This window comes from Eptatretus burgeri, chromosome 3 (assembly GCF_056783735.1).
Source record: "Eptatretus burgeri isolate ZD-2024b chromosome 3, Ebu_testis_v1, whole genome shotgun sequence".
In the NCBI taxonomy this organism is placed as follows: Eukaryota; Metazoa; Chordata; class Myxini; order Myxiniformes; family Myxinidae; genus Eptatretus; species Eptatretus burgeri.
In genome coordinates this window covers 137,483,140-137,555,228 of record NC_140963.1, presented here as the reverse complement: position 1 = coordinate 137,555,228, position 72,089 = coordinate 137,483,140, and the positions used below count along the sequence as shown (strand labels likewise).

Genomic DNA, 72,089 nt, shown 5'->3' with positions numbered 1-72,089 from the left:
ATTAAGTAGTGAAAACTGTCAGCTTAAGATTGTTACACGTCACCGTATGGGGGGGGGGCAGTGCTGCGTTAATTAAACACAGGAATTAAGGCTAATTTCTCCCAGTATGTGATTGCCCCCTGTGACCATTTCCTAAATTTTTGCATTTACAAAGCCGGCTATAAAAAGGAACGGCGCTTTAACAACAACCGGCAGACCATGCCCCGATGATGGAGATTGGTCAGTGTGGCATGAGAGGAGAGGGCATGATCAAAGAGGAGAGCAGGGAGTTGTGTGAGGTACACAATTGAGACAGAGGGTCTCGCTGGCTGGCTGCTCAACATGCCATTGAAGGCTACATGATTTTCATGTTCGTGTTGTGTGAATTTATCCGTGTGCTGGAGCAAGACGCTAGCCATTACTGTTCGGCTGAGTCGCGAAGTTGTACATTTATGAGAGAGAGAGGGGGAGAGAGAGAAGAGGAAGAGGAAGAGGAGGAAGAGGAAGAGGAAGAAGAGGAGGAAGAGCATGCCTGTCAGCCATAATTCAGAATGATCCCGTTGTGTGTTCGAGGAGGAAGGTGGGCGATAAAAGTGTGGACCCCAACAATCGAATCAATTTGTCGTGGTCACATACCCAACCTGTCCAGCAATTTTGTCCGAATACATCCACAATATTTTGAGATATCTTATGCACAATATAAGTTCAGCACGATCTCTCAATGGTGAAGAATCACTTTAAAAGATTATCATATCCGTATCTTCACCAAAATTGTATCATTTCTTCGGTGTCACATACACAACCTGCCCACCAAGTTTCATCCAAATCGGTCCACAACTTTTTGATATATCCTTTTTGGCCCGATCTGTCAATGGTGAAGAATCACTTAAATTGTAGTAGTCGGATCCGGATCTTCACCGAAATCCAAGCAATTCGCCCTTGTCACACACTGAACCTGTCCACAAAATTTCATCCAGATCCTTCCACAAGTTTGAGATATCCTGTACAGTGTACACAACAAACAAACAGACAGAAAGAAAGGGGTGAAAACATAACCTCCTTCACCTTTGGTGGTGGAGGTAATAAGCAGATGTCAGGCTTTTTGAATACATGTGGTTGGTTATGTGCTCCACGAAATCTAAAAATAGGCGCATACGCTTGTAATCCAAATTCTACTGTACACACACACACACACACACACACACACACACACACACACACACACACACACACACACACACACACACACACACACACACACACACACACACACACACACGCAATGTGGTCACCCGATACAGGTGTTCCACAGTCAGAGAGAGGTCCTCCTCACAGGGCCTTCCTGTATCACAGCACACTTGATACTTCGGGTGCCTTTCGCAAGATCGATCTGGTGTGTGGGCCTCACAATGACATACGACCATGTTTTTTTAACAGCCAACCAGATGCTTCAATGTGTATACATACATACATGTCATATCAGACAACCATGACTACAAGCTTAAATATAACGTCACAGTTATTTTTTCTGTTTATTTTCTCACCAACATGTTACTGTGTGTTCCTAGTTCGGTTTTGTTTCAAAAAGCTTGTGCTATTTTGTGAGTTTTCGTCGAACTTGTCTTACCGGGTTCCTTGAGGCCTACCCGTCCTTCCCCTATTGGGGTATGATCGTCTTTATTTGTTTTCTCTCCCTATTACCTTCAATTCCTATTTTCTCCACACTTTCCCAACGCCCCCCACCCCTCTCAACTAAGCACTCTGTTTGTTGTCTTGAATTCAAAACAATAAAAGAAACAAACCAAAAAAAACCCACCTTTCTCCTTGCATACCCACGAGTCCCGATTCTTCTTCTTCTTCTTCCTCCTTCTGCCGGCACACCATCTTTATTCGACTTGAGCTGACCCACTCTCGCCATTACCTTCACGATTTCTTCCCACAACGTTAAATTCCCGAATCTTACCTATTCTTCAAAAATACATCAAAAATTTATAATTTTCCTTGTATCCTCTCTATTGATACATCTCCTGTCACCACGTGTCTCTCTTCACCATCTTCCTGATACGTTTCATCAACTCAGCAGCTTCACTCTTCGTTTACAGTTCCAAATTCACCACATACCTCCACGATATTACTTAAACCTTCCCTTTTCCGAATGTTACGCAATCCTTATTTAAAATAAATAAATAAATAAATTCACTTTTGACGATACACCTCCCATAACCACGTGCTTCGCCCGTAACCACGTGATCTCTTTCCACCCTGCGTATACCGATCCAAATTAACCATTTCACCTCACGAATTTTTCTACACCCTTTCCATTACCTAATCTGATGAAAACTCTCTCAAACAACAATAATATTAACAATAATAATAGAAAAACTAAAAATAAAAATAAGATTAAGAATAACGAGCTCTTCATGCTTCATCTTCCTCTTTCACACATGTGGTTCTCATTACTTTCTCATAATTCACGACTCTTTTCCTATTTCAACAGACTGCTCTCAACTCGACATTTCCTTCATACCTTGCCGAAAAAATCCAACTGTTACAGCGTTTCTTCTCTCCATTCTCTGAATTTTCCTTTATTGCATCCATCAAGAACTGTCTTTAATCACATCTCTGACCTAAATATTAAAAAAAAAACCTAGTTTGCTCTGAATGTTCACTTTCCATCAACCATTCTTTTTTTCCAAATTCAGTGCCCATTCACCCCTCTCACCCCTCCCCCTGAAAGCAACCATCATACTCTTCTCCATCCAAGCTTCCCTCTCACCTTTCTCAAAAACTCCCCCCTCGCCTTTCTTCCACCATGCACCCCCTCACTCACCCTTCTCAAAGTTGCCCCCCCTCTCATCCACAAAGCTGCCTCCTTCCCCTGCCCTCTCACCTCCATCTCATCACTCCACCTCCTCAAATCCACAATTGCCTTCTGCCCCCTCTCCCCAAGCACTACAGAGCTTTTTCTCCTCCTCATCCGGCCCCCTCCCTGAGCTATTCTGCAATCCCCCACACTCTTTCAACAACTCTCCTAATCTACCCTCCCCCTCCCCTGCACCCAAAGCCTCCTCCCCTCCCTCTTCGCTAAGGACCTCAAATATCCAGGGCCTTCGCTCAAACCTGACAGATCTTTCCATACAGGTTGTCACTGACAAACCAGACACAATCTGCCGAACAGAAACTTTCCTTCCTCAAGACATCTCTGACTCCCATGTATCTCTCCCTGGGTACTCCCTCCTCCGGTTTGACAGACCTGAGCCTCGTCCTGGTGGAGGAGTTGCTCTCTTCATCAAAGAGTCTATTCCTCACTCTCCATGTACTGCCCTCACTCCCCCACACCCTCAGGAATACCTCTGGCTACGGCTTCCCCTCCACTCCCACCTCATGTTTATATGTGTGCTCCACCGTCCACCAAACAGTGATGACTCCATTTACACCTCACTATCCGAAAACATGGACCAACTTCTATCTTCTCATCCAAACTCTCTCTTCCTCATATGTGGTGACTTCAATTGTCATCATGCCAGTTGGCTCGGTGTGGGTACCTCTCTCACCTGTCATGGCACTTCAGCAAAAGCTTTCTACGACTCATTGGGACTGACTCAATCGGTCAACTTCCCGACCCGGATCTCAACCAATGGTACTCTATCTCTTCTGGATCTGATTTTGACAAATTTCCCTGAAAATATGTTCTTCCACCGCTCCAATTGGTTATTCTGACCACGTCCTTCTCAAAGTGGACATCTCTCTGGCTATTATCAGAGAACCACCTCACCGCCGTCGAGTCTGGCATTTCACTCAAGCCGACTGGTGGGGTCTCCAAGCAGCCATCAAACTTCTAGACTGGTCTCCCATTACTACTTTCTCCAACATCAACTCATCCTGGGAATTCTTTCAAAGAAACTTGCTCTCCCTCATGTACAGATTTATCACCTCTCATCTTCAGTTGTTCTACCCTTCCTCCCACCCTTGGTTCACTGAAGCTTGTGGCGAGGCAGTTGTCCTGAAACAACTTGCCTTCTCCTCATGGAAATCAAACCCAACTGAGGGTAATCTCAGTTCCTTCCATAAAGCTCGGACTAAATGTGTTTTCTACCCTCAGGAGAGCCAGAAAACAACATCTTTCTAATCTCAAGTTTGAACTCTCAAACCTCTCTCCCTCCTCCAAATCCTGGTGGCATCTAATCAAATCTCTTTCTGGTGTATGTTCCCCCTCCATCCCCTCCCTTACCTCAAATGGCCGCTCTGCTGATACCACACGTGATAAAGCTGAATGCCTAAACTCGGTGTTTGCAGCTAAATCTTGTGTCCAAAACCCATCACTTTCTGTACCCACCTTACCCAGTCGCACCCAACTGTCCCTGGACTCTGTGTCCTTTTCTCCTGACAAGGTGGAGAGCTTGCTTTCAAACCTCGACTCAGATTCTGCAACCGGTCCAGACGGCATCTTACAACAGTCGTCCCCCATCCAAATCCTCAATCTTTCTTCCCCCGTTAATCCACCCCAAGCCCACCTCCTTCAAATTCCCTGCTTTCATTCCTGAAAGTCCCTGTAATGTCCATCTTGTATACTCCATGTTCCCCACCCCATCCCTCTCCCTGTCACAGATCTCCTCATGTCTTTGTTAACCTCCGCCATCGAAGATGGATGGAGGTTACTGTTTTCACCCCCTTTGTTTATTTGTTTGTGTGTTTGTTTGTTTGTAGGCGCGATAACTCGAGAACGGAAGAAGCTGCCAATGTCAAATTACACCACATGATTCAGGAGGGTGATGGCTAGTGCTCATTAGATTTTGGTCAAAATCGGTCAAAGGTCAAGGTCACAGTGAGGTCAAATAGTCAATTTTTGATGGTTTGGTACAGATAACTTGAGAACGGAAAAAGCTACCAATGTCAAATACACCCCGTGGTTCAGGAGGGTGATGGCTCGTGCTGATTAGATTTGTCAAAATCGGTCAAAGGTCAAGGTCACAGTGAGGTCAAACATCCAAAACATTCGATTTTTTGATGGTTTGGTACAGAATCATTGTAGAAACTTCTGGTTTGCGTTGCGACCTTCTCTGGAGACAGCTTTTATTAGACAAGGTCAGAGGTCAAGTTGACGATTTTGTAAGTACCAGTCTATGACTGCTTGTTTGTTTGTTTGTTTGTGAACAGTATTACGGAAAAACTCCTCGACGGATTTCGACGAAAGTTGGTGGGGGGGGGGGGTTGGTCTGGTCCAAGGATCATGCCATTAGATTTTGGACTTGGTCCAAAATCCAATATGGCCGCTATGGCGGCCAATTTGAAAAAATATTTGATTTCTTTTCTTTTTTTGCATTTCTACATGTTTTAAGTGATTACCAACCCCCCCCCCCCCCCAAAAAAATTGTTCGAGAAAAAAAATTTTTGCAACTTTTTTTTTTCAACAAAATTTCGATTTCTTTTTTTTTGCATTTCTACATGTTTTAAGTGATTTCCAACCCCTCCCCCCCACCAAACAAAAAAATTGTTCGAGAAACAAAATTGCAAATTTTTTTCAACAAAATTTCGATTTTTTTTTTGCATTTCTACATGTTACAAGTGATTTCCAACAAAAAAACATGCCAAAATTATAATTGCGGCTGATTTTGGAACTTCAGGTAGATATACCCACGTAAAATCAATTTCTGTCTCAAGGAATCCTGTTATGACGAATGAATTGAGTATGTAAAAGTTAAAAATAAAAGGGAAAGTTGCAAACTATAACTCTGTGAGCACTGTTTCCATATGAATTCCATATGAATTTCCATATGAATCCAGCACAAATTGAATGAATAGGATATCAGGTTCACTTGAGTGACCTAGCAGTATTGGCGGCGGAGGTTTTGCACTCTACCGAGTGCTCCCCCTCTAGTTCCCCACTGTTTTGTCCTTCCCACTCCCGCCCCTTTTATCTCATGCCCCCCTTACTGTGCGTTGTGTGTTAGCTCTCATATGAGCCTCGACAAGGTATACAAAGAAAAGAAAAAAAAGCCTATACTGATATTTCCTTTCAGCTTCTTTCAGAAATGGATACAACTATTGATTCATTGCTGCTGTTATTCACCTCTTTAGCATCAATCTCCATAGTTTGACATCACTGCTTGGTGTGTAATCTCACAGCATGAAATCACAGCGTTGGTGCATGTGTTTGTTTATTTCCATAATTATTTGTGATATAGGTAAGGCAGTGAGTTTCTGATCAAGATGAAATACTGGGTGTACATAAATGAATGGAGGGGTTTTGGAAGGTAATTCATATATAAAAAATTCATTTTAAAGATACTCACTGTGCATTGTACTTTTTAAAATTTGATTCACCAACTCAAAAGTTTTTGTACATTGCAGTTCTATCCATTTCAATTGGTTTTTGAAATGGTGTTACACAACTTCAATGTGTGCAACATTAACAGTGCGGCACACATCATATGGATATTCAATTTCTGTCCAAACTCAGGAAAGAATCTCTGGCGTAACACTTTCAATTGCTCTGGTGATGCTTTCTTGAAAGTGATTATAGTAGCGACCTAATGGCAATGTTATGAAACCCAACCCTGTCAAATCTAACGCAAGGATTCAGAAGGTGAATCCTTGCCTTTGAGCAGTCCAATGTGGGTTGAATTCCTGAACCAACGATATAAACTATCATCCCAGTGCTTCGCAGGCATCAATGAGTGTGCAGTCCTCCAAAGAGATGTTAATCTGGGTGTCTCATATGCTAGCATTTGTTGTGGGCATTAAAAGTCCCAGTGTGCCCTTCTGACAATCAGTAACCCCCCCTGTAATGTTCTTTCCCATTCTTCCCTCAAGTTTTGTTTAACCAAGTAAAGTTTTGACCTCAAGGGCCCATCCTTCCCTTCTCTTTCCAGAGAGGGACAACAAGGCCCCTCTTCCAGTTAGTTGAGATGATGCCTGTATTCCAGGCAGAGTACAGAACTGCATGCAACGACATGAGTACAGCATTTTCACCAGCCTTGAGAAGTTCAGCATAGATGCCACAGATCCCAGGAGCTTTACCCCATAATTACCTCATGGATGAGTGAAGATCCTGCTCACCAGGAAAAGGATTCACATGTCCATACACCGCCACACAAGAAAAGGCCAGACATTGGATGTTGGCTCCTTAATCTACAAGGAAGTGGCGATCTATCCAAGGTTGGCTTTGAACCACAGAAACATTGACTTCTTGCGGGCACCCTGCTACTTCTTGTAGGAGTTTGGAACTTGAAAGACAAAAGGACAAAATTTATGACAACCATGGCCTACTATTTTCAAAAAATGTTTCTTTAACATCAACTCTCACTGGCAGAGGATAAATCTGTGTCATATCCCATCAAAGGAAATGGTGCATTCCATGATGCAACACTTGGCATGAGAAGCACCAGGAGAACAGTTTGTGAACACTTCCTATTCAGTAACTTTTTGAACCAACACTAGTCAGAGGCAAGTTGGCCCTTCCATAAAAATAAAAATAAAAATAAAAATGCAATTAATGAGAATATCTGTTGTAGGTCCCAACCGATCACAGTGCAACCACTAACTTTGTTCTTAGCTTTGGCTTGCATTCTCATTGCTGTGTTTAATTAAGTATTATATGCATCACGACTAACAGGAGGCATAAGCAGGGCTAGAGCTATGCCAGCACTATGCACGCTGCCCTTTCCACGAATACCCATGGTGGTGGGTTAATAATCCAACATAATGAAGCCAAAACTTGAGAAAGAAAACATACCAGGTTCTTTTTTCATGCTCACAAATATTCTTCTTCCACGAAGACTTACAAGGCATGTATTCATACAAAGTGACCTGTTGTAAAAACAAAACAAAACGAAAAACTTCTGGCAAGTCTGTTTTCACTCTCACATACCCCATGTGCCTAATCCACAGGGGGCGAAGCCTGAGTGATATTGCAAGAAACTACAGGAACCCTGAGGCATCACAAAATATTCTCCTGGTATGTCAATGTGAAGTGCTTGCAGAGACCAATTGCTGGGGTTGTTGGAGGGGATGGGGTAAGGAGGGAGGGGGGTCATCGAGGATTGAACGACCCTCCCCCTGCACTCCCTGGCCAGGCAAATATAAAATTATCTCATCTATTTTTATTAGAACCAAGCCATAAATTATACATAGTACACTGATTGAATGAGCCAACATAAGCTGAGCAATCAAATGGAATACACTTGATTGTCTAGTTAAAATTACATCACCGACAGGTCGGTGGTCTTTCTGTCTTCTGCAGACTCCTCTCCATCCGGCCTTGCAGCCCCTACTCTGTCTGTGATCTGTCCCCCTAATATTTCTGCAGGGCGCTCAAGGTCTGCTTGCAACCCCCTTCTGGTGAAACTGTTAAAATCAAGAATTACTGCTCAACTTCACTCTTCCATTCCTCTTTTTTTCCACCGTGGGAACAAACTCCCACACTTTCTTCAATCCCACTCTTCTTTCCAGGTCTTTATAACAGCTGTTTACCACCATCTCATAACTTCCTCCATTCAAAATCTTGATCTTTTCTATCCCCATTAAACCACCCCAAACCCACCTCCTTCAAATTCCCAGTTTTCCTTCCTGCTTGCCCCTGTCATGTCCATCTTGTTTATCTTGTGTACCCCACCCCATCCTTCTCCCACAAACTTCCTGATGCCCCTGTTTCCTCCTGTTTTGTGCTTCCCTCTCTCGGCCCCTCTTGTCGCCTGCTCCCTTTTATTTGTTATGTTCTGTGTATTAGTTCTAAAACAAGCCTCGACTAAGTATACAACAAAAAAAAGACTGAGCAGATACATATGGAGTTGTGAGAGGGTGAAAGCTTGGATAAAGGAGAGTGCCAATGGCTACCTTTTGCTTTGCAGATCTGAATCACTCAACTTTATCATTGCCAATGTCTGAAAGGATCATCTGGCACACAATAGATTTTGAGTGCATTGTAGGAAGAGTGCTTCTTCGTAATCTGAAGTTCAGAACATGAAGGTTTAGGGGAAAAAAATCATCGACATTGAGGCCCCTGCAGGGGCGGAGGCGGGGGGGGGGGGGGATAAGACTCTGCCGAATTGTGAACCACAGGGTGGGATGAGCAACACCAGTCGACAGTGACCTTCACATCATTACTGGACTTGAGATGTATGGTGAAGCTGGATATGATAAGGTAAGCAATGATGGATTGAACACCGGGTCAAAGTTAAAAGCTTCCTCTCTCCCAGATGCAGTCACATCATTCCAGGAGTTGGTTACATTCATGTGAGTGAATGAAGAAAGGAATCAACAGTAAAAATTACATAAAAAATCAATTGATATATTTGATGCCTTCCACCTTGTATAAGAGGACAAATCAACACACACACACACACACACACACACACACACACACACACACACACACACACACACACACACACACACACACACACTTATTTAATATAGTAGTATACAAAATCTAAGCTCATCAAAGAACAAGGTGACAGAGCAAACAGGCAGTGCACTGAATCCTGTATATCATCATCGCTCAAAGTGCTAATTTTGCTTCATGAATAATAATGGGAGGAGTGACGACTCTTGTGATGCTTTTTGAAGTTGTTAGTTACACAGGTCAGGTCAGGTATGGGAGCATGCACTGGAGCAGCGCGTCGCTGCGTCCACTTTCCGACGGTACTCCAGCGGCCTCCGTCTGGCCCTCCCCCAGGCAGATGCCTGGCCCATCCCCATCTCCCCGAGATGCCGATCAACCAGCCACAACAACGAGGCACGTAGTCGGCTCATTGGCCTCCTCCACTCACGAGGCTCCCTCACTGAGAGAATCTGGTGAGCAGGATCAGCGTCAGGAAAAGGATTCAGATGTCCATACAGCCACAGCTGACGCTCACGGACTCTATAGATAACAAATCTCATTTGAGTCTCTCTCAGCAACCGCTCGTTGGACACAAAGTTGGACCAGCGATAGCCAAGGATTCTCTGAAGAAACCTGGTACCAAAGGAATTAAGTCTCTGTCTCACATCCATAGAGCAAGATTGGAAGCACCAAGGACATGAAGACTCAGACCTTCGTCCTCCCGCACATGTACTGGCAGTGCCACACCCAATGATCCAGTGAATCCATGACTCCCCAGACCCGACCCAGATAGCTATTGACCTCTGGCTTACAGCCAGCAGAGACATGAATATCACTGCCAAGGTAAGTGAATCTCTCCGTGACGTCAACATCCTCACCACAAACAGGTACAGACAAGATAGCAGCATCCAAGATGTCATTGAAAGCCTGGATCATAGTTTTGACCCAGGAAACCCGTAATCCCAGCGGCTCCGACTCTTCATTCAGCACCTCGAGGGCCCCCAAAAGGACATCCAGAGTCTCCACAAAGATGACTGCATAATCTGCGAAATCAAGTTCAGAGATCTTGACATTCCCAAACGATGCATCGCACCTTGATCTCTCCAACATCCTCCCCAGAATCCAGTCCATACAAGCACTGAAAAGTGTAGGGGCCAGCACACACACCCATGACGAACTCCAGTACCAACTGGAAATAAGTCGGAGATAGTATCATCACGCTTCACAGCACTCTCAGTACCAGAGTACAGTTCAGATGTCAGATTGATCAGTTTTGATGGCACTCCACGAAGACCAAGAATCCTCCAAAGGGCATCCTGATTCACTAACTCAAACACTTTACAGAGATCAACATTGGCTGCAAGCAACCCCTGCCGAAACTGTCTGCATTCGGTGAGGACCCAAAGGGCAAGGATATGGTCATTCGTTGATCTCTTTGGTGTGAAGCCTGACTGCTCTGGCCGCTGGTGCTCAAGCAGATGGTGGCAAACCCTATCAAGAATTATTATAGCCAAGACCTTGCCCGGCACCAAGAGCAGCGTCACCCCTCGGTAGTTGTTGCAGTACTGACAATCACCCTTCCCTTTCCAGAGAGGAACAACATGGCCCCTTGAGATGAGATGAGTTGAGTTAGTTGAGATGATGCCTGTGTTCCAGGCAGAGCACAGAACTGCATGCAATGACATGAGTACAGCATTTTCACCAGCCTTGAGAAGTTCGGCATGGATGCCACAGATCCCCGGAGCTTTACCCCATTTCAACCAGTTCACCACAGCCTGTGTTTCCACAAATGAAGGTGGATCACAGTTGATTGGAGGGTCAGCAATTGGGATCGTAACTAACCATTCCAGAGGTCCTTCACTTCGGATTCCTTTGTCAAGAGCCTACCACCCTCCCGCTCTAACTAAAGCACACCAAGGGACGGGCTTGGAGGAATGCAATGCGCAAGTTCCCTGGAAGCAGGATGATAATTACTTGACCACAGGTGATACTCTACCCCCACACAGATTCCTCACACATAGGCCTCCTTGTTCACCCTCAGCACACGTACACTTTTATGCCTCAACTCCGTGAACAGCTCAGCTCTGCCATTAAGCCTGGCCCTGAGACTCTGGTCAATGGTATCCAGTGACCCTTGAGAGACAAAATACTTCTTCACCCTTCAGTGAGTTCCAAGACATCCACCGGCAACATCAATGATGGTGGTCTTGAAGGCACTCCACAACTCTCCAGGATTCTCCAAAGCACCCAAAGCTGAATGAGGAGTCGGAGCCGTTGGGATTACGGGTTTCCTGGTTCAAAACTAAGATCCAGGCTTTAAATGACATCTTGGATGCTGCTGTCCTGTCTGTGCCTGTTTGTGGTGAGGATGTTGAGGACGTGGAGAGATTCACTTACCTTGGCAGTGATATTCATGTCTCTGCTGGCTGTGAGTCAGAGATCAATAGACGTCTGGGTCGGGCCTGGGAGTTATGGATTCACTGGATCATGGGGGGTGGGGCTACCGGTACCTGTGCAGGAGAACGAAAGTCCGAGTGTTCAGGTCCTTGGTGCTTCCAGTCTTGCTCTACGGATGTGAGACTTGGACTCTGACCAAGGATCTGAGATGGAGACTTAATTCCTTTGGTACCAGGTCTCTTCGGAGAATCCTTGGCTATCGCTGGTCAGACTTTGTGTCCAACGAGCGGTTGCTGAGAGACTCAAATGAGATTTGTTACCTGCATAGTCCGTGCAGCTGTATGGACATGTGGCTCGTTTTCCTGACAGTGATCCTGCTCACCAGATTCTCTCAGCGAAGGAGTCTTGTGAGTGGAGGGGACCAATGGGCTGACCACATACCTCGTGGTTGCAGCAGGTTGATCAGCATCTCAAGGAGATGGGGATGGGCCAGGTATCCGCCTGGGGGATGGCCAGACAGAGGCCCATGGAGTACCGGCGGAAAGTGGATGCAGCGACCTGCTGCTCTGGCGCATGCTTCCAGACCTGACCTGACCTGACCCAGACCCCCCAAATCCCCACTTAGCCTGTTCAAAAACTCCTCAGTTACCCTCTCATCCTTGAGCTTGCCAACATCCACCCTAGGCTGGGATGGTACCATTCTCCCAGATTTAAGCTGCAATTTCAGAGTTGCTACCACAAGTTATACAGGGTGTCCCAAAAGTAGTGTGGTGATCTGTTTGTAGGCTCGCTGCGGTTGGCCAATTGTATTTACATTTGTAAAGTACTGTTCAACAATTGCAGCATGTTCTTGAACTATTCATCTATTCATGCAAAATCTCCAGGGTTACAGCATCAATATAGAAAAAAAAACCACATTGTTGAGCAGTAGGATATACAAAATATTCAAAATCAAAATCACTTCACTACTTTTGGGAAACCCTGTATAAATAGGAGTGGAAACGATTGTAGGCAGGGATGGGGGATGGCATGAGATGGTGGTGTACTTCCAACCTAAAACTCTTGAGCATAGAGTAGGATTGAATCACCTCTGGAAGGCAGTTCCACAAATGGAAGAAAAGAGGAACAAAAGAGTGGAGACTACAGGAAAGGGATTTTTAAAAAAGGAAGAGAGGCCACCAGACACGAACATGTGTGGAGCGTGAGAAGAACAGGCCGAATGCTTCTACCTCATCACAAGAGATGCCGATAATGTTGAGAGCTTTAGATTCCAGGAGACAGATGTGATGCTGGGTTGCCAGACCATAGGAGAGAGCAGTATTCCATTGAACCACAGAGAAAGACCTAGTTGATTGAGAACAGTTCAGTTATCCAATAAATTACTTGTAATAATGGAGGATTCCCAGTCTGTGACTGACATTGAAGGCCATCCCTGGTTTGTGGTTAACCCAGGAGAGATCATGGCTGATAGTTAGACCGACAACTTCAACAGATAATCTCTTCCAGTGGTGTTGCACTCTCAACAGCTGTTAATGCTGATGAGGATGACCTTCAGAGTGCTGATTTAGTAGATTAAGAGCTGGAAGGTGAAATGGGAGGAAGTGCCCCCAGACCAATGTCCAAAAATCTGTGCCTGAGGCATTTAAAAACTGCGATACTGATATTCACCTGAATATCAGCGACTTGCTGAAGCTTGGGGGTACACCACCCGTGGCCTTGTGTGAATGTGAAAAGGAGTACAAATGTGCTCAGGTGACTTGACTTTATGAGGGCTGACATTCCAGTGGAAAGGTAGAGCGCACGAGCAGTCACTTACATTTATTATGATACGATTGCCAACATCGATAAAGCTGTGGAAAAGTTTGTAAAACTTCACCTCAGGAAACTAGATTTGAGTAGTGTTTTTGTAGACTTTATTGGCCCACGGCAGTGAGTAAATGATAAGCGTCGAGGTTTTCCAGCAATGGAAAACCTCGACACCAATCACTTCCTCAGTGTCATGTGCCAATATATTGATTTCCCCAAAATGCACTTGGTCTGCGATGAATTTTTCCATACTGAATTATTAAGCATCCCCTGTTGGAGAGGGGAAGGCTTATAGCTGTTGTAAAGTTTGTTTCAACAATTAGAGCGCCCAATTTTAATGGTACCCCAGAGTTTTTTAAACCCAGAGGAGTACAAAAGCATCACTTAGGTTATTTATTTATTCTTTTTTTTCTGTCAATGTCCGAGCTGTATCTGGATCCGGCTGAGACTTTCGGAATTAAATTTTCATCAATAATGGGAATATAAAGAATGTGGGGGGTTGACAATTTTTTTGACCTCGACCTAATTTTAAGGGCACAACCTTTTGTTTATGTAAATCACAACCTTTTTTTATAGACATTTTTGGCATTTACCATAACTTGGCTAAGGTTTATCCGATCAGAACGAAATTGCCCTCGCTAGATAGCCTTGAGCAAGGCACATTTATGCTTTAATTACATCATACTCCTCCAGGTTAAAGGTCAAGGTCAAATTGTGATCTGAAAAAAAATTATGCTTTTTTTTTCCTCGTTGCTCAATTTTGCCAATGCGGAATCTTAAAGACTGCTTGGCCTTCTAAGATGTCTTTGCATCAGAATAGTGTGCGTGCACTAAAGTTGTGCACCTGATATTTGATTAGTATCCTTGACCTACTTTTTTCGGATTGTGACCTAATTATTTAAAAACAACTTTTGGAAAATAACTTGAATAATTTTCCTCCGATTTTTATGATGTTGAGTTTTATGGGTAGGCTGGAGATGGGGACACATTTTCTTAATTTACACTCTATCCCTAAACATTGAAGGTCAAGGTCATATGGCGGAATGAAAATTATATGGCTATCATTGAATCATGGGTGCAGGGGAAGGATTACCCTTGGTGATTGCTTTGTGATCGCAGATATCTAGTTATGACTTGTTGGAATAATAACATTTTCTCTGCCCAGTGGGTTTAACTTAAAACTGCACCTTGGGCAACCTATGCTCTGTAACTGTAGGCTAATTCCCTTGCTTTTTATTCGGGTTGATCCACAAGATGAACGGATCTCAAGATAAAATGCTGTTTTCATACGTTAATAGCATAGGGCACCGGACAATGAACGTGCCATCTTTTGACGGGTATGTGAAGCAGGCCATGCTGATTTCAATCACTTGAGGACATAAATGATCCCAATTAGGTGTCATTCTAAACAGGAAGGCTTTGAGCCGAGGACACCAGAATACAAAACGCTGTCAAGAAATGACATCAGATAAAAAAAAAAATGGGATTGATAAAAGTTTCTAGAATGAAGTAAATGGGAAGTGAATGCAATACAAACGTGATGAATGAATCGGCTCTTTTTGCTTCAAATTAAGCTTTCAGTCAGTCTGTTTCAGTTCCCCGTTATCCAACAAGCCAACCTTCTTCCTGGCGTTCAACTCTATTTAAGGTAAAAAGTGAAACGTGGCAGGTCCTCATTTCAAGTATAGAGGACGTTTGGAAAAGTCATGAAGCATGTGCACAAGGTGATCACACCAAGCCAAATGAGTTCTTATCAATAAGGAGTTGCTGAGAAAAACCTAGCGGCTAACCTACTGGCATTTTAATTCACAAAAATGATTCTTGTGCTGCATTTTAATTCACTAGCGACCTGTCCAGGATTCTAACCCCAGCCATTAAACTGCAGACAGAAATGACGCTCTGCATAGGGCAAGTTAAGCGAATCTTCTTGTTCTTTCGTATGCAGCACAAGGTTGTTGGGTGGCATCATTGGCTGATGGCACAGCTGTGCCATTGATACAATGCCCTCTGCTGGTTAAGGCAGGAATTTATAATTTGTTCGGGTTGCCAGAAATAGCTCTCCGACTCACCACAAAGGATAACATGGGATCTTTCACATCCACCAAGTAATGCCGGCAGTAGGGACACCCAGTTCAACGTCCATCCGAGGGCCGGCACACACATTTATGAATCACCTGCCTGTGAAACACCGGGATGACAGTTTCTAACTGCGTCGGGATTCAAACCCAGGCGAGATTGCTGAGAGGCATGTATATACTTGTTGGCCATCCTGCCAACCTGGTACATTAATGAATGAATGAATGAATGAAGGTCGTCTGCCTATCAAACTTTTGATTCAAGGTGCTGTTTGAATTGCAGTGCGAATTGTAAATGCAATGCACGACTCCACCTCATGACAGGTGGGCAGCACCGAAGATCTGCCTGCAGACTTTGGGCAAAAGAAGGGAGTTATAACTTCAGGATATCCCATAAAAAGTTAGTTTCAAATGCTTATATAACTAAACTGTTTTACCTCAATTATTTACGAGACTAGTACCATGAGAAAAGGTACCTCAAAAAAAGTTCTCTTCATATTGTTTTCTTTTCGAGCTCGATTGATTTTCACGATGTCTCAGCTAGATGAAGAACAGTGTTCACGGTTGTTGTTTTGTATGCAGCATGTGGCTTCTGGTTTCATCATTTCTGGAAGCACTGCTGTGCTGCTGACGCAGTGCCCCTGTTGCCAGTAAGCTGGTACTAACTTTGCAGACCTCAGGAGGATGACCCAACAGCAGTGCTTCCAGAAATGTTGAAACCAGAAGCCACATGCTGCATATAAAACAAGAACAGGAAGCCACAATGGGGGTGATCAATCGACATGGAATCAGGTAACCTTGCAACTGCATGTCAGGTCTGCGATGAGACCTCGTGTAACACCACAGTCTGCTATTTTACACCAAACTCACTTTCGAACACGTATTTGCATTGACAATGTGCTTAACTTTCATCTACGTGATCACGGCTCGGGCCAATCTTGCCTGCGTCTGAGAGTGAGAGGAAGCTTGACCTAAATCACAACCTTGGAAAGGGGATCATCGCTATAATGTATGCATTTTTGGCACATCACAACTGCATCATTCTCGATATAGCATAAATTAATGATATTGTCCCCCCCACCAACTTTCAATTTATACAATCAAAATGATCTTGATCAAAGTTCGAAATGGCACTCATGTTTCACGCACACACACCCTCGACCTTTGCTACCATGTTCCAAAATGGCGAACTTGAACTGACGAACAGCACATTCTCACTTATGTTACCAAGTTTCCTCCAACAAATCACAAGTTTCCCATTAAGTTCACGGAGCTGCTCTGAAATTCCTACTTTATATTCTCAATGTGATCTTGAGAGGTTTTGCAGCCCGCACAGTGATCATGTGTGATACAATTGAATGGGGTGACTTGGTACAGTGGGATTACAAATACACTGTAATCTCCCTCACCCCTCCTCCTTATTCCCCCCCTTAATATGCCTGTCAGCGAAGAGACGGCTTGTATTTGCTAGTATAAAATTTTGTCACAGATCCGCGGTTCGAGGCTTGCCATGAGGTGAAGCGCTCGGGTCCCTCTTGAATGACCGGTCTTGAGGCCGCCGGGCACAGATAACTCCACGCACCGGCACATCGCGAGGGAACCACGAAAGTCGATTGGCACGGCCAATCCAGGCAGGGTTACATTACTTCACGTGATACCTTACCTGTGGACGGCCGGTTAATTAGGGTCATGTGCCTTCAGCGCACACTCCGATTACTGTGGAGCGTTACGGTGAGTGTGCGCAGGCACACAAGACAAATCAGGTGGGGTATCACTTCCGATCTAACAATACCTGTGCACTGTATCGGACTAATAAAGGAAAAGACAACCGAGACAGATTGGAAATAACAACAAGCAATTATTTATTACAAACACACAAGCAAGCAATCATTTAAGAGCAAATATCGACAAGCAAGAAAGCGAAAAGGCAAATAAGAGCAGATTTAACCATAACACGTATTCTTCTTATTCAATCTTACGAACACAAAAGACTTGGCCATCATTCAGTGAGGGGAGAAGAATGAACCAAGAACTTGAAAATAAAAGTAAAGTATGGAGAAAAGAAAAGCAGATTCTTTTCTTTTCTCCCTCACCTCACACAGCCCAAATATGCAAAAGAATGTGGGGGAAAATGGATGAGGAAGATGGGCAGTGGCGACGTGGCACAATGGGACATGCAGCCTCGTCACCGAGGTGCCCAGACACAGTAGGTGAGTTCTCTCCGGCATCCCGGATACACCAGCTAGATATGCGACTCGTCCTCCTCTGCCTCAGATTCTTCCTCCTCAGGCCCCAGTCAATGAGGTGCTGCCGTTCACCCTCCTCATCCTTCGTGGCTTACAGGATCGAGACAGCAGGACGACGCTCTTGGAAGGAGTGTTCTTTTTCCACAGAAGCTTGATACCAACTGCCTGTGAAAACTTTGTTTCTTTACCCTCACACACTTTTTTTCCTCCCCTCACGAGCTTTTTCCATCTTCTGCGTCTCTCTTTACCTTCCTCTCATGAGCTCCTTTCTTTTTCTCCCTCGGGCCTTCTGAATCTCTGAGCCTTCTGCTCATGAGCTCTTTTCGTCCCTGAGCCTTCGACTCATAAGCTCTTTTCATCCCAGCTCGTGCGAGCCTGTCCCGTGCACTTCTGCCTTTTCTTCTCCTTTACATCGCTCTTTCTTTTTTTTTTTCCTTCTCACGAGTCTTCTCTGGCATCCCAGATATGCCAGCGAGATACTGTAGTGGCCAAAAATATTGTCACCTTTGCACTTTTTACAAATAGCTCACAATTTTCTCCAAAAATTAAGCTGAAATTGATAAAAGTATTTGGTCTCCACAATTCCATATTTCACTGTTAATATTACAGAACCTTTGTTTTTGATTCAGAACTTAATATACTGTTGCGGGCCGGAGGTCCGGTGGCGAGAACGACCACTAGGTGGGGAAAGTTACGTGGATTCCCACCGGACTCTCCGGAATTGTAGGCCGTCCCGCTCGGATAATTCCGTGAAGCGGCGGGTCGCTTAACCGACCGTGGACGCCAATACCTCCACCATGTAGCGTAGGGTCTTTTTGTCTAGAACCAATTTACCTAATTAACCACGTGGTGTTGTCTACCGGGGAACCACGCCCTCAGTACGCCTTGCCTGAACCGGACCACTCTACCGACTACCGACTGCCAACTACCTTTCCGGTTCGGATGCAGCGAGCGGATCTGCCAAGGTCGTACCGGCTGGAATGAACGGATTATCGGGTATAAAAACCCGGCTAAACTCAGATCCGAACTATGCTGGACCAATGAAGGAAAAGACAAAAATGAACTGGGAACATTTCTAATAATAATTTATTAACAATAAACGAGGAAATTCATGTGGCACATAAACAGGTTTATTGAGCTGTAATGCAGGGGAAAGAAAGAAGATGTCGTGCGACAATTTACAGCAACTTACAAAGCAGACACAGAGCAGACTTACGCGGGGATTATACAGGCAAGATTTACAATGATCGATAACACTTAAAAAGTTTCTACTTATTAGACTGGTGCCACACACTCAGACACACACTCGGACAAAATAAACCCAGTGGAAGGCAAAGGACTTTTGTAGCCAGGGAGGGAGGCGGGCTGAGGTCGCAGTTCTTTCGAGTACCTGAGTCTCGGGGAAAGGAATGCTCCGTGGTGCGGCACCTGCCAACAGTCGTGCAGTCAGGTCTACAGCCACCCGTGTGGAGTTCGGGTCCGTTGAGGAGCTCGAGTGGGCCGGGACCAGTAGTCGGGCCGTCGGGGCGAGACGTGAGCAGAGCCAAGCAGCGGGAACCCCTTCGTTCCCAACCAACTCCGACCTCCAAGCACTCACTAACTAATTCTCCGACCTCCAAGCGCAGAATGAGCATCCCCCAAAGAACTGAACGAACGACCCCCAAAGAACTCAAGACTGAGGATGGTGTCGTGGTTTAAAGACCTCCCTCAGCGGGGAGGGGCCTTGGTGAAGCTGACGTCACTGTCCGCCTTGATTGGACGGGGCCTCCATGGGTCCGCCCTTTCTGGGCGGGGTTTCGGCCATACACGGCGAGGCCGGCCCACTCCACGCGTTGGACTCGTCAAGAAAGAGTTGGAGCGTTTGGAGAAGCCGAATAGGAACTGCGACAGCGAAGATACTGTCCCGGAAAAACGAGCCTCCAGAGACAACAGGTGGACCGTGGTACGTTGTTGCCAGCGAACCGAAGGCTGCAAGCGCTCGGGTACCGTGGATCGCAATGGAGGATGGGATATAAGGATTTATTACCCTAACTAAAAAAACATCGCAACGCACTCCTTCGATTTCCCACGACACAAGGTGTTCTGTCTCCACATATACTTAATGGCATAACTGACTTGGGACACCTGTATGTTGTATGTGTACGGCTCCTAGAACCGTAACAATATCCTTTTAAATCAGAAAATAAGAATAAATGGCATTGATAAAATTGACACCCGAGACTTAATATTTGGTATCACACCCTTTGGACAAAATAACTGCAGTCAAGGGCTTCCGAGAGCCATGAATGAGCTTCCTTCACCTCTCTACTGGCAGGTTGGCCCACTCTTCTTGTGCAAACTGCTCCAGTTCTCCCAGATTTGATGGGTGCCTTCTCCCAACTGCCGTTTTCAGATCTCCCCACAGGTGTTCAATTGGATTTCAATCTGGTCTCATTGCTGGACACTTCAGAACAGTCCAGTGTTTTATCTTGAACCATTATTGGGTGCTTTTTGAAGTGTGTTTGGGGTCATTGTCCTGCTGCAAGACCCATGACCTTCGACGGAGACCCAGCTTTCTGACACTGGGTTGAACATTGCGCTCCAAAATACCTCCTTGGTAATCTCCTGATTTCATGATGCCGTGCACACATTCAAGGCACCCACTGCCAGAGGCAGCACAGCAACCCCAAAACATCACTGAACCTCCTCAATGTTTGACTGCGGGGAAGGTGTTCTTTTCTTTGAAGGCTTCATTTTGTTTTCAGTAAACAGAGATGATGTGCTGTACCAAAAAGCTCTAATTTGGTCTCATGCGTCCACAGGACATTCTCCCAGAATGATTTTGGCTTGTTCAGGTGTGTTTTGGCAAACTCGTCAGGCTTTCTTATGTCTGTCTCTCTGTGTCTGTCTGTCTGTCTGTCTGTCTGTCTGTCTGTCTGTCTGTCTGTCTGTCTGTCTGTCTGTCTGTCTGTCTGTCTGTCTGTCTGTCTGTCTGTCAGTCTCTCTCAGCAGTGGAGTCCTCCTGGGTCTCCTACCATAGAACCCCCTTTCATTGAGTTGATGACGGATGGTGAGAGTTGAAACTGTTGTACCTTGTGTCTGAAGGTCAGCTTGAATCTGTTTGGCAATTGATCGAGGTGCTTTCTCCACCATTCGAACAATCCTTCACTGCAATCTTCGATCAAGTTTTCTCTTGCGACCACGTCCAGGGAGGTTGGCTACAGTGCCATGCCCCTTAAACTTCCTGATAACATTGCGTACAATGGACACAGGAACATCAAGGTCTCTGGAGATGGATTTGTTGCCTTAGAATTGTCCATGCTTGGCATCAGTCTTGTGTCTGACCTCTTCAGACAACTCTCTGGTTTTCTTTATTTTCTCCAAGCTCATTACGAGACATACAGTGACACAAAACAGCAGAATGACTCCTTTTCCCATTCAAACTGGTTGAATGAGTGATTTTTATATTGCAGACCTTGTAATGATAGAGGATTCCCAGTCTGTGGCTGGTTTTGAAGGCCATCCTTAGTTTGTGGTCAACCCAGGAGAGATCATGGCTGATAGTGAGACAGAGAAGTTCAACAAACAATATCTTCAAGTGGTGTTGCATTCTCGACAGCTGTTAATGCTGATTAGAATGACCTTCAGATGCTGATGTAGTAGATTAAGAGCTGGAAGGTGAAACGGCAGCAAGTACCCCCAGACCATTGTGCAAAAATCTGTCCAAAAAAAGCACAAGGTTGTGGGGTAGCACCGTTGCTGAGGGTGTGGCTGTGCCACTGATGCAGTGCCCTCTACTGGTTAGGGCAGGAATTTGTAATTTGTTAAGGATGCCAGTGATAACTCGCCTACTCTTCATGAAGGACTTCAACATCCACCAACTAATGCCAGCACAGAGACACTCAGTTTAACATCCATCCGAGGGATGGCACACACATTGATGAATCACCTGCCTGTGAAACATCGGGATGACAGTTTATAGCTGGGTTGGGATTCAAACCGAGGCAAGACAGTTAAGAGGCAAGTATGTATACTTCGAGACCATCCTGCCAACCCAGTACTTGAATGAATTAATGTATGTAGTCTGCTCAAACATTTGGTTCAAGGTGCCGTTTGGATTTCAGTGTCTAATTATAAATACAGCTCATGAAAGGTGGGCAGCACCAAAGCTTTGCCTGCAGAGTTTGGACAAAAGGAGGGAGTTCTAACTCCAGGATGTCACATAAAAAGTTAGTTTTAAATGTTTATAAAACCTGTCTGTTTTGGCTCGATTATTTATGAGACTGGTAACATTATAAAAGGTACTTCAAAAATAAGTTCTGATCATGTTGTTTTCTTTTCCAGTTTGAATGATTTTAGCAATTGTCTCCTCTCGGTGAAGAACAAACAGTGTTCACAGTGGAAGAATATCATAAGACAAATTCCGCTTTTATCATTTAAAGACATTTTAGAACCGAATTTGCCTGATTTATAAGACTTTACGAAGTGCTCTTCCGATGATGCCAGTCTCATAATCACAGGTGAAAAAAAAACCGAAACGGGTATATCATCATTTCAAACAGTAATGTTTTATGGGACACACCATGTAATAAAAATGTAAACAACGCCCGACTCCACCTATTGAATGTGCCACACAGCTCGAGGGCTGAGCGCTTGGTAGTGGACAAACCAGGAATCTAGAGAGAGAGAGACAGAGGGGATTGGGATATAGATAACACACGGAGAGAAGAATGAGCAACAAACAAGAAAACGAAGAAATATTGGGGGGTGATCAAAAGACGTGGAATCAGGTAACCTTGTAGTTGTGCGTCAGTTCCGGGTCAACTTTACACCAGTTTGCGACGAGACTTCGTGTAACACTACAGTATCGTGTTGTATTATTTTACACTAAACTCGTTTTCTAATATGTATAACTTTCCTCGACGTGATTGCGGCTCGGGACCAATCTTGCCCACATCTGAGAGGAAGGTTAACCTGAATCGCAACCTTGTAAAAGGGGATCATCGGTATAATGGATACATTTTTTGGCACATCACAAGTACATCATTCTCGATAGAGCATAAATTAATGTTATTGTGCCCCCCCCCTCCTCTCGATTTATTCAATCGAGATTGATCGAAGTTCCAAATGGTGCTTGTGTTTCTCCCACCCACGTCGTACTACCACGCTCCAAAATGGCGAACTTGAACGGCACATTCTCAACTGCGTTACCAAGTTTCCTCCAACAAATCACTCGTTTCCCATAAAGTTCACTACGCTGCTGTGAAGTTCCGACTTTATAATCTCACTGCGATCTTGAGAGATTTCGCAACATATCGCTCGAGTTGCATGAAAGAACCGGATTCGATCTGATGAGCTGGTGTCCTTGGGTGGCTTCTTTGTTAATGTATACTAGGAAACCCAGACACAGGACGAGGATACTCGACATACGTATTATAACATGGCTCAAAGCAAGGAGTGCGCTTCTAACAGAAAACTCCTTCCTATAACAATGCGAGATGCAAAATGTTTTAGAATTTTATTATTTTGTATTTATTTTTGAAATGAATGCCAGTATACAAACAGCACATGTGGACAGCACACATAACATAAACTAGTCCTGAGTTACCTACTTTACTGAGTGACGTCCTCTACCCATAATTATCTGTCTGGTATCATTTAAAACCTATTAGCCCTACTTTTTTATTTTAATTAACATCAGAGTGGAAGAGTCGTGCCCAAAAACCAAGAGGCCCTCCCTGGGTACAAAAGCAAAGAAAGATGGGAAATATATAATTGGGATGGGGTGCCACAGATGATTGGCCTACATTACAATAAAGAAGGGGTGAGGGGCTTCAGAGAACTTTGTAGACAAACAAGGAGCATTCCAGATGGCAAGCACAGTGCAAATTAGAGGCCGTGGAAGGGCCTCCCGGAATCCTGTGCTCGGTGCGGATCTATTCGTGAACTTGGAGAGAAGATGACCCAAAATGATGCGCTGGATGATGAGGCAGCCTCCAAGGATGCTAAACCCAGGTTCAGGCCTCGAGCATTCTGACGCAAGCGTATGGGAACGAGGACTGCAGCACCAGGACACAACCCGAAAGCAGAAAGAACCCCCAAAAACCCACATCACCAACACACCTCAATCCGACAGATTGCCAAGAGCTTGCAACAGAACCAATGTTCCACGAACAGGTATTTTAGGGACAGGTGGTTGTACTGCAATCACTTTCCCTGGAAGTCTCTTCTTTGCATTGACAACCCTCCAGATGAAATAACTCTGGCTTTCTTCTTTCCAAACTCGTTTTATACATATATTTTTTAATATTAAGCTCTGCCCCCCTAACACCTCCCACCCCCACTCTTCAAACCACTCATGTCACTGTCCTTTCAACTAAAGATAAAATGGAGTAATAATTTTTTTAACGTTTGATGAGGGACGGGCTTGGAGGAACGCAATGTGCGAATTCCCCTGTAAGCAGGAGAATCACTTGACCACAAGTGATGCTCTACCCCCTCACAGATTCCTCGCACATAGGCCTCCTTGTTCACCCTCAGCACACATGCAGTTGTACGCCTACGGATAGTGGCATGTTAATATTGTTGTGGGAATGATCTTTAAGGGTTAATATAACTGATTCGTAGAACAATAGTTATTTCATAGTATTTGTTTCGGTAAGCGTGACGTACTATTTGTGCAATAGATATGCGTTGCGTATACACAGTGAGATGTATATATTTCCCTACCCTTTTGTTTTGGACTCCCCTATTCAAACCTCTGACTGTATGTTTTATTGTTCTTATCATGTACATAAACATGTCCGGTCTTTAGAACGTACACATGAGAGGTTGCAGCTACAGCTATAAGATGTGCAGATGTGGCAAATCCGCCTTGAAGTCTGCATATCCCACCGTTGCCTGCCAGCAATGCCATCGTGCCCTTCCCACCCAACTCCCTATCCCACCACTGGTTGCCTACCCCTTCCGCCCACCTTGCCATCTGTTGCCCACTTGCCAGCTTGCTCCCTCGCATTTCCACTGCCGGCCTGCACCCTCAATGGACCGCTTTATTGCCTTTCAGATAAAACATTTCAGAAATGAAGAACAAATATGATCAAATCAAAGCATTCTGGGAAGTGCAACTTCAAATTCAGACAAACTCTAACATGGGCACTTCATTTTCCATGATTTAAAAATGCTTCCCTAAAAAAAAAACATTACAATAATAATAATAATGAAAATGAATAAATAAATTACATAACATCTATCAATATATTACTAAAACTCTCATCTTGTACGCATGTATTGATTTATGTATGTTCCCAAAATACAGCCAAAACGGTACACGATAGCGCAAAAATTTTAGTGCCACCTTACTCACCATTCGCCTGCAGTGTGCAGTATCAAGTTTCGTTAAAATCGGCAACGAAAAAAATTATTAAAAAATCAATTCCCCATTCAGTCAAGTACTCTTCAGGAGAATTTGATCAACCTCAGTGGTATAGTTCGCTGGAGCTATCTTTTTTTTTCTTGAAATGATTTTTTTTTAAATCAACCGCTGTTGCAACAGGAACCCAACGGGTTCACAGGTCATCTAGTATGTTACTAAAACTCTCATCATTTATGTATGTATGTTCCCAATATACAGCCAAAACGGTACACGTTAGCGCAAAAATTTTAGTGCCACTTTACTCACCATTCGCCTGCGGTGTGCAGTATCAACTTTTGTTAAAATCGGCAACGAAAAAATGATTTTAAAAAATCGATTCCCCATTCAGTTAAGTACTCTTCAGGAGAATTTGATCAACCTCAGTGGTATAGTTCGCTGGAGCTATCTTTTTTTTTCTTGACATGATTTTTTAAAAATCAACCGCTGTTACAACAGGATCCCATCGGGTTCATTACTAAATTTATATTACATTTTAGTATATTCCTAAAACTCTCATCTTGTATGTATGTATGTTCCTGAAATACAGCCAAAACGGTACACGATAGCACAAAAATTTTAGGGACACCTTACTTACCATTCACCTGCAGTGTGCAGTGTCAAGTTTCGTTCAAATCGGGCAACGAAAAAAATATTTAAAAAGTCAATTCCTGATTCAGACAAGTACTCTTCGGGAGTATTTTATCAATGCAAACAACCTCAGCAGTATAGTTCGCTGGATCTATCTCTCTTTTTTTTTTTTCTTGAAATGATTTTTTTATCAACCGCTGTCACAACAGGAACCCAACGGGTTCACGGGTCATCTAGTTGCTTTTAAAAGTACCTTTACATCTGCAAAAGGCACTTCATTCCATGATAATCATGTTTTGATTTCTGATTGCTCAAAGATTTGCTTTTAAAAACACCATTTCAACTTACTGACAAAGTCAAATGGTTGTTAGAAAATTATCAGATGCTGTTAGCACTACACATGGCAAGCTTGGCGGTTTGCCTAATTTTGCTAAAGATGTGGTACATAAGGAAGGGCTAAATGATGATAAATCCATTGCTGGATTAACAGCAGAATTATATATTTATTAATCTCGTCTTCAAGTCTTCCGATCCGTTTTCATTTTTAACGAGTCAAAACATTTCAAATTTGTTCACCATTCTTGCTCAAGCAAGGAAGCCTTGTTGGACCCTTCACAACAGAAACTGGGAAAGGAGACAGGATGTTAGTTTGTTTATCCTCCTCTTCCTGTTAGGTGCATAAAGCTGCTGAGGTAGTTTCAATAGCTTGGTGTTACAACTGATCCTGGATGGATCACCACTCCGACGCAAGATATTCTATGGAGGATGCAGAAATTTTGTAACGTGCCGATCACAACTCACCTGCTGTCCGCGAAAAACACTGTGGGATTGTCAACATCCACCAACTAATAATCGGCAGACGGGACACCCAGTTGAGTATCCATCCGAGGGACGGCACATGCCATTTGTGGCAAGGCTAAGATTCAAGCTCATGTTAGACAGCTCAGAGGCGAGTGCAGATACCTCTCAGGTATTGTGCCAGTCCTCGATCGGTTGCAAACAATCACAAACATCACAAGAACAAGGGTCAGTAGAGACACCTACACAGACAGATGGATAAAATCAGAGAGACAAAAAAAACCTGACATGATGGTGAATAACAAAGTTGATTATAGATTGGGAATGTCCAACACTTCCTGGTGAAAAAGACAAATGGGATTTTTAATGACATCCACATTGCAGGTGGTGCAGTTAGTCGGCTTAATGGACTCCCTGAAAAAAACATGCATGGTCCATAACTTACAACTGCCATCAATAACTAACTTTGCTATGCTCTCGATGTTATTTAAATTCATTCAATCCACCCGCATGGTTAATGATTACTTTGTGCTTAACAGCACGAGCCACCACATGGCCCGCCGTATTGGCCACGATTCAGATTCACAGAGGAGGAAAAACGTGTCATGAAGGAATGCAACTACGAGAGCTTGCTGTTCCGTGGTGAGCTTCTCCGTAATAATTACATCAGTTTCTAATGTGCTTTCAAATGTGTTTGCAAAATGAAATTAAAGGCACTGTGGTACGTTTCATGATATGGGGATCACAAATGTTTTGGACGTCCTTCCCTGTACAGCTCTTCCCCTGGCAGCCATCAGTGCAGGCATCACCAATGTGCTCATCAGCCGTGATGTTCTCAAGGCCTCTGGTCGTTGGGGCCGAGTCCCTAAGCTTGCTGGTAACTATTCATCCATCCTTCTCAATGCAAACACACACTTGCGCAACTCTATAGAAGCAACATGGTCTCCACAATGGTACTGCAATTCATATTGTGTTAAGGACGGACACACAGAACATATTTCCCAAAGGAAATTCAAACCGTTTCAGTACGGGTTACGATAGCAACATGTACCGACTCGTGCCTGCCATATATCTGGGTGTGTTTCATTCTTATGGGTGTATCTGCCCACAGCTGCAAGCTTCCTGGGTTTCGTTGTTGGTCGCTTCTCATATCGGAGAAACTGCATGGAAAAGCTGAAAAGTATGGAGAACTCCGAAGTGGGTAAAGCCATACGTGAGGGCAAAATGCATTTCCCTCTGTGAGTACTCGCACATACTTGCTCCTCATTTTAGCCCGTTTTGGAATAGCCACCGTTGCAGCAGAGGTACAGCATTTGTAGGTTGCAGATCATTCTCATATGTTGTAAGAATCATTATTGAAAGCCAATTTATTAAGAAAACAACCAGACGAGCTGCAACCCTGGCCAAATGTTAAAATTCAAATGTGCGTTTTGACCATTGTTAAGCAGCAGAATGTAAGTAACACCACCTACAAATGAATTTAATTTGTTACTGCACTGTGGGAATGAGGGCAGCGTTGCTTTATCCGCACCATTTTTGAGATAGAGCTCTATGGAAGAAGGAATGGGTATTGTCGGCTGAGGGACACAGCAGGAAAGCTCAGTTGGTAGCAGTTTAGGTCTGAGCTGTGCAGTTATCCCCCTCACTTGCTTAAAGAAAACGGGGATATTGTAATCAGCTACATGAATCTGTCTCCCCGTTACACTATCTCCTCCTAAACGGTTGTGCGGAAATTCGAACTTGGTAGTTGTGATCATCACACGGCACAAAGGTGCAAGAGCAGTATCATTTTAGCCCCACAACCTGGGAAAGGCCGAAAATGACACTGTTCTTAAACGGAAACGACAGATATGTTTTGCATTTCACTGTTGGCTGAATGTGCATCCGGACGTTAACCAAAATCTAATTGGCTCGTTTTTATCACCTATTAAACTAATCCAACAAGTTTTGTCATAATTCATCCCCAAATTTTTGAGGCATCATTATATACATATATATTGTTTCTGATCCTATCTCTCAATGGTGAAGAATCACTGAAAATATTTTTTGATCCAGATCTGGATTTTCAGCAAAATCAAATCAATTTGTCTTGGTCACCCACCCAACCTGCCCACCAAGTTTCATCCGAATCCTTCCAGAACTTTTTGAGATATCCTGCTCACAGAAAGATAAAAACAAAAAAAAACAGGGGTGAAAATATAACCTCCATTCACTTCTGGTGGTGAAGGAAATGAAACTTTGTATGTGCAATTAACATTGGAGGACACATGAAATATGTAACTTTTTTTGGATTTGACACCCCCCTTTCGCCAGTTAAAGCCCCAGGATGTGGGGACTTCAGGTCACAGGAGTGAAAACTCAAAATTTGATATTGGGTCATTCCTGGTGGAACCTTTTGCCATCTTTCCACATTGCCTTAGATGGGAATCGAGGGGACCTGTGATGGCACGCCATCCATTTTGCTCGAGTTGTGGATTTATTCCAGTGGCATAAAATTTAACAACAAAAAAACTGCCACTCTGGTGTTATGCCAGCACGAGTCACTGCATTTCTGAAAACGCTGTCCATGAGATCTAAAGCAAGCTGGTCCTGTCGTTTATGTTAATAAGAGTTCCTTTACAAGGAACGGTGATGCAGGAGGAGGTCAATCAGCCCATAAAGTCTGTGCTATCATTACCAACCTTTGGTTGCCTGGATGGCTTTGAGGGTTGTGGAGTAGCAGCTGAAACCCAAATCCTATCCAGGTTCTTCCTGATGACTCAATCTTCGCTCTTTACTTCTTCGGGTTCCTTATTGGTCTTCTGTTTGATTTGTTCGCGCTGTATGCATCCATTTTAAATGCTGAGCATCAAGCAAGGAAGCAGCCTGTACTTTTAAAGTTTTTGGGATGACTCGGCCAGGGTTCAAATCGCCGACCTCCCAGACACAGAGCAGACACTTAAACCATTATGCTGCCAAGGCTGGTTTACGCCATCAAGGCTGGATACAGACAGAGTAGGTTAATGTTGTGGACTATAAAGATGCCACACTGACTTTTGAATAGAGTAGGCCAACGTTTGCCAGTACCTTGGAGAAGATCTCTCCAGAAATTATTATGATATGCACTTTAACAGAAACAGATGTGGATGTTCAGTAAGGTGACTCTAATGGTAATGGTGGGGTTCGTAAAAACATACAAAGAAGATAAATCGATTAAAATTAATGGTGGTTTCGGCATGACAGGATGAAAGGCCTCCTACTATATGTGGGTCCTTGGATTTCTAAAGCATTTCAAGCTATACACAACTCATGATTTGATAAGATAATATGCTGATCCCAAATTGAAATAAAAAACCGAAAGCAACCTGCAGTGTACTAACCTGCAGCCAATAAAGTACCAGTTGAGAGTCAATGTGCCATTTGCTTGTTCCTCTTCAGATGGAGGATGCATCCATGCCCATACATGGAGAAGATCAAGAAAAAAGAGGTGAGATTGTCATAAACATACAACTGTTTGCTGAAGTATGAAGTAAAATTGTGTGGTCATTCATAAAATTCCACATAGTAAGGGCACCTCACATTTACAGCAGTTACTACGACGTGTGTACATATCACATGCGTCAATACAGCCAGACAGCCCCAACAAGGGTCAATAAAGAAGTGCTTGAGAAGAAAATCCGAAAATCAAGAGTGCATAGTTCAGCACCAATACACAACTTTTGACATGACGTAATACGCTCCAAAATGCTCGGCGCGCTTGCGTAGAAACCCCGAGCAACAACAGTCATCAGGGAAGGAAGCATATATTGTGCGTGCCAGAAAAGGATAACCATCGAAAATGGCTCACAAAGCTTCTAAAACAAGTCAGAAACACTTGGAAAAGGACCTGAGAGAAAGCACTGTGCCTCTGCACAATAAAAGATTTGGGGACCCTTCTGATCAACTCGCCCAGAGTTGATATCTTGCATCCCATAATGCAAGAACTCCCGACGATGTGGGCCCATGCAAGGCCTGTGGGATTACCTCGTGTGAACATGGCATGCTTGGTATTGATTTAACTGACATCTGCAATTGGAAAGACAATGCTGTCATTTCCAAGATTCAGGCAGACACCACACCGTATGTGGTGAAGGTGCTTCTTCACACCAATGGGAAGTTAATATCTGGGGCTTGTCAATGCACAAGGTAAGTTTAAAATGATATTTACTATTAATCATGTTTGGGAGGAGGGAGTATTGTGGGAGGTGCATGGGCTCTGAGGGCTATTTTAAATATAGTTTATTTCGTTCCAGGACCATAAGATAAATTATATCCGAGTTTTGCATGTATTGGTGAAAGGAGAAATGTGTGTGTGTGTGTGTGTGTGTGTGTGTGTGTGTGTGTGTGTGTGTGTGTGTGTGTGTGTGTGTGTGTGTGTGTGTGTGTGTGTGTGTGTGTGTGTGTGTGTGTGTGTGTGTGTGTGTGTGTGTGTGTGTGTGTGTGTGTGTGTTATATATCCACTGCCACCACCCACTTGTACTAACAGGAAATGGTATGAACCTGACATATTTCATCCACGGATATTTCTCGTATTTATTTCTGTGAGTTCAGCAACATTCTGTGAGTTCAGCAACATAATAATTATGGTTAGCCATTCTGAAATTGTTAGTTTCGTCTAAATGTTGAAAATTATGTTTAGAAGACAATCTAAATTCCAGATTTCACACGAGCAACAGCAGGTTAAAAGTGCCCGGCAAGCCAAACTGACACACAAACACAGGGCATTCACAAAAGGCCTCGTTGGCATTCATACGTCATTTTGAAAGCTGTGTATTCTCCATTGATCAGTGTTTTGTACAAACTGCGCAGTACTAAACAAGATATATATCATTATTGTGTGGAACAGAATCCATCGAGTCTGATAAAAACCACCAAATCCTGCTCGGTATGAGGGGCCAACTGTATCAACAATAGTGGACAGGGAATCTTCATTAAAAAAAGTGAAAATAAATAGGTAGGAGGACTAGCTTAATGCCACCTTCCACCCTTCAGCTCTTCCATAAGCCTTGACTTCTATAATGAATAAAAACGAGATTGTGAGAGATGACAATGTAGCGACAAAATCTAGAAAATGAGGTTCCAAAACTAGACATCAAATATGCATAAAGGAACCGTCAAAAAAATGTGCACTGATTTGGTTTCAGACCAGGTCACTCCATGCTGGACTTGCTGCTTCGACTCACCCAACAATGGATGGAGGACCTCAATATCAGACATGAGATTAAGGTTGTCTTTCTGGACATATCTCATGCTTTTGATAGTCTGGCATCCTGCCATACTTTCCAAACTCTCTGCCAATGGCATCCAAAGCCAACTACACACATGGCTTACTGACTTCCTCTACTCTCGAAACCAACTTATGGCTCTCAACGGAATCCTTTCATCTACTCTCCCTGTCAATGCTGGAGGGCCCCAAGGTAGTGGACTGGGCCCAGTCCTATTCCTAATCTTCATAAATTATTTCTCTGACTCTGGAAAATTGTGTTATCTCTTTGCTGATGACTCCATCCTTTGCCATAAAATCCCTCATCCTTCAGACAGGCAGGCTGCAGCCTCTTCTCTCTCTTCAGACCTTGAAAAAAAACCAAAAAGCTGGTCAACACTTGGAAGTCTTTCCAATCCTGCCAAATCTGATATGATCTTTCTCCAAAAGGGCCGTCTGGTAAACCTTTCCATCCACTTTCTCAACAATCCTCCTGAGGAAGTTCAGTCATTCAAACTCCTAGGTCTCACTGTCAGCCATGATCTTTCTTGGGCAAACCACATTTTAAACTTGGCCTCCAAATGGGCATCCTCCATCATACAAAGTCCTTCCTTGGCACACCTGAACTTTTATCCACCAAGATGGCCTTCATTCACAGCCTCATGGAGTACTGCTATCCCCTCTGGGTTGGCTCTCCTGCCTTACATCTTGTTCAGCTTGACGGCATGCAAACCAAGGCCTTCAAGATTATTGGAATCACTAACGATGAATCTGAGTCTATGGGCCGATGACTTTTCCATTGCAGACAGGTCAGTGATCCCTCTTTGTCTTCTACCACCTCCTTTCTGGTCTTGCACCCTCTGCTCTTTCCATGCATTGACCAAACACCCCCCCCCCTTTCCTTCAGGATTCTGCAGGGTTCACACAGTCCACCCTCAACCCCCTTCTGGTGAAACTACCTAAATCCAGGATCACTGCTCACTTTCCCACCTGTGGAACCAACTTCCTCATCCTTTTCTATTTCATTCGTCCCTCCAAGTCTTCAAAGCAGCTGTTCACCACAATCTCAGATAGTCCTCAATACAAAACCAACCGTGATCTTTTCTACCCTCGTTAACTCCCTCCTCCTTCAGAATTTCCAGTTTTTCCTCATGAGAGTTTCCTTCTGTATCCATGCCCAGTGCACCCCATTCCTCCCCACACCCATATTTTTGTCCGCCTCCCTCTGTCTTAACCTTCGGCTCAGCTGTTGATGTTTCCCCTTCCCGTTCAATGTACAAGTTCTTGCTCTTCCACGAGTCTCAACTACGTATACAAAAAGTATAGATATATTTTTTTTAATTGCAATTTCTGATCTAATCCTTGAATAGAGATATTGAATGCACATTGCTGAAATGTCCACCTAATGAAGTCTCTATTTTGCAGGGATGATGTCCAATGGAGGTGTGGCTGCAAAATGTTCCTCGAAACATGAAGCGATATTTTGACATTTTAAGCTCATTTTAGTCGTGCTTAGTAAATGAGAAAGCTCGTGCAGTATGACCGAGTCGGCTGTGATTATAGCTCTTCCAAAAATCTAAAATTTGAACACACCACATGATTATCCATTTGAACTTGTGTATGACAGACATTCTCTGCTTTGTTTATTTTTTTTTTAACTATTAATAGTTGTGGCTAAAAGACAATAATTGAGTGTTTAACATGTGATGATTTTCATTTTTCAATATAACTGGGGAAATAATTTTTTACCTTTTTTGTGGAAAATTAATTAAGAAGGAAAATAATTTTTAAAAATAATAATAATAATAATCAAGGAGCATTGACACAGAAGGCGGCCATTAAGCCTGCACTAAATCACAACACATTATTTCAATGCAACAGTTTATCAACTCAAATTCACTGGGGCAGGTTGGGGGTGAGGGGAGGAAATACACAGACATCAACAGGCATATAGAGAGACATGACAGAAGTAATTGGACACCTTAAATTTATTAATTTCATCTGTATAAAGCAAGTTTTACTCAGTGATTTGTACTAATATTCAACTATTGATATGCAGAAACGAGTTCCTGGGTCTTGTATGACAATTAACTATGCCTCAAACCCAGGGAGCACACAAACCTTCCAATTTTCAAAGAGGATGAATTGTTTGCCAATCGGAAGGTGGAGCCAGCCAGCATCAGATAGCTCAGAACCTTGGCATTCCGCTTTCTATGGTCAATCGGGTGGTTGTGCAATTCGCCAGTGAAGGCAAGGAATCCACAGCTTTCCATTCTGGTCGACTTGGGCCCTCAGAAAGGTGTCTTTGAGCTGTCAAGTGGTCCATTGAGAAAACTCCCCATTGCAAGGCAGCAGATGTTGCAGAGAAGGTCCAAGTTAACTCAGGAATTGCCGTGCGGTACCTTCATCAACTGGGCTACTATGGGAGAGCAACTAGGAGAAAACCTCTTCTTAGACCAGCCAACATTCAAAGGAGAAAGAAGTGGGGTGAAAAGATGGCCAACAGACCCTTGGAGTTTTGGCAAAATGTCATTTTTTCATACGAGTCCCATTTTGCTCAATTTTCTGATAATGGATGAGTATGGGTCTGGAGACTTCCCAGTCAAGAGTTTTCTTTGAACCGATTGCAGCCAACTGTCAAACGCGGTGGTTTTTCAGTGAAGCTGTGGGGAGCAATCTGAAGCGCTGGATAGTTAGAGCTTGTGGAGTGTGTTGGCAACATCAACTCGACGATATACATTTCTATCCTTGAGGATGGACGTCTCCCTGTCTTCTTCACTGGTCAGATGGGCAAAAACAACACTGTTCATGGAGGATGGAGCTCCATACCACACTGCATAAAAGACCAAAGAATAGCAGGACAGAAATGGGATCAAGCGACTTCCATGGCCAAGTCAGTCTCTTGAGATGAATCACAATGAACACCCCTGGGCAATATTGGATCGAGCTGTGTGGAAAAAGTCCAGGAAACCAACATCATGGATAGAATTGCTAAACCTTTTCTGTGAAGCCTAGGCAGAAATCCCACAAGAGAAAATTTCTGAACTCGCTAGTTCTATGTCTGAAAGAGTAAAAGCATTGAAGTATGCAGATGGCAAGTCTACAAAATACTAGTGAAGGTATTACAATGGATCAAATATACTTCAAACGTTTAATAAATATATTCCTTTAAAATCATGGTGTCTATTTTCTTCTGTTATATATATATATATATATATATATATATATATATATATATATATATATATATATATATATATATATATATATATATATATATATATATATATATATATATATATATATATATATATATATATATATTGGTGTCTGCCAGAACTTCAGGAAGCAGTGCTGGACAGGGAAGTATGAAGAATTCTTGTTATGAACATCATTACGGAATTGGTTACTAGATAACAATGAATAAATATATGTATACTGTATATATAATATATATGTATGTATATATATATTTAAAAACGCTCTTCTGACTAAACAGTTGCATAGGCTCTGCATATTAGGCATGAGCTTAGCAGAGCTACAGTCCCCTACTTCCCAGGAGGATTGAACTACAGCCAACACCAGGAAGAGAATTTAATTTTCAATTTTACAGACCAGTCCAACCCAGAGAGGGAACATCCACGGACACAGGTTTCAAGCTTGTTGGCCCTCGTCAGCGTGGAGCAGAAGCTCCTCCCTGGATTGAACTGCTCAAAACCAACAAGACTAAGTTGAGATCAGACCCCATCAGTGCAATCGGTAACAGGAAGTAAGTACCACACCAGCTATTGCTGCATGCATCCTGACCAATAGGAAATGCCTGCCACACATTAACCTGTCCGTGGTGCACAAAACAGTTTGGGGGTAACCAGGAACAATTTAAATTTGAAAAAGGCTGTCTTGGCTAAACAGTTGCAACACTTGCTTCCTGGTACCCACTACAATGATGGGGTAATCCTGGTGTCTTGCAGGCAGGACGAGGCATCAATGTGTGCATCGTTCCTCGGATAGACGTTAAACTGGGGGTCCCGTCAATCAGCATTAGCTGTTGGACATTAAAGATCCCAAGGTGTTCTTCACAAAGAGTAGGCGAGTTATTGCCGGCACTCTCAAGAAATTCCAAACTCCTGTTCTAACCTTCAGGGGGAGATACATCAGTGGCACAGCCCCCCAGGCCAGTAATGCTACTTGCAGCTATGTGCTTCAGACGAAAGAGGAAGAAGAAGAAGGATACTTTCTGTGTCACATGCTCCAAGACTGCCCCTTGCATTTTGTAATCCCTATTTTGAACGTTCTACCCATCCACAGCATCTTACATTTCTTTATTTTAAACTACATCTGCCAATCTTTTGCCCAATCTATTAAAGTATCCATCCATCCATTGGGACCATACTCTGTGCAGAGCGTTGGTGCTGCCAAAGCAGTCTCCTTGGCTATCCTCGACGGGTCGCCACTCTGACACAGGATGCCAGCAAGCTGGCACTCATTTTGCCGACCTCAGAAGGATGACAGGCAGAGTCAACCCCACCTGGTATTAATTCAACAGTCGTGTGAGATTTGAACTCAGGATCCTACAATCCCAAGCCCACCACCCTTACCAATGGATGGATGGATGGATTAGTATGATGATGGTTCACAATCTGGTCCCTCATTAACGTCTCCAACATCTTTCCCACAACTGAAGTCAAACTAACAGGTGCATAGTTCCACGATTATTCTGTGGATCCTTTGTTTCCCTGCGCTCGCGAAGCTAAAAGAAAGGTTAAGCGATTGGTCACGTCCGTGTGCCATACATACGTGTGCCGTATGTACGTCTGCATTTTAAAAATTCATTTTCTCAGCAACCGTTAGTCTGAGCGACATAAAATTTTCCAAATAGGTGCACCTCCTCCTGTGGAATTTTTTAGTCATAATTATGATGTCATAGGTCAAGTGGTACAGGTGCCATCTTGGAAAAACCGAAAACTTTTGCACCTCCATATCTCCGAAACCACTCCATGGAAAAAATTTACACATGGCTCATTGTGATGTGCTCCCCACGGGGAATAAGATGTGTTAATGATGATATCATCGGTGCCTTCATTACGACGTTATAATTCAACAAGTGCAATGCTTGATCTGGTCAGTATGAAAAAAAAAATTCTCTGCAATTGTTGAAACCGCAAATCGATCAATGCAAAACTTTAACTAATTGATCAACTACTCATGGGGAATATAGTTTGATAAAAGTGACATCATTGGTCACTGGTCTGGCACCATATTGGATGAATGAAAAAAAATTAAAAACCTTGAAAAAAAAAAACAGAAGAGTTGGCTTGCACCAAGTCCTTCTCAAGACTGCACAGGGCAAGTATTCCATGAATACCATCTAGTGAAATAACGGTGTTACAAATCTTCAAACAAACCTCATTTATTAAAATGCACATCATTCATTGGACCATTTTAAACACAGTGCAGAATCTTCCACAGATGGCTTCCACAATGAAGTAGCCCGTTCCCACCATGCTCCTATTAAGCATCACACGAGTTAAGCTATACCATGAGGGCCTGCACATTCTAATTACTACCTATCGTAGTGGTGCAGAATTTGTGGACAAAAAAAAAAACAAGACAACAGCACTCTATCAAATACGAGATGTACCATTGCAAAACAGCATTAGCAGCTCAAAAAAAAACTCTGGGCACAACACTCGCTTTTATAATCGATGCTGAATTGCAGTCAGTCTCTTCCTACCTTTTCTGGGCCTTCTTCCTGTGGTTATATAATAGTTTTCTTTTTCATTAAAAAAAAAACATTTCCTGTAGATTTTGGTTGTGATGAAGCTTGCAGGCAGCCTTAGCCACCATGCAACGTCGAGATGAATAGCACAGTGTCCTCCTCCTCGAGATTGTATTCCAGCTGACCCTAGAATCATATGAGGTGCAAAAAGAGAATTGTGAGTGAAAAATGGATGATTATCGAAGAAGGAAAACAAAACACATATACACATTATGTCATTCCAAGAGCCGATGAGATAAATCCCAAACTCATGATACTCTTTAATTTGACAATCTGATTTTCCATAGCCTCTGGCCAGAATGGTTGCTGCCATTGTACCTATCATGGATCAAGTCATGGAAATAAGATCACCAGCAAGGTTGGGTGAATGTATTGTTAATTTTAACAATGAATGCAAACACCAATGACAAAAATTACCACAATAGCAGGAGTTCTAAAATGCAATCTATTGTCATTTCATATTTAAACCAAAAATAAATCAACATGTTTACTGAAATGAACATGATGATAACTAGAATAGCACTCGAAAGAGTGCACATCTCTGCCAGACTGAACAGTTTACGTTTTGTATCTCACTGATGGGCCGGATCTGGATCCGGACCTCAACCAAAATCTAATCGGTTTGTTCTTGTCACCTAACTCGTACACCAAGTTTCGTCTGAATCTGTCCACAACTTTTTGAGATATCACGCGATATATCCACAAATAAAAATAAAATAATATTTAAAAAAATTTGACTGGCCTGGCATTTATGATCCACCTTTTGACAAATCATTTGGGCCTTCATTGACCATACTGAAAAGATGATGTTATATACTTGGGAATGAATCAAATAAATAACTTAACAAATCAATAACTCAGCGTTGAACTTTGCACACGCACCATGAGCTCCCAGTCCTCATCATTGATGAGAACGAGAATTCCAGGCCTCCTGAAAAACAAATGTTTCTTGTTTTATGGTGAACATCAAGTTACACAAACAAACAGCTTACTAATGGTACACAAACACAAGTTTATGGTTTATAGCCCCATTGTCCAATTGTGCCACTAATGCGAGGAACACATTTTGTTCTTGTGCACAGCGACATTCTACTTGGACAATTAGGTCATGTAACATCCAAGTGATAAATTACCAGGTACTCTGGGGTAATGTTGTCAGATGGTTTGCTGCAGTGGGGATGAATCTTTGTTCCTGAGAAATGGTTTAAACCAATATGTAGATTTCACCCAAAACAGTCAGCAGGAATATGACCAACTTATCCTGTCTACACCAACAATAACTTCCTGAATACTGCTCTATTTCTGGATTATTCTCTCTTTCCTCCATCACCACAACAATCACGGTTGCAAATAACAGCCACTGTAGCTTGTTCCAATTGCCATTTCCTCTCTCGATCCTCTGTGCAGTTCGAACGAAATGAATGAACAGATGTCTCTTCGGTCGCATTTTGTCGAACCATGGTGACGTCATTTAGCTTTTGGATGAGCCCAAGGGGAAAGAAATCAAATCCATAGTTAATTAATAATATAATTTCCTGTACAAATAGACCAATTGCAGAAAGGCTGTGGGTAAGTATTCACTGGTAAACCTTCCACCGATTTGTAAGAACAAATAAAAGAGGGTTTGTGATTGAAATCATAAAGAATAGTCTGCAGTCTTGAATTTCAATTTCATTTCACTTAATTTTTCACTGTATCATTTGAATGTACTCCATTCATATTTGAGTGTAATAAATAATGAGTGATCAGTGACGATGCAATGTGAACCACTCACACAGAGTCTCCATGTAAAAGAAGTTCTGGACGATCCGTAAGCAGGTGCAGTCTAATCCATTTGAGGAGGTTGCGCATGCTCCCTGTGCACAGAAATCTACAATAATGTGGTAGCTCTATGAAAAACAAAGTCCTCTGCAAATCCATTATGAAGAATGTTCAAATTAAATAAAATCAAAACAACATTCATTGCTGTCAACGAAAGCAACATCGTGTACAAAAGACATTTAAATGGATGAAGGAGGCTGAATCTCAAAAAGCAAGCTTGGAGTTGTGATGTCGCTTGTAGCCTTTACACATACAGGTGATGTACAAAACAAATTATGAAACAACATCGAATCAAATAAAAATATAAATAATAAATCGAGGTTAATTTTTCCATATTCCATACAATGGTAAATCAGTAAAAAAAAAATAACAACGAAATAATGATTCACAACAACGATGCAGGAAGTACAGGATAAACAAATGACTGAGCAAAAACAAACACAAGAATGGACTTTTACTGAAATGCAAGAATTGTTTGGACATCATCTGGGGAATCTTTTGTTCTATGAAGTATAAAAATACATATTGGGAAATGAGAAAGTTCTTGAAAGAAGATTTGAATTTGTTCACGGGTGACTGGGCTTTCACTGCTCAGTCAATAGCGTCCCAAAGACGAGGACCGTAAAATCTCATTACATTCATGGAGTATGATATGAGAATGTATGGTAATAACAAGTTGTTGCAAGATCTAGCATGGCAAGTGTGCGTGCGTGCGTGTGTGTGTGTGTGTGTGTGTGTGTGTGTGTGTGTGTGTGTGTGTGTGTGTGTGTGTGTGTGTGTGTGTGTGTGTGTGTGTGTGTGTGTGTGTGTGTGTGTGTGTGTGTGTGTGTGTGTGCGTTGGAATGTACCTTTTGACCCGTTTGACTGCTGAGACTACTTCAGCCTTTGAAGACCCTTTAAGACCCCCAAGACCCTAAATACCTCTAATTAATTTATTGGCTGCTCTTAAAGCATCCTTATTCTGGACATTTCCATCTGTCTGTCTGTCCGCGAAACTTTGGTCAAGCCTCGGGGTTAAACCACTCAACCGATTCCAATGAAATTTGGTAGGTAGGACCAATATTTCTGGGAATCGTGTGCTTTCGAATATGGGACCCCGGGCCCTAGCAGCGGCATAGCAACGGCCCTTTAAAGTGGTCAAAAAATCGAAAAAAATCAAAATAAAAAAATCGAAAAATCGAAGCTTAGAGTTCTGTGCGCAATCTATCTGGCTCCCTTCATGCCAATTTGCAGCCCTAATGAAAAATATTTGTAGGAGGAGATAGGTTTTGGGCGAGTCCATGTCGAACATTTCAGAAACGGTTAATTGCAAATATCTCTAAGAGAAAGAGTCTGATTTTGATGAAACTTGGGTGAAATGTGTACACTGTGGCTAGCATGTACACAAAAATGAATGGTTGCTATGCACACCTCCGTTGCTTAAGCCGCTGTCACACCTTGACGTTTTAGCCAGCTTATGGCAACGTATCAAAATGTATGTAAAACGCTGGCGTACGCTGAACTATTGATGTGTTTTTTTTAATTTTTGGGCGTATAATAACGTGTTGGACGTATGCATAACCTATTAGTAACTTACACAGAACGTTTTAATCACATATAGATAACTTATACCAACGAATGCTGAGCGTGTTGTCGGCGTTCACAACCTATGCCCAACGATAGTCTAACTTATGCATAGCGCGGCAGCGTATCGCCGATGATCACGTGGCGTAGGCTATTCATAGGCTGCGGCTCGACGATTCAAATCATAACCGCACTAGACATCGAAGTGTGAAACCGCTGTCACACCTTGACGTTTTAGCCAGCGTATGCTGACGTATGAAAAATTTGCCGAACCAAGCTGGCACACGTTGAATACGTTATGGGTAAGTTTTGTATACGTTAAGAGCACGCTGGCATACGTCGTAGTACGCTGGCATACGTCATTGTACAGCGAGTACGTTGAGAAATTTTCAGCATGTTGAAAATTTCTCGACGTATGATACACATTCCGCATACGCTGGCATAAGTTGAAGGCATGCTACGTGATCGTTGACACACGTCGACATACGTTACTCATAAGTTGAAACACGTCAAGGTAATGGTTAGCGTCAGTGTTCCAGGCTCCCTGTTTTTGTTTTTTTTCCTTCGGTATGATGGTTATGATTTAAATCGTTGAGCAGCAGCCTTTTAATTATATTATATTATAACCGCACTAGAAATCGAAGTGTCAACATGACCGTCATACTGAAGAAAATAAAAAATAAAAATAAAAAAACCAGGGAGTCTGGAACACTGACACAAACCATTACATTGACGTGTTTCGACTTATGAGTACCTTACAAGTAAAGTGTGTCGACGCGTGTCAACGATCGCGTAACATGCCTACAACACGTTACTCATAGGTTAGAAATAAGTTTCGGGTATGCTAAGCATTACCTCGACGTGTTTGGACTTATGAGTAACTTACAAGTAACGTGTGTCGACGTGTGTCAACGATCGCGTAACGTGCCTACAACTTATGGCCAGCATTATGCGGAACGTGCGAGTCATACGCTGGCATACATCGGGATATTTCAAGCATGGAAAATTTGTCTAACAGCTCGGCGAACTACGACGTTTTCCAGCGTACTACGACGTATGCCGGCGTGCTCTTAACGTATACAAACTTACCCATAACGTATTTGACATGTGCCGGCGTTTCAGCCCAATTTTGCACACGTCAGGCATACGTTGGCTAAATCGTCAAGGTGTGACAGGGCCTTTAGCAACAGCTAAAATACTTTATCAGACATCGTACACATATTGTGGACTGTACAAACAAAATTAATACCTCCGAAACTGGACCTCCGAGGGACCTGTTTTTTTTGTGCCCAAGGAGAATGTCTTACAGCATTATATAAAAAAATAAAATCTTTAGCGAATAGATAAATGAAATTACCAGGGCTGCCATTTGTTAGAGTCTCTTTGGAAACATGCCTGAAATTTCACAAGGCAGGTTTCTGGGCACAAACTAAGAGGGCTGTGAAAATCATATTTATTGTGCTAAATTGATTGATAGCATGTACATGAATATCGGCGAGTCGCGTCGGCCAGCTTTCCATCTAGAGCGAGCAGCCATGTCGCCTACCGGCTTGTTATTATTATTATGAGGGTTCCAAGGCTTCCAGGCTAGGAAACCTATTGTGTTTGTTCAGACTAGCAAAAACGCCCGAGGCTGTGAAGACCAATGAAAATTTGGTCCGATGGACCAAAGAGCCCCCTCGTAAGAAAGAGTGCAGAGAAGAAGATTATGGATGTACTTGTACATAAATATCCCTGTGTGCAATTTGTTAAAATAATTAAAAGTGAAAGTGTTAAGTGTCGCGAAAAGAGGTGCAGTGTCGTCTCGAGGATGAGAGAAGATACAAATTCTCAAAGCTTTTTTTTTCTTTTAGTAACAATTAGAGAATGAAACTTATTCTTGCTGGTGAGTGACCATACAATATTACAATAAATGAGGGGTATTGCAAAGAGAAATTTAAGTGGTTGAGGGTAGACATTAACATAATATGGATAGAACACCCGTGTTATGAGAAAGTTTTCATGATAAAGGAGATGTGCTCAGACCAGGTGAGTTGATCATCAACGATGACTTAAAGATTTAGCCGAGTGAACCTTCGCGATGGGGCATATTATCAATTTAAATTAGGTTTGTGCTGTTGGGAGATTTCTTCAAAATGAAGAGCATGTACTTGGTTTCTTGGTTTAAAGAAAGTGTGTTGACTTTGAACCAGGAGACGACCTGTTTATATTATTTGAACTTTGGAAAAATGCTGCAGTTTAGAGGATTACCTTGTAAACATGATTATCCATGTATTCTGTAAAACATCCATCTGACTTCAGTTGATATTGATTTGTCATTTTTTGATTGAAACTATGGAACAACCTGGAAATATTGCATAAGTTCCAGGAAGACTTAAGTATATTAATTAGTACATGAAAAAACATAACTTTAAGTATTTCATAATTAGTTCACAAGTTCAAAGAATATAATGTGGGGCTTTTTGTGGAGATGCATTGTGGGAGCTTCTGAGGTTCTGTGAGTAGCACTAGTCAATGTAATGTTGTTCTTTATAAATGCTGAGAACGTACCGAAGTAATAATTCACTCCCTTGATCTGTGTAACTGTCTGTACCTCCAAACCTAGAGGAACCTCGAAGGGGCTGTTGTGTTCTTTTCTGATTGGTTGTAGTTGGGCCTTGCTTACATTGTTTACACCGTTTCACTGCTTTCCCAGGAGCAGAAAGCAGTTATTTTGATTTCAAACTGTGGGAATAATTACTCTTTCGTAGATGAAAAGCTTTTTCTCTTTTATCCTGCTTGTTTAAATCATTTCCCCCAATCGTCCCTGTTTCATAGACAAGACTTTCATTAATGTGTTTTTTTTTGAGAATTTAATCGTTATATTTTCTCCTGTATGTGCACGTACGTATTTGTATTAAGGATTCCCTTTTGTATGCTGAACCATTGTGGAAATCGAGTTATTTTCCACCACAAATGCAAGTCACTAACATGCAGTAGAAAAAGAAGAGGACCAAGGATATATCCCTGTGGATCACCTTGTGGAATGGATTTCCAGCTGGAATCACAATTAGTAAGAGTCATGAACTGTTAACAGTTATTGAGATAAGAAGTGAACCATTGCAGGGAAATCCCACCCCCCCCCCCCCCCGACAGCAAAAAAATATTCAACCCTAGATGAGAGAATACTATTATATAGTCAATTGCGTTGAAGGCTATCGACGGGTCAATAAAAGCGCTGGCAGTCGACATTTTGTTACAAACTGCATCGGCGAGTTTGTGCACTAGTTTCACAAGAGCCAGGTAGTGGAATGTTTATATCTAAAGCCAAAATGTTAGTCATAAAGAAGGTTTAATTTGGACATAAACTTGGAAAGATGGTCATAAACACGTCTAAGATTTGAGAAAAATAAGGAAGAATAGAAATACGTTTGTAGTTGTGCATTTTCTGTTTATCACCAAATTTGAACACCAGAATAACTTTTACGACTTAAAAATGAGAAGGGACAGATCCTTGAACAAAATAAAGATTGAAGATAAAGGCAAGGAGTCAAGAAATGAATGAAATCATCGTTTTAACCACTGATCAATTGATTCCATTAACCCCACAACGAGTGGGATTGTTTAGCTCTTTACCTATTTGAATAACTAGAAATACCCGCTAACCCTTATTTACCGAACTGTTTCCATTTTTTGTCCATTACCTGTACATACATACATACATACCTCCTATCCAGAGAACTGCATTATTTAATACGAGCAGAGCCAACCCATTGCTTCGCTGATGAAGCAGTCGGCACGTTTGCCAAAAAATTGGGGTGAGAATGAGAAGGAAAGTAAGACAAATTTACCCGTGCAGAGAAGAGTGATTCAACCCCTCCACCCACGGACCCACCCTCCCCGTCCTCGTACTAAAGTCCCACTTCCCCCCCCCACTCTTTTGCCCCACGTTCGTCCTGATGTCCCTTCTTGCTAGAAATGTCTCACACAAGATGACAGGCCCCTCCGTGTTTGTTTTTGTTTTGAGGGGGGGGTGGTGAAGGAAAGGATGACATTTACCTGTGTGAAGTGCTTTAACCTCAGCATTGCTCAGGTAAAACAGGAATTGTATTACACTCTGCCACCACCACCACCATGTGGCGTAACATGGTACACATTCACAAAGAGAATTTACACCTCCCCCCAATCCCCCACACACCCCACGTGAGGCCACTGCCACATAGGCTATGTTATTCAGAACACAAAGTTGTATTTGTACCCCGAGTTTGGAGTTTGTAACTTAAAAGATTTGGCTGTGCATAAGAGACAGGGAAGAGAGACAGGGAAGAGAGACAGGGAAGAGAGACAGGGAAGAGAGACAGGGAGAGAGACAGGGGAGAGAGACAGGAGAGAGACAGGGGAGAGAGACAGGGGAGAGACAGAGAATGGCATTTACTGTATATATTATTGCGTTTCTACAAAACCGCATGCCTCTAAGGCAATGGTACCCAACATACAGTAGTGATTTCCAGGCAGTTATTTCATTAATATTCGCATACATAGTCCTTCCTTCATGTCCAGTGGGTAAACAGGACGAGTTGCGTTGCATGGGATTTGTAGTTGGGTCTAATATATATATATATATATATATATATATATATATATATATATATATATATATATATATATATATATATATATATATATATATATATATATATCTTTAATCCTTACTCTGACCTCGACTCTAACCCTTTCCATTTAGCCATAATACACACCAAGCATGCAAGCACGTACGCTGTTCAACAAATAACTTCAGTAAACACGTTGCAGTGCGACCCGTAGCTCGGATCGCCTTCCTCGTTATGAACAAGACATCCTTCCTCGGGAGTTTGTGCGCCATTTTCCCATTCAAATCTGCGCGCCAATTTCCAACCAGCATCTCATTTCGCTCCTCACCTCACTCACCGAACCTCACCATCTTAACCACAATCGCCTCCCGCACACAGGAAAAATACTCCCGCAACCCTTCACACTTCTACCTTGCTACAATTCGCCACTCTATTTCGAGCACCATGCAGCGCCAGCCATTATTCTTGGCACCGCGCGGCGCTTGACCACGCTACAGACACTATATTTACCACCACATCTCACCAGGAACGTCCCGGGTGAGCGACCATAATTACAACCCTCATTCAGTCATTGGACCACGGCAAAACCATAAGCAACTGTGAGGGGTCGCAGGAAGGGAGATCCAGGGACTTGGTTCGGGTTCCGAATGTGCGTTGTGGCTCGTGGAGGAGCCCGTGGGGAGCGGAAAAAGTCCGCGTCCCTCCTACGTACAAACAACGTGCAGGTTCGGGGCCGGGATGCTAGCTCGAGGAGCATGCTCACCATGTTAAGCGGGGGAGCTTTGAACCGTGCCGGGGCTGGCAGGCGTCTGAGCCAGTTTCCGGTCCTGGAGCATTGCAGGGCGGGGCTAGGGCAGCTGTGGCCCAATAGAGGAGCGGGATTTCGGCCACAGCGTGTCGCTATCCGGTCTTCGCCACATCCTTCGCCTGGGACTTATAAAAGGGAGTGGCGTGGAGTCGCTGGGAGAGCTTATTTGAGGTAGAGCATCGAGCGTGTGTGGCTGCTCTTCTTCGCTCCTTGTTCGAGTGTATGCAAGTGGGACTTCCTGCCTTGCTTTCAATGTGCCGCCACGCCTGCGGAGCCAGACGGGTTCACCACCGGCCACATACAGCGCAACGGTGCAGAGCGCACCAGTACGGAGCGCAGGTTGCCATGAGTCCCGGCGAACGAATGAGGAGATAACGCGCCATATCACAAGCACCATTCTTTTTCTATGTCAAATCAATAAAGAAAAGGATATGGTTTTCCTCTTTTTTTCTTCCCCACCCACCCACCCAAAGAAATTCTACCCCTCTTTCCCTTCTAGCGCTCCCTGAGTTGTCACGGGTGCTTTGTGATGAGAATGTATCATTTCAATTAACTTGAAGATGTAACAAGCCCAGGAAAGGCAGTCACAGCCAATTTACAATGAAGAAGTTGATGATTTACTTGACGATGTAGTGAGCAGTAGAGATTTTCATAACTTATTTACAAGTATGTCGACAGTGAAGCAAAAAAACGAAGCAGCATGAGAAGTTATAAGATCAATGTAGTGCAATGGTGCTGAGAAACTGCTTTGTTGATCATATTTGTGCAAAGTGGACAGGTTGGGATTTATGACATTTGCAATACAATTAGAGGGGTGGACAGGACCGTTCAGGTTCTCCATGGTTGCTCGCTGCAGTCTTGCAGTTGGAATACAAGCAAGATGAATGGCTTAATAGGACCACACAAGTTTTTCAGGAACAGCCCACCTCAATCAAGAACGCGTCGAAGAGCTGAATCAGGCCGAAAAGACAAGGCCGGACCCCCGAAGAACACCAAGCCCCCATGGCCCACAAAACGGCATGGTATTGAACAATTATCTCCTCAAGTAAGACAGTAAAGCGATCCCAGCAAATTCAATTTTGTAGCAATACAATTTAAGATACGAAACAGATGTTTTTTTTTTAATTATTTACACACCTTGTTATACCATTTTTATGGCAAGTCTTGAACCTTATGGTTCAAACATCTTTTTGAATGCCCCCATTTATTTCAGAACTTTATTTGGAAAGAGCTCCAATTCACGACGTTCAACTTTCAGTGCCCAATTCATGGCGTTCAGGAGAATTATACAATCACAAAAGATTATTCCATGAGATCCAACAGTTGTTTAAAAAAAGTGACAAAAATAAAATGCTGTATTAATAATGCACAAATAATTGACTACCGCTTCAAAAAGTTTCACATCAAATGTTCCTGCCATTTTATCGGCCAAACAGCAATTCACTCCTTCTGAGTTTTAACACGTTGTATACAAGAGATCAACTTAACAAGCCACGAACATGTCTGCTCCGAATCCAATTTGACGCGGTGTTCCTTCTTGCCTTTGAAGAGCAGCTCAGCCCCCCCACTGCAAACACACATTGCAAGCTCAGGTCAATCTTGTATGTCTCGTTCCATGAGTGCAACACAACCACAGTTATAAACCGTTATATAGAGCATTTCCTGGACAACACTCATCATCTAATTAATCGACATTCATTAAAAATAATCATCATAATAAAAAAAAAAATATATATATATATATATATATATATATATATATATATATATATATATATATATATATGTACTTACTGGGATATTCATATGAGGTTGAGTCAAAAACAAGTAGATTATAGATATATCTAAAAAGTAATTTCAACAAAGCGAGACCTCATAGTCCATCACACTTATGTAAGACGTGTTTCACAATGCAGCGTCTCCTGCTGGCATCCACAATAGAATCAGCAATTTGGTCAAACTCAATAACATGTGGGGATAAACGTCAAACAATGAACCTTTGCTCAGGTCAACGATGAATTCGTTATCAACTAAGCTCTCCTGCTGTGATAAACCGAGATTATCACAGGATGGTAATGCAAACTGTACAGTGACATGAATCATTACAAAGAGGTCAGGTCACAAAGCAGTTTGGAGAAGCGAGGCTGGCAAGCAAAATAAATAAATAAATCTGCACTCTCCTGTCTGTACAGCATCAATGTGTGTGCCGACGTTAATGTGGAACATCCGTCTGTCAGGAACCAGTCGTTGGTGACCGTTAGATATCCCATGGTGTGTTTCTCAAGAGTCGGTGACATATCGCCAGACCAGTGAACAAATGATAAATACCTGGCCAAATACACTTCTGTCGAATGTCAAGCCTGGCCAGCCAGTTTGTGAAACACTTTGGCCAAAATTTTCATCAGCTGACACAAGGTGGGAGTAGTTAGTATTTTGAGGTGGAGGCAGTGGAGGATACAGGTAGCCCAGTAGGCAGGTAAAACCCTACCTTTGTGAGATTGTGTAACCAAGTCTCTTTCCTTTGCTTGTTACATATCATGGAAAAATTTCCTTAAATTCGAGGAGGGAGGTGAGGCATATGGGTGACGATTGCCTTGAATAGGCAGGCCTTCACCCCACCTTTATTTTATTAACATGGACAGACTCAATAAGAGTGATACAATACAAGGCACTGCAGTTTGTTTTTGCTCGGTTTATAACAAGACAACATCAAAGAGCAGGTTGTGGGTCACCAAACATGTTCTGAAAATTTATCAATATGATTATATGTGCATCAAATAGTTCGATGCAAGCTATTGTGGTTGCCTAACTATTGGAAAAATTAATGAAATTTAACTCCGAAGTTGTTATTGCTCAAGGCTGTTGAAAAAAACAGCCGCGTGCCATATATGGATGTTGACGTCACGTTCTCCAAAACAAAGCGGACGCTCATTCGCTCATTGAAGAAGTGTCTAGTTCAGCGGGCCGTTATTTCACAATTTTGAGCTTGCAACTGGCTATATTATCCTTTTTTATTTTGAATTGTTGTAGAACAAAGTTATTTGGATATTTGTACATCATGCCTCGTACGTGTGTCGTCATGTTTTGCGAAAATGGCTGGAAAACGGGTAATCGCTCCCACCGATTCCCGAAGGAATCAAACATTCGCCGGCAGTGGATAAGATTTGTACAAACAAAACGGGCGAATTTTCCCCCAAAGAAAACGGGCAAAGAGGACTCTTTGTATAGACTTGTCATTTGTGGTGACCATTTCACAGCCGAGGATTACGAAGGCATAAACCCTTCTGATCACCACTCTGTGAATATGAGTTGTTGGTTGACAAGTTCTCCAGATACTGCTCTGTCACAGAATCAAATGTTGAGTTAAAGTGAGAAAAACCTTGAAATGTATTCTTTAAGAGTACATGGAAAAACACATAAATAAACTTTTGGAAAAACACAAGCATGAAAAAATTTCTCAACAAATCAACTTATTGTTGATTAAATTACTTTCTTAATAGCATCAGCAAATTGGGCTATTTCATTTCAATTGTGAAAAATTGATCAATTTTCCACTTTTTTTTTTCTAAATTTGGTAGAATATTTCCCAATGAGGCGAAACATGTTTTGGTATTTACAGTATATGCCACAACAGTCTCTTGAAAGTTGGGGTTTGTTCTAACTGTTCACTTTCGCTGGGGTCAAGCTCAGCTGTCAGAAAGACTTCAACGCCAAGGCTATGGTGTATAATATTGTTACGGTTGTGGAAATTCGCATTACACCATAAAGAGTCCTCAGGTGAGATATCTCGATAAGTCCATGTGTAGTTAGCCCACACCCGTTGTATAGAGGGAATTTATGTGATCCATTCGGGCTGCGATCCTTCAGTTAGCCATTTTTTCTTTCTCTATTGTTATTTTCGACCATTAAGCCGCCAACAACGCAAACAGCCACTACCTTTACCTTCACAACTCCATCCCGCAAACATCGCTTCAACACCATTCCCAAACAACACCATAACCATCAAACCACCACAGAAAACCCTCCACCACCTTCGCCTTTCTCCTTCACAACCAACAACCGCACCACCTGTGAACACTGAACGTCGGGCTGTCTAGGGCCCGTTCGACGATTGGTGCCACACGCACCGAGCCGCGAGCGCGAATGGCGGCCTTTCCGAGGGAGAAATTTGGATTCAAAATGATTCACGACCACTTCCCCTCCGTCCAATGGGCGAGCGCGAGCCGGCTTGGCCCCGCCTCCAAGCGCGTGTATGTGAAGTCCGTTTATGCAAATATGCGGATCAAGGGAGGTTCACGCCCCTTTTTCGCCCGACCAATGGCTGAACAGAGGGTGGCGTGGCCCCGCCTCCAATCGCGTTTTGATCCGCATATTTGCATATCGGCTCCTCCCGAGTCCTATAAAGATGCGAGCGCAAGGCGACTCACGCGAGAGAGAGGGTGAGTCGAGCTGTGAGGAGTACGAGAAGGGTTGGAGAGAAGTTGCGGAGGAGTTACAGGGAAGACGGCAGACGGCGACGAGGTTGCGGTGTGCGGTGTGGGGGTCGCTCGACTCGTCGCGGGATCCAGGCCAGCCAGCCATACCCCTCTCCCTGAGCATCAGCGATTTCCCCCCCCCCCATTCGCGCTGAGATAGTGCCGAGGGGGCCCCCGTTCCTCCCCCACCCCAAACGTGGTGCCAACAAGACCGCTCGTGCGGAGCACGCCGGAGAGGACTCGCCGACCATGCCAGGGCACGGAGTCGGGGCGCAGCGGCGCGAACATTGCGGCTTGTCCGCCATCGCGTCACGAGGACGCGGGTAAGACCTCCCCGGTCTCGTGGACCTGGCCGATCCTCCAGGATCCACGTACATTTGGTCTACGGACCTGTCTGCCTCCTTGCCTGTGAGGGTGGCTTTCTTTTTCATTTGCTTTTTGTGTAAATGCTTGTGGTGGCGCCGTCTGTTAAGTAAAACTGCATAAGTGTTGCCGTGTGTCGGTAGTATCTCTCTTTTACTGTTTCTTTCTGTGCTTGAATACGTGCCTTTTATTAGTATTACTGTGACTGAATACGTGCCTTCTGTGCTGTCTGCGTGTGTGAAATAAATGTGCTTGTTCAATTGTTCCCGCTTTGCTTCGTCTCCTTCCTTTTGTTGACTCTCCATCCTGCATCGCGTAAGAGATTGGTAGTGGGTGTAAGTTCCCGGTAACTAATCTGAACCGTCGAGATCGACGATAACTCCGCTCGGTTATCTCTGCAGTACGGAACGAACCGCTTTAGCAGTTCGTGTCCAAAGTCGACCTGTGGCGAGGTACGATCACCCGATTTACCATCCGCGTAGGTACTTAGGTAGGTCGAGTTTGGCGAACAACCCTATCCTACGCGGGTGGCCGATTGGCACGATTGTGGTGAGGTCGAAAGACCCACCCGTGACTAGCTCCCGGCGTTGTTCCAAGCGGGTCATGACTGAATTGTCCATCCGGTGGGCAACGTGCCGAGATTCGAGTTACGTGGCCGATCGCACGCCGGCGGGCGCGAATTCGCAACAATATATTTTGGTCCATTATTGATTCATTCTATTTCTGACTCTTGAGTGACTAGAGGGTTAAAAATTATTATATCAAGTCACAGACGAATCAAACTACATTATTTTATGCATCAAACAAGAAAATGAAAATCTACAAACCAATCTGTCTGGTGGAGTCTGTCAGTGTGAACTGCCGGGCAGTCAGTACTGCCACTTGTACAGGAAATAGGCCGTTTTCTGGCACTTGCAAGTGGCTCAAATTTATATGGCTCAGGGCCAGAAACTCCATCGTATAAATTCATCATCCTCCGACTCGTCCTCGGCAATATCGGAATGAAAACACTCAATTTCATCGCCGCTGAAATCACTCTCCGATTCGCATCTCGTCATTGTTCACACGCTGTTTCTGAATGTTCACGAAGTCTTCGGAGAACGTGACGTCATAGCATCTTCGGTAAATTCCGGTCTGTTTTTCGATCACTGACAAAAGTTTTGACGTAAAAGTTAATTTTAGCATATTTTGAGTTGCAAATGCAAGAAAATAATTGCCCAACGATTATCAATGTGATTACAACCTTCAAATCACACGAAGTTATCAGCGACCCAAAACCTGCTCTTTAACAAGTAACCTGGTAAGCAAGTTGTTATCATTGTTACTCCACAAACTTGATCTAAAGGGTCACTACATGCTCCAAGACTGGACTGCCAGTGGTATACACTCTACAAGCTAACAACAAAACAATATTTGAGGCGTGAAAGCTTTAGTTCATACATGATGCAGTATGTTGATCGTACTATGGCCTTCTCAGGAAGAATTAGGGCACTCGATAGAGTGCATACCTCCACCCCGTAATGCCTGATCCACGAGAACATATCTGGCCCAAAACATTTTAAAGATATCGTGCGATTTATCATTTTTAGCCTGGTGTTGGCTTAGTGGTTAGGGTGGCGGCTTGGGATCCCAGGGTCCTGAGTTCAAGCCCCGTTGGCTGCTGAATTAACACCAGGGGGTTGACTCAGCCTGTCATCCTTCCGAGGTCGGCGAAATGAGTGCCAGTGTACTGGTCCCGGTGTATGCCCCGGTAAGAATAGGTGTACCATATCCCTGTGTGTCGTAAGAGGTGACCAGGGTTGGCGTCAGGAAGGGCATCCGGCCATAAAACATTGCCTCAAGAAAAAGCCAAACCCCTGCACAGCAGGGAAAAATGGCTGTAAAAAAACGGTGCGATTTATCATTTTTGAGCGCAATCTCTCATTGGTGAAGAATCACTTAAAAAATTCCAGTAGCGGGATCCGGATCTTCACCAAAATCGAATCAATTTGTCGTGGTCACACACCCAACCTGTCCAAGTTTCATCTGAATCCGTCAACAACTTTTTTAAGATATCCTGCACACAGACAAACAAACAAACAGACAGACAGACAGAAAGGGGTGAAAACATAACCTCCTTCACCATCGGTGACAGAGGTGAAAAATAAAACAAGGAGCTTATGTTGTGTAATGATATCGATATAATAATAATAATGATATCTATACTCTCAAGTCCTGAATAAGCGTGGGGGTCTGAATAAGCGTGTAGGGTGGAACATTTTCCAAATTTTAATAAGAGTAGAGGGCGGAATAAGCGTGTGGGGTGGAAAATCCAAAAAAGTCTAATAAGCGTGCAGGTCCGAATAAGAGGGCAGGGTGGAAAAACCAGAAATGTGACAAATATAGAACATGGATTTTATTGTTCAAATACATACATTACAATGCCAAGATGCGTACTGTACTCTACGTTTTTTTCTTTGGCAATCTGTATGCGCTTCTTCACACTCCTTCGGGTGTTTGCGTTGATTGCTATGAATCTGCTGAACTGTGGAGTGAAGAGTTCGGATGTGGAAGACGAATGTTTGTCGATTACAGCTTGGATGTCATCAAGGAATGCACAGTCTGCTTTTGTTTCATCTGTAGCTTCGTGTGAGAGAGTGGAGGTAGACGGGAGGTCATCTTGAATTGATACAATATCTGTCTGACTTTCGTTGTCATCTGAATCTGGGGACTCCACCTCTTGCATCAATTCTTATTGAGCCAACTCCTCTCCCTCACAATCCATCAGTTCCACCCCACACGCTCGCCGGTGAAAATATGACCTGAGTGTGGCAAGAACGATTTTTTTAATAAGCGTGCATGCACGCTTATTCGGGACTTGAGAGTAATATAATACAAGCATCAGGATCATGATATCTATAATTGGACCCACAAGAGAGAGTTCATCTTCATCACGTTCGGGTCCTCAGGAAATGGTCATTTGATTTGCAATACAGTACAGGTGCAGAATAGACCTGTGTTAATAGTCAACGATAACAATAGCCATCATATGATGAAGAGCATGAATACGTCACACACCTACGCCATCAACAAACAATGCAGATTCACAGATTTCACACTTGCACTCAAATGCCATTTGGCCTTAGAAGCATCAGGAGGATGAAATCTATAATTGTGCTGAGACAGTAACTCAGAGGTGGTGTACTCAACCTTTGAGTTCTCTAGTCTGGGTTCGATTCCTGACCAGACGACAAACTGCCACCCTTGTGGTTAACAGGGCCAGAGGGTGATGGATCCACGGGAATTTCTTCATTGATTTAAGCTGGGTGTCCTATTTGAGTTTAGGCTGCACAGTGGACACGTTAAAGATCCCATTTATTTCAAAAGGAAGGGGTTATCGGTCTTATCTGAATGAGTAGGTACTCGGTAGGTAAGACAAACGGGGACGTGGATATTGCGTGCCAAATTCCCCTCTATATCCAGGTACAGTATTTCAATGTAAACAAGCATCACATACAAAGCGAAATATGCGGCCCAGCGTGTGCTTCAGTGGACGTTGTGGCGCCAAGACAAGTTTTATCAGTAAATTGCAATAATATATCAATAATTCCAGCAATATCTGTGTCTGTTGGGTCGCCGAAATAGGTGACCCTTATTGTCAGTAATTCTGTCTGTTTGGATGTTTGTTCGTTTGTCATCAGCATAATTGGTAGTAAACGTGGGCCGATTTTGACCAAACTCGGGTGGTAGGTACATCTTATGACCTAGTGCTTTGGAAATTGTGATGGTTGCTAGGGACGCTTTGGTTCCCTAGCAACAGCCGAAAAACCTTCAAAATCGGTACCGTTCGCGCAAAAGCTCCTAAACGGATTAACCGACACGAATGAAAGTTCAGAGGTACATAGTACTCAATGAGTACTACAACTTTGCTTCAGGACATATTGACCTATCTCGGCTAGGTCAAGGGTCAAAGGTCAATGAGTGCATTTTTGGGGCAAAATGACCATTCAAATCTCCCTTGCTCCTTCACGGATTAACCGATTCGATTGCAATTTCGTAAGTACTTGGTACTAGATTAACTCAGATCAGGGCCCAAAGGTCATCGGATGCTCGGCGACCCATGGCCGCCTACCGGCTTGTCTGTCTGTGACCGGTTTCTCGACAACCACTGGTCCGATCTAATTGAAACTTGCCAGCTATATTGCTGGGGCCCTGAGTATGTGCATTTTCAAGGTTTGATATTGATCGGACAAGTGGTTCCCAAGTTATGGCCATTTATTTACCAAACCAATGACAGGAAACGGTGCTATGACGTCACGATTCCTTTATTTTTATTTATTTATTTATTTTTACACGTACGGCAACGCACGTACGGTCACGTACTAGTTTTGTAAAATGATGCAATAATAGATGCCGGCGTCACCGGCTGGAGATTCGAGCACCGTTGATGACAAACCATTAGCCAATTACGTCACTTTTTACATGATACATGTTTTTTTACCTGAATTCCAAATTCACCACAGTCATGGCGCCGCCATCTTGGATCCGTGAGGGGGGCGTCGGCGGAGGAAACAAGTGTGAAGAGATTATTGCGCCTTGTAATATTCAAACCCTCATATTATTATTATTATTATTATAGAACGGCTTGGAAAATTCAGCTAAGTCTTAAATCAATGTACGCCCGGAATGTATCAGGTATTTAAATATTTTTAAAAAAGTAATTAATCATAATTGGTGACGGCCCGCTGTACCGAACAACGCCTTGGTACTATACACCGCCGCAGTCCGAAAATCTCTGCAACTTCAGAACACAGCGCAAGTGCAGTTCAACCTCAGTAATGTTTTAATTTCAGTCCTTCGTTTCCAAACGGCGCTTTTATACACATCGTAAACTATATTTAAAAATTAAAAAGCAGGAAGCAAGAGTCGGGAGTGCTCTACTGCGAACTATCACAACAGTGCCAGCAAATAGCGGAAAAGTTGGCGAACGTCGGACACAAGGCAACATGACTGACAGTGTAAGAGCTTCAACGACTTCCTGTCTTGCGTATCATAAGGACCTCCACCCATTTTGCTCAACAAATAACCAGAATAGTTAAAAAAACATTTTTTTTTTTTACAAGTGAGCATATATTTAATACGTACGCAAATTGAAGGGTCTAATTACCCAAAGAAACACTACTGCAACACCACAATCCACAAACATCACCTCTCGTGTGTACGTAATAATTAGATGGTGCTAAACCAGCTGTCACACTATTGGTTGAAAAGTTAAAGTCTCCAAATAACATTCTATCCATGATTAGATCATGTGAAGTATCAGTTGTTTCTCCTACTGAGAGTTGACAGGATTTCTTAGAGGTATACACACTTGCTTCAAAGCTGTCTTGCCTGGGGTTTGAATCCTGACTCAGCTATAAACTGTTATCCTGGTGTTTCACAACCAGGATGATTCATCAACATTGCGTGCCGTCCCTTGGATGGACGTTAAACGGATATCCTGTCTGTCAGCATTTGTTGGTGGACATTAAAGACCCCATGGTGTCCTTCATGAAGAGTAGGTGAGCTGTCACAGGCACCATGAAAAAAATCACAAATACCTACCCTAACCATCAGTGGCATGGCTGTGCTCTCAGTCAATGATGCTACCCCACAGCCTTGTGTTGCATGGTTAGAAACCAGTATTTTAATTTAATTGTGCTTTGGCGAAGTTTTTTTTTGTTGATGAATCTCATGTTGGGTTGCAATGACACCAATTGGGGGGGGGGTGCAGCGGCTTTGGCACCAACAACAACATGAGATGTAGGAGACAGTTTGGGTCAAGAAAAGGGAGACAAAGGGGAGAAAGGAAAGGACATTCTCCTGAGCTGTTGTGCTTGTTCTCATGTGGGGCAAATTGTTTTAGAACCGACTCACCCAGTAAAGGAGGAATCGGTGGTCTACTGTTTACGAGCCTGAGTAGGTTCAGCGACTCCCCTATTCCCTGACCACAACGGACTAACTTCACCCTATTGCACATTGGTCGGTGGAGATTCAGCTTAAGTTCTATCATAACCGATGAGGTATAATTTGCTGAACTCCCTCTACTCGTCAAATCTACTTGTTGGACATTGCACCGCTGTTGTCTCAGAAATGACTTCAAAGATCGCGTATCCTCGGCGGTGCATTCTCGAGAAGGCAGCTTGCCCGTTCCTCCTCTCTCAAGTAACATATTGTTCTTGAAGTGACACATTCAATGTCTCACATAACTTGACCTGTGAACTTGAATTCTTCTCCACACTTAAGTGATACAAGGCTTTCACCTTCTGAGGACTTTTAAGATGAGACTGGCCTGTTGACTTCATCCTGTGTGCACCCTCTGACCTAGATCCTTTTTAACATGCTCACCGCTGACCCTTCACCATTTATAACCCTCTGGGGTTTATTGTACAAACTCTTTGCTTGACATAAGTTGCGACCTCGAGAGTCATGAGTCAAATTGTCGGAGCAATGTGGTTGGTGCCGCTTGAACTGATTTAATTTGGGGATTCTTAGGAAAGTCATTAAGTGTTACATTTAATTAGTATTATTGTGTTTAAGGTACAGTATGGATTAATAAACATTCCTTAAAAACTTATCCTTGAGTGTCTTGTTGTCAATGTAGATTTCACCCATAAAACAACACAAAAGGCACGTTACAGGGTGGCCATAAAGTCTGGAAACATAGATAATATTGTCAGCCCGCTCACCACATCTGAACTCCCTTGATTACTTTTTCTGGGGTATGCTGAAGGTACAGGTACGTACATTCAGTGAAAATCAGATGCACAAATCATCTCAGGCAACGCATCACGGATGCATGTGCAGGGATTGATGAAACGCTGCATTAATGTACCGTGTTCATTGCAATTTTTCACAGCAGATTCAACTGTGCATTTCTCATGAGGGTCAACACATTGAACATGTCATGTATTGTAACATGATGACAACAAACCATTTACAATGTATATTCACTTATGTTTCCAGACTTTATGGCCACCTTGTAGTATCTTCATTTATTTTCTGCCATGACATCCTCCAGGTTATAAGAAGAATCTCTCCCATCTTGGGGGTAAGAAAACGAGTATTTTTTTTACCCCGTGGGGTTTTCCACCCAACGGGGTTCTAAACCCCGCTCATGTTCTCTCTTTTCTTGTGTGCAGTTCATTTGAACGTCCATTTCTCCATTATTCGTGAACAGAATTCGATGAAAATTGACAGGCATATACTAGACACAAGCCGGTAGGCGGTCATGGGTAGTCACCTGTTGCTAGGCAACAGAGGGGTCCATAGCAACGGTTCTTTCTCACACATAACTAGGACATGCCATGAACCTACCATACCAGTTTCATGTATATCTGACTCATAGTCTCTGAGATATAACGAACTTCGTTATTTTATTGTTTTCGACCACGGTTCATTCAAAGTCTATCTTCTCTAACAGTTTTCATAGGATCCGGCTGGAAATTTTTGACAATATGGCTGAATATACTGCCCACAGTCGCTCTTGGCCCGATTTTTGATTTTCGAAAAAGCAATTTTTTTTAATGATTTTTCAAAAATTTCAAAGTCCTGTTGCTAGGCAACGGTGGTGTCCATTGCAACGGTTCGCATTTGCACACAACTAGGTCATGGTATGAACTTACCAACCAAGTTTCATCGAAATTGCCATTGTATTAACGGAGCACTGGACCGAACAGACATACATAGAGACAAGCAGGTAGGCGACATGGCTGCTCGCTCTAGATGGAAAGCTGGCCGACGCGACTAGCCGATATTGATGTACATGCTATCAATCAATTTAGCACAATAAATATGATTATCACAGCCCTCTTAGTTTGCGCCCAGAAACCCGCCTTGTGAAATTTCAGGCATGTTTCCAAAGAGACTAACAAATGGCAGCCCTGGCAGTTCCATTTATCTATTTGCTAAAGATTTTATTTTTTTTATATGATGCTGCAAGACATTCTCCTTGGGCACAAAAAACCAGGTCCCTCGGAGGTCCAGTTTCGGAGGTATTGATTTTTTTGTACAGTCCACAATAAGTGTACGATGTACGATAAAGTATTTTAGCTGTTGCTAAGCAACGGAGGTGTGCATAGCAACCATTCATTTTTGTGTACATGCTAGCCACATTGTACACATTTCACCCAAGTTTCATCAAAATCAGACTCTTTCTCTTAGAGATATTCGCAATTAACCGTTTCTGGAATGTTTGACATGTACTCGCCCAAAACCTATCTCCTCCTACAAATATTTTTTGTTAGGGCTGCAAATTGGCATGGAGGGAGCAAGATAGATTGCGCACAGAACTCTAAGCTTCGATTTTTCGATTTATTGTTTTGATTTTTTGACCACTTTAAAGGGCCGTTGCTAGGGCCCGGGGTCCCATATTCGAAAGCACACGATTCCCAGAAATATTGGTCCTACCTACCAAATTTCATTGGAATCGGTTAAGTGGTTTAGCCCCGAGGCTTGACCAAAGTTTCGTGAACAGACAGACAGATGGAAATGTCCAGAATAAGGGTGCTCTAAGAGTAGCCAACAGACAGACAGACAAACATATCGACAGAAATACTGATAATAAGGGTAGAAAAAAAATCTCAATTTTTTTTTTTAACTACACCGACTACCCAACATATGCACAGGCATTAACTGAGCCCAAAGTGCGATTGTGGCCCTTTGGGGTAAGAAATGGCCCATTTTGGCCCATTTTCTTAAAATTATTTCTCAGTTATTGGTGAACAGAACCAAACCAAACTTGACAGGAATATTCCAGAGACCATTCCCCAGGCATTAATTAAACCAAAAGTGCAATTCCGGCCCTTTGGACCGAGAAACGGCCCTTTCGGCCCATTTTCTTTAAAAAAAAATTAAATGCACTGCGCGATGCCCAATGCAAAATTAAGTCACAAATGATGATATGAAACTAGCCTCACTCTTGTGAGGTGTTCTGGTTTCTTTTTCTGATGCGATGAAAATCTTACCAAATTTCAAAACTATCTGTCGTCCGTGCGATCACTAACCTGAGAGTTGTACGAATGAACTCCCACGGGGTATGTTCGCAATTCAAACTTGTTTAAAAGGCAGTTACAAGAATATAATTTTCATTTGCGACTTGATGACCACTTTTAAAATGAAGGTAACAGAAATGCAAAATGTTTATTTGTCAATGAGAGTTTGATGGTGTAATGGTGAGTGGAATTGAGGCAATTCTTTACATCATCGCATTTCTTCCACCCAATGTCAAGTTCTTCAAAATGATCACAAGTCAGCAATTTGGGATTGGAAACAGCACACGCAGAAAGTAAATTACAAAACCATATCCAATAAAGTAATGGATACTTTGTTGAACTCATAACTTTCAATGGCTGAATGACATAAGAAGTGACAAAAAAACATTCTCAAGGAAGTCCAATTAAAGAAACACATAATTATGGCAAACAACCCTGTAAAACAAGGTCTTAATTATAACAATGGTTGGTTCAAAAAGACAAAGCTGCATCCCATATGTTCCTGTTATCACCTCCAGCAATTCCATACAGGTTCTAAGGACGTGATGGTTGCAGGCAGGTGGACGAAGCGATGGAATTATAGTTGAGAAAACCACTTCTTGACCTTTCAACCTTTGTAGTAAGTGCCATCCCGAATCTGCTCAGATATCCATTCAGCACCAATGTCCAATTTTCCTTTCCTCTGGCCCTTCTCCCACATCACTCTCTCCTTCTCCTTCTGTTTTTCGCTCTTCACCCTCTTCACGTGCTTTCCCATGGCTCGTGTGGCGATCACACCGGGTGCCTCTGCATCGACCTTTGCCCCCGTGATGTTATACTTGGGCAGCCACCAGCGCCTGCTCCACGGTCGTGGCCGGAGTTGTACCAATGTCTGAAAATGGGTTGTTACAAATTAATGTGGGTTTTCGTCTTAAGAAATGGGATCACGGTTTTCAGTGATAGTTAAACTCTTCACCTGATTCAAATATGGGGAGGGGGGAGGGAGCAGGTGAAATGGTAAAGGGACACAGGAAGTAAGGGAATGATATGAAGGGAATGAAGGAAACATGAACAGAAGTAAGGAAGTTGTTTGTGAAAGAAGAGTGGGTATGCATGAAAAGAGGCGGTGTAAAGTGTGATTGTGGTGTAACCAAAATAAAAATAAAAAAAAGGAAAAAATGAGTCTTTCGTGAAACCTTTTCAAGAGGAACAGGGACAGCTGGGGATTCTGTCCAACTGCTGGAATCGACTGGAACTGTAGAGTATTGTGAAGGAGCATCTCTTAGGTATCGAAGATCAGAATCCGGATGGCGAGCAAGGCGAAGGACAGAAACCGAAAGGATGATCGGAGAATAAAGCTCAAAACATATTTCCACTCCTGGATGTGATGAAAGAGGAAGAGAACAATCTAAAGGGCATCAACTAAGTTGGAGTAAAGAGCATCAAGAGAGCAACACAATGAAAACAAAGAAGAAAAAAAAGCAAATAAAAACAAGAAAAAGAGCAGAGATTGCAGACCCTCGCCCAGACCTATTTTGCGTGGTGTATTTTGTGTGGCGTTTGTGTACTGGCGTTACATAATTAATGAGACATAATTAGAACTGCCACTTTATAACTGCTCACAGTGATGACCAGGCACCAAGATGTCCCGCTTTGATACAATCCAGCTTTGATCGGACACCTGACCCTGACCCATGACGTTATTTTTATTATTAATTATTCAATTGAATTCAGAATGGGATTAAAATAAATTCAATTCAAATCAAATGGAAGACCAAATAGGTACAGACCTGCATTGGAGTAATCAGAAGGAACCCAAACAAGCAAAAAAGCAAAGATGAAGTCATCTAAAGGAATCTGAATAGGATTTGGGTTTCAGCTGCTACTCCTCTACCCTCAAACCCATCCAGGCACAGCCAAGTGAGCCTTATTGGAAAAAAAAAGAACCCTCATCAAAAAATCAAATAATTCTGGATGCCAGACAATGTATCCGATCAAGTTGAAATTTAAAACATGTATCCCTCATCGCTTCCAGATCATAAGTGTGAAGTTTCACGTTGATTGATTAAGCAGTTCCAGAGAAAACATAATTTAATATTTTTCTTCAATCCAATATGGCTGCCAAACCATGTAACCTATCAATTATTCCTGAACAAACTTGTACACCTATGGCTTGGGGAACATTTGTGTTAAGTTTCCCCTCAATCTGTTCAGCCGTTCTGGAGAAGATTTTTATATGTTTTTGGGTAAATCCAATATGGCTGCCAAACCATGTGACCTTTGACATATGTGTGAACCTTTTGTTCCTCATGGATAGGCTGTCATACGTGTAAAGTTTCACCTCGATTTGTTCAGCCACATCAGAGAAGAAGATTTTTGAAGGTTAAAAAAAAAAGCGCTGCCAAATCACGTGACTGATGACATCACAATTATGATTAAAACATTCCACACGAGTAGTCACACGAATGGTGAAAATTGTCTCAATCAGACAAGCGGTTGCAAAGAAAAACACAAAAGTTCTGTGCGGACAAACAAACAACAGACAGACAGACAGAAAGACAGACAAACAAACAGAACCAAACACAATACCCTCTCCTTCGGTGAGGTTAGCAAAACAATAAAAGATGATTATGGAATGCAAAGGGTGAGAGAAAGCAAAATGAAAAACCACGTTGGCATAGTGGGAATGAAAGAGGAGGACTCACCCTCGCCAGCAATGACGTTACGAAGTGTGCAAGTTGCCCCCAGACCGTAGCCCCCTCTTCTAATACAGATACCCACAAATCGGAGTGAGCGTGATGGAGAAAAGGGATCAGCTCTTGTAATAGCCAGGATACTGCCTGCAAAACCACACACACACACACACACACACACTTTAAATATAACATCGAGGCTCACGGAAGAGCGATATTATAAGAGCAGAAATGTCTGAGTGGACAAAGCAGGCACACAAGAAAACAAGTAAAAAAGACATAAAATGTCATAGTCCCCATTTTAGTAATTTTGCTGTTTGGAGTTAAAGGGCTAGCCAATATTTATGTACAACTAAAATGACCACCAGTTTACCAGTCAACCATCTTTACAACTAAAATGACCACCAGTTTACCAGTCAGCCATCTTTGATCAGATCACAAAAAAAGTGAGGGTCACGTGTATGCTATCATGTACTGTGCTTGTGCCAAGTTTGACCAAAATCGGATCATGCACATCTGAGAAATGGTTGGGGACACATTTAAGTAACAGAATGGCCACCAGTTAGCCATCTTGGATCTGATCTGAAAAAAAAAAATGGCGTGCATATGCAAGCCATCATTCGTTATCGGGATGCCAAATTTGAACAACATCGGTAAGTGCATATCCGAGAAATGGTTGAGGACGTGTTCAACGTCGGGTGTTTTACAACCAAAATGGCCACCAGTCAGTCATCTTGGATCTGCTCTCAAAGGAAAAAAAATTAAAAAAAAAAAGACGTGCATATGTAGACCATCAAATGTTGTCTTTGTGCCAAGTACGAATAAAATCGGTACATACATGTCCGTGATATGGTTGCGGATGCACGCACACGAAAATCGAGACCAAATTCACAAGTCCCCCGTTTCGGACCAAGTCCAACGGGGGCTAATAAATTAACTGACTGCCTCGATGCAGTGAGGGACCCAGAGGATGCCTCCTTACTTGCCTGCCACTTATCTATATACATGGTCCTACCACCTATCTATATAGATGGTCTTCTCATTGGACAATCATGCAAGATTCACTTACTTATCGCCTTCATGAACCCCCTTCCTCACAACTCTTACATCGAGCAATCCTCACAACCTACTCACTTTCCACTAACCCCTCACCACCCTACATCCCTTGTGCATTTTAAAGGTATCAGTAAATTTATTATTCACATGCTGTTATCCCCAGGCTTTAAAAAAAAAAAAAAAAAAAATGTGGGAGGGGGGATATTGTAATCGGCTCAGTCTGTCTGTCCGTCCATCCTTCCATCCATCCATCTGTCTGTCTCTCTGTCTGTCACGCTATCTCCTCTAAACAGTTGTGCAGAAATTCACCAAACTTGGTAGTTATGATCACCGCATGGCACGAAGGTGCGAGAGCACTATCATTTTTGGGGTCAAAAGGTCAAATAAGAAAAAAACAAAATGCGATTACAGGCACATTTATAAACATTTTTAAAATGAAACTTTGTATATGCAATCAACGTTGAGGGACACTTGAAATATGGAACGATTTTTTGAATATTACCCCTGGTTCAAGCCTTCGGGGTGGGGACTTGGGGTCGCAGAAAAACATGTTAACTCAAAATATGGCATTGGGTCAATCCTTGTGGAACTTTTTGCCATCTTTCAACTTTGCTTAAGGTGAGAAGCATGGGGATTTGCAATGACACGCCATCGACTTCGCTCTCGTTTTTTTTTTTTTTCCACATCAAGCAGTGAAACGTGAAATTTTAGAATAAACTCTGGTATTCGACACACTTGGTGTCAAATTTAATCCCTCCAAAAAAAAAAAAAAACAGAAAAGATTTAAAGCTTTGAAGGAATGCACTCGTGGCCTGCAGGCTCATGACTCACCAATATGAAACTCTGGGATATCAATGACTTGACGTCGAGCAAACATGTCTCGATGTTCAACATGGTACTTGAAAGGTGTTGTGCGGGTATATTGGGGCAACTCAAACTCTGGGCCCCATATTCTGGACAAAAGGAGCAGAAAAAGAGATTTCAATGTGGGAAGGCAGAATGCAAAAGAGACACAATGTGTTGTGTTCCAAGTTTTAAATACGGAGAAAAACAAGGGTGTAAGAAGATCCAGATCGATAATTGAAAATTTGTTTCGATGTCTGAGCAATGTAACATTGGTTTAATGTTAAAATCTGTTTTTACAAAAACAAAAAAAAAAACAAGTGCATTACCGTGAACCAATCCTAACAAAAGGATGAGCACTCAAAATGACAATAACAAAACCAGACTCCTTCAGTTTCAGGCAGCAAGATGTTATATCCTGAGGATGATTTGATGGTACATAATTGATTGCTTGAGTGCCAAGTGTCCAACATTTGAATCAAAGCAAACCTCACAGCCTCTGTAAACCAGATTTTCAGTTACATCATCACACCTGATACCCCGTACGAGTATTCAGTGTACCATCAAAACCTCACACTGCGTTCTGTCTTCCATTATCCACCTGAACCTCAATTCATCCATCTCTACAACTCAACGGGACCTCTTAAACCAAGATCTACACGAACCAGTTCTCGGAAATCCGGAAAACAAATGCAACTATGCCACCCCTGAGCTTTCCTGTGTACGTTGGCCTGTTTTCACTTCAACTTCTATCCATTTAACTACAATGGTTTCGTACTTTTCCTGCACATTCATAACTACATTGTAAAAGTGGTTCCGTTGGTCATGATCATCTAAATATAACGCATACCCCTTTCACACTCCACACTGCTTACCCCAAAGAAAAAAAATTCTTACCCCGTGGTTCTTTACCCCTCAATCACTTTCACACTGGCTTCACTAACCCCGTGGGTTTGCCCGACTCGGGACAAGCTTACCCAAGGTATTTCATTGCCTTCTCAGACTAGGTATTCTTGATTACCATCGCAGGAATCGAGTTGGACCCACGATGCTTTGTTTTACAGTGGACGCATTCACAGTACTGCCACAACATAGAAAATGGTGCCCGTTCCTGAAGCAAGGTTTGCCGTTTCCCTCTTGATTTTTAAGAGTTCGTGATGGAGTATTTGGTCCAGCCAGAGTAGGCAACGCTGTCCACAACTTCGAAGAAAAAGATTTGGATCTCTGTTTGATTGAGGCTTGTTGAAGCCAGCACTGGCTTATTTGTGCACGTTGTCCATGGCTTTGGTGGACAACATACCACATGTCGACGGAGCTCCTGCAAACAACACTTTTGACCTTTCACCCCACACTATGATGTAAACTTTTACGCAATAATTAAATAAACACCGCCCGTTTCACACGACACATAATATCCTCCGAGATAACTCTGGAGGTACAGTGTTGCAGCCGAGATAACCCTAGCCTTGCGCAGGGTTCAAATACCCCAGGAGTATCGGCCCTAAAAATTCCTTCCCCCAGGAGGGGGGAAGAAAAGTGGTGTGAAAGTTCCGAATTTGCAAAGGTAGCGAGTGCGGTGGGGTAGAATGGGATTTACCTCCGATATACCCTGAGATTTTGGAGTGTGAAGTGGGTATAAAAGGTGATGACTTTAAAGGGGCTGGAGCAATCAAAGGAGAAAGTAGTGAAGAAACAATGATGACGTTTTACCTCTTTTTCTCAACTGTCTCCTCTTTCTTCATTGTCGGTTTTGTTGGGCGGGTGAAATGGACTTGACCCAAACCGATTGCCTCTGTTGGTTTTCCTTGGACCCCATGCACGTCACCCTGCATTTTGTGCGCGTTCTCTTCCAATTTCGTTTTCTTCGTTTGTTCGTCTCCTTCCACGGACCCATCGCCACTTGCATTTCCAAAGCCTCGCTGAACGACCAGAGCCGAAACTTTTGTGCCTGGAACACACATCAGTGATTCAAATGCAAGTGGAGCACAAACAGCACATTAAACAATCCAACACAATCAACATTTGCCCTGTACCTGCACAGATTCAAATGAATTTTTAGAAACTAGCTGAAACCAAGTCACACACGGATTCCGTTCCGTGAGCCCAATATGACAACCAGTGGCGGCTCTTGTAAGAGCCGGATCCCAGTCGATGTACTCCATGGCCTCACCTAATGAGGCCTACAAAACGTCCTTGTACACGACATTTTTGGTGTGCACTACTCCTTGTGAAGAAGTTCCCTGATTTGTGCACGTGTCTACTTTGACATACACCGTGTCAAAACTTCTGGCTCTCAAGAACGCGACGTACAGTTGTCCGTGCGAAAAAACTGAAGATGGTAAGTATATTCTCACTCTACGAAATGTTTGTCCTTGCGCCTTGTTAATGGTCATGCAGTATGCAAGCCGGACGGGGAATTGTGTTCTCTTTAGTGTGAAGGGCAATGCTACGTCCGATGGTGCCAGCTTCAGCCGTGGAATCAGAACTCGCTGTCCGTGTTTGTTTCCACCAATGATTTCTCCATTTAACACATGGTTGTGTCGTCTTCGAATGCACAGTCAATGCCGTTGCACAGTCCGCGTCGAATGTCGAAGTTACGGAGGAGCATCACGATTGGTCCTTCAGTATTAATATATAGGTGCTTCAGAGTTGAAGGTTGACTATTGCCATTATGTGAGTTGCACTCTTACAGGTACGAAGTTTCTTTCAGTCCAGGTCACAGTACCGAGAAAAACGTGACGCGAGCGCTAGGAGGAGCACAAAATTGGTCCTTCGGTATTAATATATAGATACTGTTGTGGGGCCCGAGTTTCGGCGGAGAGCACGACTGCTAGATGGAGCAGTAGAGTCGGCTCCACCGAACACCAGGAATTTATAGGTCGTCACCCCGGATAACTCCGGATCCGACGGGTCCCTTATCAGACCGAAGATCGCCAATAGGTCGACCGCGTGGAATAGGGTTGATTGCCAATTTCAATTTACCTAAATACCCACGTCGTCCAAAATACCGGGGAAATTCACCCTCGGCGGAGCTTGAGCTGAACGAGCAGTTAAGCGTGCTCGAACCGTGCGTAACCCGAGCAGATGGTTAACGAGGTCCGTCGGTCCAAATGTACAATTTGCCGCTTCTCAATTTCCCAACACGCACCGTGCTAAACCAATGAAAGGAACACAGAAACGAGCTGAAACATTTTACAGGGGATTTATTTATCATGGGGGGGGGGGGGTGAAGGGAACACACAAAGAGCAGAGTTATCCGACTATAAGAAAGGAAAGTATGTACAAGGCACTTAAACAATTCTACTTGAAGACGGGCCCACAGACACGCACACCCAAAAAGAAAATGGACCCGATGGGTCTTCAGTCGGGAGAGCCAGCCCGGGGTACCTGCCCCGCCTCGTGCGGTCACACCGACTCGAACCACCACGGTGGGACTCAAACCCACGACCCGAAGTCCACGACCACGACCGTCTGCAGAGCCCTCGTTGACGACCACTCACTGGCTTTGGATGCCAGGTTGGAAATGTCTGGACTGAGAATGTCCTCTCCCACCAGGAATGTCTCACACACGATCCTCGCTGCTTGGCAAAACGCCACGATCTCTCGAACTGGCGATCGCTCCTGCCACGAGCACACCGTCTCTCTCCTCGCTGGTCCAGACAACCACTCTTTCTCCTCATGAGGGAGGGGCTTCTTCTCCTGGCCACTCACCTCCTCATTGGTCGGACCCATCGCGCGATTCCCTGGCCGTCCTCCATTGGACAGGCTCACGGTCGGCGGGGAAACTCCCACCGTTCTGGGCGGAGAAGTTTGTGGCTCCGCCCACCTCCTCACCTCTGGCCACGTGCGTAATGGCGTCAGGATGGAGCAAAGGTGTTGTAGTTGTTACAAGTGTAAAAATCCTATCTATAAAATAACTTCGCAGCGCACGTACACTTAATTCCCATTATACATAGGGGAAAGGGAGCTATCTATCCACATTTACTTATCGAAATAACTGAGCTACGGGGACCTGAATGTTGAGTGCTCATGGTTGCCAGATCCGTAACAATACAATACACTGCCGATGATGACCGATAGTTACACGTCCAATCATTTTGTGCAATCCCCTATATGAACTCTCCCCCCCCCCCCACTCTTTGTGGGAATCGCAGCGACTCCACCTCCTCAGAACCCCCCACCCACCGCGGGAAGGGGGGGGGGTCCCCGAGTATGACTGCTGTGCTTGATGTAACCGAATCACCGCTCACACTTCACAGCATCCACTATAACCGGCACACGGACGAATAAACCGACATTTCATCGAGCGAGGCAACGTCGGGATGGAATCGTCATGGTGGCCTGGCTCCTCAATGTCAACATTTATAATAAAGGAACCGAGACTCGAAGGATAAGGCATTAGACCCGTTCATTGTGTTCAACATTTCCTCACTGTAGTATGAACGAAAGGGCCAACGATTTCATCAGCTACCGACAGTCACGATGGCGTCTCACGACGAAGGTTTACTGAGCTCAAGCAATCGTCAGACATCCCCGGACGCTTAAGTACCGAGTGCGAAGCTCGGACGAACAAGCCTGCAAAAGAGCGCATCCATCTCAAACAAAAGACTTCCGGGTTATTGCTCGACCCGATTTCTCTTGACCTTAAAAATAAAAAGTAACAAAAAAAAAACATCAAATAATACGTTTTAAGGAAGTAGAGTTTATACGTAATATTTCGCACTTTATTAAATACAAAACAATTGGAAGATAAAAAAAACAACAACATTTGGATGGACCTCAGCCAAGCGTAAAAAGGAACTCATACACCCTGGCAGTATCGTTCCTCCATCAAGGAAATACAAGTAACTTCAACTCAGGAGGGAGACCATTACTGATTAATTGGCCATCCCCACAACTTACAGATACTTATACAGCTCAATTTCAAAACAATCCACCGACCCTGCTGACAGCACCCTTACGAAGAGACCATTTAATTTCAAAACATCAGGCATTCACGACTTTGAGTGAAAGACCTCATCTCTTCTCCTCTTTTTAAACTCTTAAACTGTCCTTTTGTCCAGTCAGCGTCCATTCTGCTTTATGATTTCGTACGTACCCTGTGGCTGTTGGTTGCATCATTGCTTGGAGCGCCCCTGTGCCGCTGATGCAGTGCCCCCTGTTCCCAGTAAGCTGGGTACTCATTTTGCCGACCTCGGAAGGATGACAGGCTGAATCAACCCCACCTGGTGTTATTTCAACGGTGAAAAATAGGGGGATCGAACGCAAGACCCTAAGATCTTAAGGCAGCCACCTCAACCGTTAAACCAAGACCAGGCTGTCCATTGTGCTGAGAAATTAATCTCCATTTATATTTTATTCCGTCGGTATATCATTCATTGTTTACCAGCCTCTGTGACGTCATAGTGAGAGGTTCACTCTGAGTCTGGGAGGTCGGTGTAGCTGTTACTCAATCACAGCTGAATCCAGTGTTCCAGATGAGTAAGAACACTGCACGATTGAGAATGCCAAGGTGTTCTGTGTAAAAGGCAACTTGAATGAAATAACTCTTGTGGTTACTGTGTGTGTCTTTCAATCCAGACAAATCTCACACTCTCACTATGTCTCTTCGAAAGGACCGTTTACAAAACCCCCCCATCCACTTTCTCAACAATCCTCTGGAAGAAGTCTTTTCTTTCAAGCTTCTAGGTCTCACTATCTGCCATGACCTTTCCTGGGAAAGTCACATTTCCAACCTCGCCTCAAAAGCCAGTCACCGACTGGGAATCCTCCGTCGTGCTAAGTCCTTCCTCGGCCCTCTTGAGCTCCTGACCACTTACAAAGCTTTTGTCCGTAGCCTGATGGAGTACTGCTCTCCCCTCTGGGCTGGTGCTCCTGCCTCCCACCTTTCTCAGCTTCACGCTGTCGAAACCAGGGCATTTAAGATCATCGGCATCTCCCGCAATGAAGCTGAATCTTTGGGCCTCTCACTCAATCACCGCAGGTTGGTCGGTGGTCTTTCTGTCTTCTACCGACTCCTCTCCAGCCTTGCCCCCCCCTGCTCTCTCTGCGATTTGTCCCCACCACATTTCCACAGGGCGCTCAAGGTCCGCCAACAACCCCCTTCTGGTAAAACTACCAAAATCACGAATCACTGCTCATCTTCACTCTTTCATTCCTCTTTTTCCCGCCTTTGGAATAAACTTCCTCACTCTATTCTTTCCCATTCTTCCCTCCAGGCTTTCAAAACAGCTGTTCACCACCACCTCTTATCTTCCCCCATCCAAATCCTCGATCTTTTCTACCCCCGATAATCCACCCAAGCCCACTTCCTTCATTTCTCCTACTTTCCTTCCTGAAAGTCCCTGAAATGTACATCTTCTCTTCGCCATGTTCCCCATCCCATCCCCATCCCATCCCCATCCCTCTCCCTTCCACAGTTCACCTAATGTGTCTGTTCCCCACTGTTTTGTCCCTTCCACTCCCGCCCCTCTTGTCTCATGCCTCCTTGCTGTGAGTTGTGTGTTAGCTCTCATACGAGCCTCGACCAAGGTATACAAAAAAAAAATAAAAATAAAAATAAAAAAGACACCTGTACAGACAGCTGACTGCGTTGATGGCACTTGGCACAGTGATGGAGAGTCAACAGAACTTTGAGGAAAGTTTTGTTGAGGCTATAATGTCCGAATGACGTGACAGCTACACTCCTACCTCATAATGAAACGGACTGGGGGAAAGATTTGTGATGGGACACGAAGCTCCGAGCCAATGGTCAAGCTTGTGGTCAGTCTGGAAATGCAGACTTGCTGACGCCTGGCTTCGGAGTGAGCTTGTGTTCGATACAATACTAGAACGGGCACTCATAGAGCGCATACCTTCGCCGCCACTACTTTTTTTGTTCTTGGTATGAGTGTGGGGAACTGGTTTCATATGAATGGTCTTATGACACAAACCACATATCTATAATGTCATGACCCCCCCCCCCGACTTTCGGGGGCTACGGACTAAACAACAATCAACTCACGTCGTTTTGGCGAGTCTTCACTCGCAAGCTCGGTGAATACAACGTTTCAACAAGAGAAGGTAATCTCGTTTGATGCTGGTTTCATGCAAATCGAATAAGCATTGACTGAGTTATGCCGAAAACCGCATATTTTTCAAGGACGTGACCCCCCCCCCGACATTTTACCCCAACCGGTGACATGTGTTATGACGTCACTGTGTCACAAGATTGGGCATTAAATTCTGAACATTTTGGTGCTGGGTTCATGTAAAGCAGACAAGAATTGACCGCGTTATGACAAAAAC

General features: G+C 43.4%; 3 protein-coding genes across 5 annotated transcripts; 1 reads left to right on the top strand and 2 right to left on the bottom strand.

The window, feature by feature from the left end:
* The first annotated feature begins 22,430 nt into the window (after window positions 1-22,430).
* Window positions 22,431-34,999, top strand: LOC147031090 (OCIA domain-containing protein 1-like). Its single transcript, XM_085875804.1, has 6 exons — window positions 22,431-22,594; window positions 27,141-27,243; window positions 27,377-27,478; window positions 27,713-27,839; window positions 30,019-30,067; window positions 33,248-34,999. The coding sequence occupies exons 1-6, from the start codon at window positions 22,535-22,537 to the stop codon at window positions 33,251-33,253; spliced, it is 447 nt and encodes a 148-aa protein (XP_085731930.1). The 5' UTR covers window positions 22,431-22,534; the 3' UTR covers window positions 33,254-34,999.
* Window positions 35,000-37,216: 2,217 nt separating this feature from the next.
* Window positions 37,217-55,845, bottom strand: URM1 (ubiquitin related modifier 1). 2 transcript variants are annotated; one of them, XM_085875802.1, is made up of 6 exons: window positions 55,701-55,821; window positions 53,635-54,021; window positions 47,882-47,949; window positions 39,376-39,457; window positions 38,484-38,532; window positions 37,217-37,727 (listed from the first exon to the last, which is right to left on the bottom strand). In XM_085875802.1, exons 2-6 carry the CDS (start codon window positions 53,943-53,945, stop codon window positions 37,659-37,661), a joined length of 579 nt encoding a protein of 192 aa, XP_085731928.1. In that variant the 5' UTR covers window positions 53,946-54,021; window positions 55,701-55,821; the 3' UTR covers window positions 37,217-37,658. The 2 variants fall into 2 exon arrangements, with proteins under 2 accessions (XP_085731928.1, XP_085731929.1); XM_085875803.1 differs by lacking the exon at window positions 53,635-54,021 and having other exon boundaries at window positions 55,701-55,845.
* Window positions 55,846-60,360: 4,515 nt separating this feature from the next.
* Window positions 60,361-69,440, bottom strand: MRPL19 (mitochondrial ribosomal protein L19). Of its 2 annotated transcripts, none has more exons than XM_085875800.1 (6): window positions 69,352-69,440; window positions 66,513-66,750; window positions 64,791-64,912; window positions 62,916-63,050; window positions 61,407-61,588; window positions 60,361-61,102 (listed from the first exon to the last, which is right to left on the bottom strand). In XM_085875800.1, the coding sequence occupies exons 1-6, from the start codon at window positions 69,395-69,397 to the stop codon at window positions 60,839-60,841; spliced, it is 987 nt and encodes a 328-aa protein (XP_085731926.1). In that variant the 5' UTR covers window positions 69,398-69,440; the 3' UTR covers window positions 60,361-60,838. The 2 variants fall into 2 exon arrangements, with proteins under 2 accessions (XP_085731926.1, XP_085731927.1); XM_085875801.1 differs by having other exon boundaries at window positions 69,235-69,391.
* Window positions 69,441-72,089: the final 2,649 nt, after the last annotated feature.

Bases quoted from the DNA above. Each gene is read 5' to 3' on its own strand.
- LOC147031090 (XM_085875804.1), top strand. From the start codon at position 22,535: ATGAGCAACAAACAAGAAAACGAAGAAATATTGGGGGGTGATCAAAAG. The intron at 27,244-27,376 runs GTGAGCTTCTCC...TTCCCTGTACAG, and splicing joins CGAGAGCTTGCTGTTCCGTG to CTCTTCCCCTGGCAGCCATC. The intron at 27,840-30,018 runs GTGAGTACTCGC...GTTCCTCTTCAG, and splicing joins GGCAAAATGCATTTCCCTCT to ATGGAGGATGCATCCATGCC.
- URM1 (XM_085875802.1), bottom strand. From the start codon at position 53,945: ATGCAAGAGGTGGAGTCCCCAGATTCAGATGACAACGAAAGTCAGACA. The intron at 38,533-39,375 runs GTGAGTGGTTCA...TTTGTTTTTCAG, and splicing joins CTTTTACATGGAGACTCTGT to GAGGCCTGGAATTCTCGTTC. The intron at 37,728-38,483 runs GTGCGTGTGCAA...ATATGATTCTAG, and splicing joins ATGAGGACTGGGAGCTCATG to GGTCAGCTGGAATACAATCT.
- MRPL19 (XM_085875800.1), bottom strand. From the start codon at position 69,397: ATGGATGCGCTCTTTTGCAGGCTTGTTCGTCCGAGCTTCGCACTCG. The intron at 66,751-69,351 runs GTACTTAAGCGT...TGTGTGTTCCAG, and splicing joins TCGTCCGAGCTTCGCACTCG to GCACAAAAGTTTCGGCTCTG. The intron at 61,589-62,915 runs GTGAGTCCTCCT...CATCACATCCAG, and splicing joins TAACGTCATTGCTGGCGAGG to GAGTGGAAATATGTTTTGAG.